Here is a 72,089-nt window from a genome sequence, read left to right as displayed (position 1 = left end):
TCCTCATGAATGCCGCCATCTATCTAGCTTATACCATGAAGATTCTGTTGGGGAATCTAAGAGATATGCGTCCTGCCTAAAGTAGAACGGAAGTGGTTGTCAATCACGTGCGTTCATAAGTGAGAATGATGATGAGTGTCACGGATCATCACATTCATCAAAGTTAAGTATAACGTATATCTTGGAATAAAGATAGAAGAGAATTGAATAGAAAGTAATAATAATTGTATTGAAACTTGAGGTACAGCAGAGCTCCACACCCTTAATCTATGGTGTGCAGAAACTCCACAGTTGAAAACACATAAGTAAAAGGTTCAGGCATGGCCGAATGGCCAGCCCTCTCCATGATCAAGTGACCGCATAGTCAAAAGATTAAACTGTCAAAAGATGTCTAATACAATAGTAACTTATCCTATTTATACTAGACTAGCTACTAGGGTTTACATGAGTAAGTATTTGATGCATAAATCCACTTCCGGGGCCCACTTGGTGTATGCTTGGGCTGAGCTTGATCTATCCACGAGTTGAGGCTTTTCTTGGAGTTGAACTCCAAGTTATAACGTGTTTTGGGCGTTCAACTCCGGATCATGACGTTTTTCTGGCGTTTAACTCCAAACAGCAGCATGTACTTGGCATTCAACGCCAAGTTACGTCGTCAATTTCCGAATAAAGTATAGACTATTATATATTGCTGGAAAGCTCTGGATGTCTAGTTTCTAACGCCGTTGAGAGCGCGCCAATTGGAGTTCTGTAGCTCTAGAAAATCCATTTCGAGTGCAGGGAGGTCAGATTCCAACAACATCAGCAGTCCTTTTGTCAGCCTTTTTCAAAGTTTTGCTCAAATCCCTCAATTTCAGCCAGAAATTACCTGAAATCACAGAAAAACACACAAACTCATAGTAAAGTCCAGAAATGTGAATTTAACATAAAAACTAATGAAAACATCCCTAAAAGTAGCTTGAACTTACTAAAAACTACCTAAAAACAATGCCAAAAAGCGTATAAATTATCCGCCCATCACAACACCAAACTTAAATTGTTGCTTGTCCCCAAGCAACTAAAAATCAATTAGGATAAAAAAGAAGAGAATATACTATAAATTTCAGAATATCAATGAATATTAATTATAATTAGATGAGCGGGACTTGTAGCTTTTTGCTTCTGAACAGTTTTGGCATCTCACTTTTGCCTTTGAAGTTTAGAATGATTGGCTTCTCTAGGAACTTAGAATTTTGGATAGTGTTATTGACTTTCCTAGTTAAGCATGTTGATTCTTGAACACAGCTACTTATGAGTCTTGGCCGTGGCCCTAAGCATTTTGTTTTCCAGTATTACCACCGGATACACAAATGCCACAGACACATAACTGGGTGAACCTTTTCAGATTGTGACTCAGCTTTGCTAGAGTCCCCAGTTAGAGGTGTCCAGAGCTCTTAAGCACACTCTTTTTGCTTTGAATCACGACTTTAACCACTCAGTCTCAAGCTTTTCACTTGGACCTTCATGACACAAGCACATGGTTAGGGACAGCTTGATTTAGCCGCTTAGGCCTGGATTTTATTTCCTTGGGCCCTCCTATCCATTGATGCTCAAAGCCTTGGATCCTTTTTACCCTTGCCTTTTGGTTTTAAGGGCTATTGGCTTTTTCTGCTTGCTTTTTCTTTCTATTTTTTTTCGCCAATTTTTTCTTTTTTTTTTCTTTTTTTCACAAGCTTTTTACTTTTCACTGCTTTTTCTTGCTTCAAGAATCAATTTCATGATCTTTCAGATCATCAATAACATTTCTCTTTGTTTATCATTCCTTCAAGAGCCAACAATTTTAACATTCATAAACAACAAGATCAAAAATATGCACTGTTCAAGCATTCATTCAGAAAATAAAAAGTATTGTCACCACATCAATATAATTAAATTAAATTCAATGATAAATTCGAAATTCATGTACTTCTTGTTCTTTTGAATTAAAAACATTTTTCATTTAAGAGAGGTGAAGGATTAATGGATTTTATTCATAGCCTTAAGACATAGTTACTACATACTAATGATCATGAAATAAAGACACAAAACATAGATAAACACAACACAAAAAACCGAAGAACAGAAAGAAATAAGAACAAGGAATGAATCCACCTTTAGTGGCGTCTTCTTCTTGAAGGACCAACAATGTCCTTAAGCTCTTCTATGTCCCTTCCTTGCCTTTGTTGCTCCTCCCTCATTGCTCTTTGATCTTCTCTTATTTCTTGGAGAATGATGGAGTGCTCATGATGTTCCACCCTTAATTGTTTCACATTGTGGCTCAAATCTTCTAAGGAGGTGTTGATTTGCTCCCAATAGTTGTTGGGAGGAAAGTGCATCCCTTGAGGCACCTCAGGGATTTGTTGATGATGAGCTTTCTCATGCATCTCTTGAGAACCGTGAAGGATCTCTCTTGCTTGCTCCATCCTCTTCTTGGTGATGGGCTTATCTTCTTCAATGGAGATTTCTCCTTCTATGATAACTCCAGCCGAGTAACATAGGTGGCAAATAAGGTGAGGAAAAGCTAGCCGTGCCATGGTGGAGGATTTGTCAGCTATTTTGTAGAGTTCATTGGAGATGACCTCATGAACTTCTACTTCCTCTGCAATCATGATACTATGAATCATGATGGCCCAATCCACAGTAACTTCAGATCGGTTGCTAGTAGGAATGATGGAGCGTTGAATGAACTCCAACCATCCTCTAGCCACAAGCTTGAGATCCAGTCTTCTTAGTTGAACTGGCTTGCCTTTGGAGTCTATTCTCCATTGGGCTCCTTCCACACATATGTCCATTAGGACTTGGTCCAACCTTTGATTAAAGTTGACCCTTCTAGTGTAGGGGCGTTCATCTCCTTGCATCATGGGCAAGTGAAACGCCAACATCACATTTTTCGGACTAAAATCTAAGTATTTTCTCCGAACCATTGTGAGATCATTCTTTGGATTCGGGTTCATACTTTGATCATGGTTCCTAGTGATCCATGCATTGGCATAGAACTCTTGAACCATTAAGATTCTGACTTGTTGCATGGGGTTGGTTAAGACTTCCCAACCTCTTCTTCGGATCTCATGTCGGATCTCCGGATACTCATTCTTCTTGAGCTTGAAAGGGACCTCAGGGATCACCTTCTTCTTTGCCACAACATCATAGAAGTGGTCTTGATGGCTTTTGGAGATGAATCTTTCCATCTCCCATGACTCGGAAGTGGAAGCTTTTGTCTTCCATTTTCCTTTTCCGGCCTTAGGTGCCATTGATGGTAGTGGAAAACAAAAAAGATTGTGCTTTGACCACACACCAAACTTAAAATATTGCTCGTCCTCGAGCAATAGGAGAAAGAAGAGAAGAAGAAGAAGAAGAAGAAGAAGAGAATATGGTAGAGGGGAAGAGATGTAGGTTCGGCCTAGGTGAAGAAGAAGGGGTTGTGTTGTGTGAAAATGAAGTAGAATGGAAGGGTATATATAGGGAGAGGGGGTAGTGTATGTTCGGTTATTTAGGGTGGGAATGGGTGGGAAAATTGGTTATGAATTTTGAAGGTAGGTAGGGTTTATGGGGAAGAGTGGATGGATGTGAGTGGCGAAGGTGGTGATTGGGAAGAGGAATTGAGGTGATTGGTGAAGAGTGTTGGGAAGTGTGACATGGGGAATACAAATCACAAAAATAGGATTAGGAGGTAAGGAGGGAATATAGTAGGTGGGGATCCTGTGGGGTCCACAGATCCTGAGGTGATCCTGTGGGGTCCACAGATCCTGAGGTGTCAAGGAATTCCATCCCTGCACCAAATAGGCATGTAAAATGCCTTTGCACACAATTCTGGTGTTTAAACGCCCATTGGTGCACGTTCTGGGCGTTCAACGCCCATGTAAAGCATGTTTCTGGCGTTGAACGCCAGTTTCATGCTTGTTACTGGCGTTCAGCGCCAGCTTTTCTTCTCTGGGCACATTCCTGGCGTTCAACGCCAGAATGTTGCTTGTTTCTGGCGTTTAGCGCCAGAATGATGCTCTGTTCTAGCGTTGAACGTCGGCCAGATGCATCTTACTGGCGTTGAATGCCAGCCTGTGCCTCCTCCAGGGTGTGAATTTTTTTCTTCTACTGTTTTTGATTCTGTTTTTAATTTTTATGATTTTTTCGTGACTCCTCATGATCATGTACCTAATAAAACATAAAATAACAATAAAATAAAAATTAGATAAATTAAATTGGGTTGCCTCCCAACAAGCGCTTCTTTAATGTCAATAGCTTGACAGTGGCTCTCATGGAGCCACAAGGTGATCAGGTCAATGTTGTATAGTCCCAACACCAAACTTAGAGTTTGGATATGGGATCTTAACACCAAACTTAGAGTTTGACTGTGGAGGCTCTTCTTGACTCTGAACTGAGAGAAGCTCTTCATGCTTACTCTCTTTTGTCACAGAGGGATGGCCATGTGCCTTAAACACAAGGTAGTCCCCATTCAATTGAAGGACTAATTCACCTCTATTGACATCTATCACATCTTTTGCTGTGGCTAGGAAAGGTCTTCCAAGGATGATACATTCATCCTCTTCCTTCCTAGTGTCCAAGATTATGAAATCAGCAGGGATGTAAAGGCCTTCAACCTTTACTAACACGTCCTCCACTATTCCATAAGGTTGTCTTACTGACTTGTCTGCCAATTGTAATGAGAACAAGGCAGGTTGTACCTCAATGATCCCCAGCTTCTCCATTACAGAGAGTGGCATAAGATTTATCCCTGACCCCAGATCACATAGAACCTTTTCAAAGGTCATGGTGCCTATGGTACAAGGTATTAAGAACTTGCCAAGATCTTGTTTCTTTTGAGGTAGAGTTTTCTGAATCCAGGTATCTAGTTCACTAATGAGCAAGGGAGGTTCACTTTCCCAAGTCTCATTACCAAACAACTTGGCATTCAGCTTCATGATAGCTCCTAAATATTGAGCAACTTGCTCACCAGTCACATCTTCATCCTCTTCAGAGGAAGAATAGTCTTCAGAGCTCATGAATGGCAGAAGGAGATTTAATGGAATCTCTATGGTCTCTGTATGAGCCTCAGATTCCTTTGGATCCTTAATAGGAAACTCCTTCTTCCTTGAAGGGCGTCCCAGGAGGTCTTCCTCACTAGGATTTTCGTCCTCCTCCTCCCTTGTGCATTCGGCCACATTGATCACATCAATGGCCTTGCACTCTCCTTTTGGGTTCTCTTCTGTATTGCTTGGGAGAATACTAGGAGGAGTTTCAATAACTTTCTTACTCAGCTGGCCCACTTGTGCCTCCAGATTTCTGATGGAGGATCTTGTTTCATTCATGAAACTGAAAGTGGCCTTTGACAGATCAGAGACTAGATTGGCTAAATTCGAAGTGTTTTGTTCAGAATTCTCTGTCTGTTGCTGAGAAGATGATGGATATGGCTTGCTATTGCTCGGCCTATTGCGTCCACCATTGTTAAAGCCTTGTTGAAGCTTTTGTTGATCCTTCCATGAGAAATTTGGATGATTTCTCCATGATGGATTATAGGTGTTTCCATAAGGTTCACCCATGTAATTAACCTCTGCCATGGCAGGGTTCTCAGGATCATAAGCTTCTTCAGAAGCTGCCTCTTTAGTACTATTAGATGCATGTTGCCATCCATTCAGACTTTGAGAGATCATGTTGACCTGCTGAGTCAACACTTTGTTCTGAGCCAATATGGCATTCAGAGTATCAATTTCAAGAACTCCTTTCTTCTGAGGTATCCCATTATTCACGGAATTCCTCTCAGAAGTGTACATGAATTGGTTGTTTGCAACCATGTCAATGAGTTCTTGGGCCTCTTCAGGCGTTTTCTTTAGGTGAATAGATCCACCTGCAGAATGGTCCAATGACATTTTCGAAAATTCAGATAGGCCATAATAGAATATATCTAATATGGTCCATTCTGAAAACATGTTAGATGGACATCTTTTGGTCAGCTACTTGTATCTTTCCCAAGCTTCATAGAGGGATTCACCATCTTTTTGTTTGAAGGTTTGAACATCCACTCTCAGCTTGCTCAGCTTTTGAGGAGGAAAGAATTTATCCAAGAAGGCAGTGACCAGCTTATCCCAGGAGTCCAGGCTATCCTTAGGTTGTGAATTCAACCATATTCTAGCTCTATCTCTTACAGCAAAGGGAAAAAGCATGAGTCTGTAGACTTCAGGATCAACTCCATTCGTCTTTACAGTCTCACAGATCTACAAGAACTCAGTTAAAAACTGATAAGGATCTTCAGATGGAAGTCCATAAAACTTGCAGTTTTGTTGCATTAAGGCAACTAGCTGAGGTTTCAGCTCAAAGTTATTGGCTCCAATGGCAGGAATGGAGATGCTTCTTCCATCAAATTTGGACGTTGGCTTTGTGAAGTCACCAAGCATTCTCCTTGCATTATTATTATTTTCGGCTGCCATCTCCTTCTCTTGTTCTAAATTTCTGAAAGGTTGTTTCTGGATTGTTGTAATTTAGCTTCTCTTAATTTTCTCTTCAGAGTCCTTTCAGGTTCTGGATCAATTTCAACAAGAGTGCGTTTATCCTTGTTCCTGCTCATATGAAAGATAAGAAAACAAGAAGAGAAAGAGGAATCCTCTATGTCACAGTATAGAGATTCCTTTATGTTAGTAGAAAAAGAAAGGGGAGAAGAAAGTAGAAGAGGGGATTCGGATATTAGGTGGAGAGGGGTGAAGAGAAGTGTTAGTAATTAAATAAATAAATAGAAAAAGAAAAGAGAGGGAGAATTTCGAAAACAATTTTGAAAAAGTGGTTAGTGATTTTCGAAAATCAGAGATAAGATATAATTAAAATTAAAATTTAAAACAATTAAAAAGAATTTTTGAAAAAGAGATGAGATATTTTCGAAAATTAGAGAGGGATAGGTAGTTAGTTGGTTTTGAAAAAGATAAGAAGCAAACAAAAAGTTAGTTAGTTGATTGAAAAAGATATTAAAATCAAATTTTGAAAAGATAAGAAGATAAGAAGTTAGATAAGATATTTTGAAATCAAATTTCTGAAAAAGATAAAATTTTGAAAAAAAGATAAGATAAAAGATAAAAAGATATATTTGAAAAAGATTTAATTTTTAAAATGACTTAACTAACAAGAAACTACAAGATAAGATTCTAGAACTTAAAGATTGAACCTTTCTTAACAAGAAAGTAACAAACTTCAAATTTTTGAATCAATCACATTACTTGTTAGCTAATTTTCGAAAATATGATGTAAAAGATAAGAAAAAGATTTTGAAGAATATTTAAAAAAATCGAAAATTAATAAGAAAAAAGGAAAAGATTTAATTTTTGAATGAGTTTTGAAAAGATAAGATTTTTAAAATTGAAAATTTGACTTGACTTGTAAGAAACAACTAATTTTTAAAAATTTTTGACCAAGTCAACCCAAAATTTCGAAAATTTGGAGGGAAAAGAAAAAGATATTTTTTTATTTTTGAAATTTTTAAGATGAGAGAGAAAAACACAATCATGACCCAAAACATGAAAATTTTGGATCAATACACTTAATGCATGCAAGAACATTATGAATGTCAAGATGAACATCAAGAACACCTTGAAGGTCATGATGAACATCAAGATCATAATTTTGAAAAATTTTTGATGCAAAGAAAACATGCAAGACACCAAACTTAGAAATTTTTAATGCTTGGAAAATATGAATGCAAAAATGCACATGAAAAACAACAAAAGACACAAAACAAGAAATCATCAAGATCAAACAAGAAGACTTGTCAAGAACAACTTGAAGATCATGATGAACACTATGAATGCATGGAATTTTCGAAAAATGCAAGAAAAATTTTTTAAAGCATGCAATTGACACCAAACTTAAAAATTGACTCAAGACTCAAACAAGGAACACAAAATATTTTTGATTTTTATGATTTTTTTGGATTTTTATTATTTTTTTTCAAAAATATTTTTGGAAAAATGAAAAAGAAAAATTTTGAAAAAGTTTTTGAAAAGAAAATTACCTAATCTGAGCAACAAGATGAACCGTCAGTTGTCCATACTCGAACAATCCCCGGCAACGGCGCCAAAAACTTGGTGGACGAAATTGTGATTGCCCTCTTTGTATTTGCATGAGATTTATTTAATGGCTCTTTGGCATATGTGATCACAACTACGTTCAACTTAACCAGCAAGTGTACTGGGTCATCCAAGTAATACCTTACGTGAGTAAGGGTCGATCCCACAGAGATTGTTGGTATGAAGCAAGCTATGGTCACCTTGTAAATCTCAGTTAGGCAGATTAAATTGGTTTATGGTGAGTTCGAAAATTAATAATAAATAGAAAATAAAAAGGGATAAAAATACTTATGTAAATCAATAGTGGGAATTTCAGATAAGCGTATCGAGATGCTGTGCTCCTCTTGAATCTCTACTTTCTTATTACATTCATCCAATCCTTCCTACTCCTTTCCATGGCAAGCTGTATGTAGGGCATCACCGTTGTCAATGGCTACATCCCATCCTCTCAGTGAAAACGTTCCTATGCTCTGTCACAGCACGGCTAATCATCTGTCGGTTCTCAATCAGGTTGGAATAGAATCCCTTGATTCTTTTGCGCTTGTCATCACGCCCAGCCTTCAGGAGTTTGAAGCTCGTCACAGTCATTCAATCCCAGAATCCTACTCGGAATACCATAGACAAGGTTTAGACTTTCCGGATCCTCATGAATGCCGCCATCTATCTAGCTTATACCACGAAGATTCTGTTGGGAAATCTAAGAGATATGCGTCCTGCCTAAAGTAGAACGGAAGTGGTTGTCAATCACGCGCGTTCATAAGTGAGAATGATGATGAGTGTCACGGATCATCACATTCATCAAAGTTAAGTATAACGTATATCTTGGAATAAGGATAGAAGAGAATTGAATAGAAAGTAATAATAATTGTATTGAAACTTGAGGTACAGCAGAGCTCCACACCCTTAATCTATGGTGTGCAGAAACTCTACTGTTGAAAACACATAAGTAAAAGGTTCAGGCATGGCCGAATGGCCAGCCCTCTCCATGATCAAGTGACCGAATAGTCAAAATATTAAACTGTCAAAAGATGTCTAATACAATAGTAACTTATCCTATTTATACTAGACTAGCTACTAGGGTTTACATGAGTAAGTATTTGATGCATAAATCCACTTCCGGGGCCCACTTGGTGTATGCTTGGGCTGAGCTTGATCTATCCACGAGCTGAGGCTTTTCTTGGAGTTGAACTCCAAGTTATAACGTGTTTTGGGCGTTCAACTCCGGATCATGACGTTTTTCTGGCGTTTAACTCCAGACAGCAGCATGTACTTGGCGTTCAACGCCAAGTTACGTCGTCAATTTCCGAATAAGGTATAGACTATTATATATTGCTGGAAAGCTCTGGATGTCTACTTTCCAACGCCGTTGAGAGCGCGCCAATTGGAGTTCTCTACCTCTAGAAAATCCATTTCGAGTGCAGGGAGGTCAGATTCCAACAACATCAGCAGTCCTTTTGTCAGCCTTTTTCAGAGTTTTGCTCAAATCCCTCAATTTCAGCCAGAAATTACCTGAAATCACAGAAAAACACACAAACTCATAGTAAAGTCCAAAAATGTGAATATAACATAAAAACTAATGAAAACATCCCTAAAAGTAGCTTGAACTTACTAAAAACTACCTAAAAACAATGCCAAAAAGCGTATAAATTATCCGCTCATCAACCTCCCCTCCAAGACCCTTGTTACAATCTTATATGTAAAATTACAGCAACTTATTGGTCTGAGCTTATCGAAGCTTTCCGATTGACTGACTTTGGGTATCAAAACAACAGTAGTTTCCCCTAAGTCCCCAAGTATGAAACCTTCTTCGAAAATTTGCTTCACTACCCCACAAACTTTTTTACTCAGAATCTCCCAGTATTGTTGAAAAAATAACCCATTTAAACCATCTGGTTCTGGAGCCTTCAACCCTCCCATACTAAATACTGCCTCCCTTATTTTCTCATCATTGATTTTTGCCATCAGTTCCTCATTCATCTCTCTAGTGACTCTCCTTGGTATGTCTCTTACGCACTCTTCCAGGTTTCTATCCCCTTCGGAAGTAAACAACTTAGTATAATACCTTTCCACTAACCTCATTATGTCTTCCTCTCCTTATATCCACTGACCTGTTTCATCTTTCACTTTGTTGATTATGTTCCTAATTCTTCTCTGAATGGTTGTTGCATGCCCAACAATTTTTGTTTCCCTCGTCCTGTTGCCAGCTCTTCTTGATCACCTCTTTGCACTCCTCATGCTCTGCCCAAAATGCCTCAAACCTGAATTCTTTTTGTATCTGTCCTCGCGGTTGAGTTTCCAATATAAGCGCACAATGGTCCGAACTTATAGTCGGAGCAGCTTTTAGACTAACGTTTTGGTATATCTGCAACCATTTTCAGTTCACTAACACACTATCTAGTCTTTTCCTGGTTATGAAATTATTTCTAGGATTACTGAACTAGGTGTATTTACTTCCTTTAAAGTCAATATATATTAAACCATTATCATCTACAAACCTTCTAAACGTTTTTAAGAAGATTTTTGGTTGTGGAAGAATACCTACCTTTTCTTCTTGACTTAGTCTATCGTTGAAGTCCCCCAAATAAGCTTGAGGTTCCTCCTTGCTCATGTTACTTACCGTAAGCTCCTGCCATAGTTTCCTCCGCTTTTGAAAAATTGGATTCCCTTACACAAAAATACCCTGCCATTTCAGATCATTATTGATGTTAATAATAGCTTTAATATAGTTATCACACCATTCGTAAACATTAATATTAACATTAGATTTTTATAGTAGACATAGTCCACCGGACAAGCCCTAGAGTTCTACGCAAAATATATTGTCAAAATTCAGCTTCCTTCTTATCCTATTCATTCTTTCCTTATTAGCCCTAGTTTCTATTAAAAATACTATGAGCGGCTTTACTTTTTTACATAGATTGTATAACTCAGAGATTGTCGGGGCAGCCACTATTTTCCGACAATTCCAGCTAATTATACTCAGGACTGAGGTTGGGACATGTTAAAGCCCGCCTCCTCAGCTATTTGTCCTCCCTTGAAAAGTTTAAAGTCATGTATTGCTAGCTGATACTCCCTTGAGTCCAGAGAAGTATTGTTGTTCTTCAATTTCTTGAGCTCTTTATCATCACGCTCCTCCCTCCATTCCCTGTGTGTTAGTAAAGGCACCTGTATAAGTTCTCTTTTCCTTTTTAAATTTAGTTTCATTTCCAGCTTCTTAGCTAGATGTGTTTCCCAATCTGCCTATGCTTCCGTTCTTTTCTTTTGATTTTCATCACTTCCTAACTCGACATAGTAGACATTCTCCCCCGAGAGAGCATGCTGACCCCCAGAATCATGATCTCTATTCTGCGTCTCCTTTAAAGATTTCTTTTGTTTGTCCTCCTCCCTTCCACTCTTTACCAAGGCTTGATCTGGAGGTTTCTTTTGTTTATCCTCCTCCCTTTCACTCTTCAACAAGGCTTGATTTTCGTTCCCTTCCATTCTGCCATCACACACTTGTTTACCCTTGTGTCTTGCTAACATAAGTCTTTTTAATTCCTGGCCTATGGTCTCTTTTTCTACTTTATTCTCCAGGCCCAACCTCTCCTTCGTAATGCTGTAACTATTCACCTTCCCATCCTCTATTATATAATGCTTCAGCCCATTTTCTTCCACGTTCCTTGCATGTAAAATATTTGCCCTTGTATTGGCCCCATTTTCCTTTGTTGGGCCCTTTCCCGTTGACCTCTGTACTCCAATAATTTTTTCTCCCTTCTGGGCCTTATTGATATTGGCCCATTCATTGTTTCTCTCCTTTATCTCCTCAATGAGGCTTTTCAATTTATAGGTTGCTCCTAGGGCAGGCTGCGTATTCCTAACTCCCTAAAAATCGGGAATCTTTGGTACTTTCTCTACCTGCTCTTCTGCCTCTGCCATCTCTTCCTCTCTCCCAGTTTGGTTTTTCTATACACTCTCCTCCCTTATTTTCTGCTACAAAGCCTGTTCATCCCTTATCCTACTCTCCTCCATGCTTTGCTTCTTACCAGTCTCCCTCTCCCGGTTCTGTTGCTCACGTGCCAGCTCTTTTCATTCCTCACTCTATCGTTGTTGTTTTGAGCTTTCTCCCCCCGCAGTTGACCCTAGTCGGCCATGACCTGATCCCAGACCTGGTGCATACTTCTTCTTAGTGGGATCCCAGCATGGCATGGCTATTGGGTTCTTACATGTCTTCTTCTCATGCCCTAAAATTCCACATTTGAAATAGTAGTTATTCGGCAACCTTTCGTGCCTGAAAAAGACCCACAAAGGAGGCAGCTCCTCCCTGTCTAACCAAAAGCCTGTAGGTAAAGACTTGGTGATGTTGATGCTGATCCTGATTCTCAGATATGATCTCCTCCGAATGTCATCTGTTTTTGGATCTTCTACCTCAGCTAACACTCCCAACATTTCTCCTATGCGCACGCCTGTCTCTTTATCCATGAAGTCATGCGGGATACCGTGTATTTGAATCCAAAACTCCATGAAGTCATAATCCACCTCGAACACTGATTCACCCTTCCACCATAGTCTAAGATTGACCATATTTCCTCTAACATTCCATGGCCCGTTCTGCATGATCTGCAGCCCTTTTTTTCTGTCTTTAAAACTGAACAACATCTTCTTCGAACCAATATCAGTAACTTCAACGCCCTATGAATTTTCTCACATTCCCAGTAAAGCATTCTTACATGTTTTAAAACTTATCTCCTTGTCACTTATTATCTTGCCCACTACATTTAAGCAATCTTTCTACCCCAGCTCTCCAAGCTTATTTAGCTTGATTATTTTTCCTTCAATGCTGCTCATGTTGTGGGTTGCTCAATATATATTGTTGTGTTTTATAGGTCTTTTAGATGTTTAAACGCTCATGCTGATGAAATATAGGGGATAGTAGGAGGTTTGTTGTAGGTATTGAAACTGGATGAAACTCCCTTCTGGAGAAGAACCCGAAGTTCTTGGATGACTCTCCTACTGAGAGAGAAAAGCTCCCAAGTAGAGCTAGAACCTTATATTTAAAGTTATGAGGGAGAGGTATTATATTAGCATGTTTGATGGGCTTGAGAAAAGCACAAAAGGATTACTTTTTTTATATCATCATTAAAAATATAATGTATAAGTTATATAAAATTTGAAGGCCCACAAAGCCATAGCAATTACTTATAAACTTTTATTTATAATTGCTTGTATTTAACTTCTAATTTTAGATCAATTTTATTTTCTCATATTAAAAAAATGATAATAAAGTTCCTGATAAATTGACTCAAATGACACTTACCAACCAAAACACAGTGTGGTTGAAAAGATGTCTCTAATCATATTTTGAAGAATATTTACCCATTTTTCTTTTCAAAGATGTTTGAACCAGATATTTTAGTCCTCAACTAAAATTAATTACTCGATTGGTCTCTAATAATTAACTACGTCAGTCATTTAGATTTTTTGTTCCATCAACTCTAACAGAGAACAAAATGGTCCCTAACAACTCTAACAGGGAACAAAATGATTCCTAACCCCCTCTGTTCAAAATCAACACCGTTCTCCTCTAATTTCTATCATATCTCGCATAACGCTGACATTCATACCCTCCTTCTTCACTTTTATAGTCTTCTTCTCCATATTTTCCTTCCTCTTCTTCAGCTCCAAAATCAAGCCATAGTGTAACTGTCACGTGTGTCGCACCTACTTCAACATGTTATAGATCACACATTTTCCAAATCTCTGTGACTGGTACACCCACCTCCTCCGCACTGCATCCACCAGAAGCATCCACCTCCACGTCCTCGATAACAACATCACCTCTAACCCCGACAACGTCCACCACATCCTCATGACCAAGTTTCACAACTATCCCAAGGGTACGCCTTTCTCCACTCTCCGGCAAGTAATATAGATTGTTGGACATTAGGACATCATGAGAAGATTCTCTTTCGATATCATATGCAAATTCTCATTTGAAATGGACTCCAAGTGTTTGATTCCTTCTCTCCCAGAATCCAAACTGGCAGACAGTTTCGAACTCGCATCCAAGCTATCAGTACAAGGAGCAATGTCGTCGTCGCCACTCATATGAAAACTGAAGCGATTACTAAACATTGGTTCGGAGAAGAAGTTGAAGGAAGCGATTAGAGTGGTAGACAATATGGCCATGGAGATGATAGGGCAGAGGAGGAGGAGATGGCTGTGACGACAGGTCTTAACAAATCGAACTTGCTGTCTAGATTCATGGGATCCATTGAAAACAACAAGTACTTGAGAGATATAGTCATTAGTTTATTGAGTATGAATTAGTTGAGAACAAGTTGAGGATTTTTTTTCTTGTAAATATTGAAATTGCAGAGTGTGCATTGTGTAGTTTGAAGTTGCAGTGTTAGACGGTTAGAATTATGAGAAATATAATGAAAATTGAGAGAGAACAGTGTTGTCTCCAAACGGAGGGGCCAAGAACCATTTTATCTCATGTTAGAGTTGTTAAGGACTATTTTATCTTCTATTAAAATTGACAAAACAAAAAATTTAAGTGACTAACGAAGTTAATTACTAAAGACTAATTAAATAATTAATTTTAATTAAAAACTAAAGTATTTAGTCCAATTTTTTTAAAAACTAAAATAGATAAATACTCTATTTTTAATTTGACTCTTTTAAATTTTATAAATTTTATTCATGAGTAAAAATTACCTCTTTTTACCGTTTGAAAAAAAAAAGGGTGTTTTATGCCCTTATCACGCCAGAAGGCAGACGCCACCCTTAACAATTAACATCATTGACGAATAACATAAAATCTCAAAAGTCTTCGGCACCACTTTGGACATTTCCACCTTCTCTAAACCAGGAGGACACTTACCCCAATTACATTATGTTACAGGTGTCCCCACCCTATCTCAACCTCATTTTCAGGTTTCATTTCTTTTCCTTCTGGAAAATAAAGAAAATTATATATTATATATATAGTCATTAGCCATGAATGTAATACAGAACTTTATATTACAATGAGCTATAATTTAAATGGTGTAGCTTCTATTCTTCATTTAAAAATTTTAAATTTAAATTTTACTCTTAATTTAAAAAAAATATATAAAATTTTATACTAAAATTTGATTATCTTTTACTATTGTTTGAATTTTAAGTATTAAAAATAAATTTAAATATTTTAATGTAATAAAATAATATAATGACATATAATTAAATGATTGAGTAGGAAATATTACATTAATATTATATTAAAACAAAATTTTGTAAAATATAACACAAAAAGACTTAATAATTAATTCAGACAATTTGATATATCATTTATTCTACATAAAAAAATTATTTAAATATTATAAATAAATTTATGAGAAAGGTTATGGAGCAGAATTTCTCTAGATTTAATTATAGAAAAACTTTATCATCATCGTGATAATACTAAACGAACTCAATTTTAATTAAGATAAAATAAAATAAAATAATCTCCTCCTTGTGAAAAAAAGGAAGTGCTGAGAACAATTGGTTTTCTATGGGGGACCGTGGACTTTCATCAGTTGAATTTTCAGATCCACCAAACACAAAAAAATAATCGAATTAAACTCACCGAAACACGTAGAGTCGTAGACACAGATAGCAGAAAGATAGGGAAAAAAAAAGGTTGAAACATTTTGAGTTTTTGGGAACACACGGAGACAGAAAGGAAAAGACAGAGAAGAAAAGTCAGAACTGTCGCAAGATTAGAGAAATATTGAAGATTGAAGATTGAAGCTTAGATCAATTTTGTACTTTTAGACCGTAGTAGTTACTTATTGGATGGTTGGTGGTGGTGGAAATGGAGAGAGACCGCCGTGGAAGGCGGCAAATAGTGGCGGCGGCGTGGAGGAGCAGCCACCACAGAGACCGAGCATCACTCTGCCGACACGTGGCGGTGGTGGTGGTTCCATGGAGAGTCTTTTCGGCGGCGGTTTCAGCCCTGGTCCGATGACACTAATCTCAAGCTTCTTCGGCGGCGACGATGGCAATAAGTCGTTCTCTCAGCTTCTCGCCGGAGCCATGGCATCTCCAACGGCGGCGGCGGGGCCCAGTGGCCTGATTGATTCTCCTTCTGCCTTGTTTTCATCTTCTCAGGTAAATAATTAAGCACTCATCGCACCATCTTCTCAGAATGTGTTCGTATTATTATTATTTGGACCTTTGGGAATTCTCTGTTACCTTTTTGGCATCAAATAATTTTTTTACTTTCAAATTTTACTTTTTCTTAAAAATAATTATTTAGTTAAATTTTCAGTAATATTAAATTAGCTTTTAACTAAATTAAAAAACTAAATTTGTCCTTACTTAACCTATCTCGTTTTTCAATCTTGTGTAATGTTTATTCTAATACTATTATTGCGGTTGATATTAACATATTTATTAAGCTTTTTGGAACTTCAATTTTTAATTTATCTCGCATATCATGCTAGTTAGGTAGATACCATAGAGAGTAATATATTATCCTTCTAAGTATTCTCATAATTAATAAAATGGAAAATTAAAGAAGTAATTGTTTTAAATATTTTGATATTTTTAAATATCTTTTTGTACATCATTTTGAAATTTAATATATTTTTAGATGATTATTAATGTATTTCTAGACAAATACATTTACATATATGAATTCAAGTGTTTCCCATATTGAATTTGAAAATAACAAATATATAATAAATGTTATATATATATATATATATATATATATATATATATATATATATCGAATGACATTTTTAAAATAATAAGAGTTGCAATATCTAGTTTTAAAATTTCTTTTTGATGACTATCTAGTTTCAAAATTGAGAGTACAAGAATATGTTTAATAGATTATTTTGCTAATATATAAGGGTAGCGGATTGACGAAATATATTAGAAAGTACTTGTTAACAAAATTTTATCGTAATTGGGTAATAATGTGTGAAACATGATGATTTATCAATGTGTTTTTTTTTTTTGTCATTTATTCATCTTATGGGATGATATCTTAAAATTTTATCAAAAATGTTTAATGACAAAAAAATTAACTAAAAACAGTTAAAATTTATTTTATTTAATATTTATTTATTATGGCTTAAATCTTGTCAATGTATCGAAAAAAATTTATTAATTATTATAATAATTAACATTAAATAAGACCAGTTTTGGATGTTATTTTATACATAAAAAGAAAGCTTTTATTACAAAATTGTTAGGAAATTAAAGCTTTTATATAAAAAATTGCTAGATAAACAATTAGTTTTTGACAATTATAAGTGATTATTATATAGAGATGTATATTATGGCTTCTACAAGGATAAACATCTCTCTTGTTTTTAGTGTAATTTTATGTTTTCAACAAAAATCAATTATTTACTTGAGTCTTATTTTAATATACTATACTTAAAAAACCGCTAATTATTTTTGATATGCTCATTATAGTTGTGTAATACGTATAAATGAAGTTTTGGGTGTGTAATATCTAATTATGAAACTCATAATTGGTTTTAAAGAAATTGTTAGTGTGGATTTGTTTAAAATCGTTACCAACGATTTGAATAAAGAGGAACAATAATTAGAAAGCTTTGGATCAATAATTAATGGCTAGAATCAACTTAGAAAATGAGAGTAATGATTTTATGATTGTAGAAATTCTAAAAAAAAAAAATTTGTCTTACTTGAAATTGTTAATCTCATTTTCACAATTTTGTTGTCTCTTTCTAAAATCGTAAATCGCGATTTCTTATGACATTGAAAACTCTCATATCAATGCATTACATCAAATTAGTGTAATATTAATGTATTGCACTTTTTTATTGTAATATCCAAAAAAAATTAGCCTTAAAAAATACAGAAAAATTTGTTTGTTATCTAATCAAATTAATGCGTATAGATTATTTTTAAATGGTGTATTTAAAATTAATTATTTTTATGATACTACATGATTAAATGTAGATGCGAATGGTTTTCTTTAAAAGTAAATATGTGAAAATACCCAAAAAAAAATATATTAAATCTATTTTAAAAAATTAAAATGTTTAACCAACTTAATGTGTTTTAGTAAATATTATGGTATTCCTTTTTCTTATAAAACAAAAGTACATGTTATTAAATATATACTTTTATTAGAGCAAAATTGAACATTATTTATTGATTTAGCTGTTTTTTTAATTATTTTCCTCATAAAATGAAACTCTTAAATACTAATTACTTATACGAAAGGATGGTAATCCATTTGGATAAGCTCTTTGTTAACTTTCGTTATTTGATTGAAATGATGGGTGTTATACTTTACATTCAAAAATTGAAAACATCATATACTCGGGACATTGATCTACGTGGGTGAATCGTATTTGCATCTGAATTTGTTTGTATCTTTGTATCATGTTATGTGCAATTGGCCGACCTAGAGTTTTGGGTTTATTTTCTAAACTAAATTATGAATCATTAAATAATGTTACATGCACACATTTAGTTATGTCCTATAACTGTGGGATAGTAACAGTATGTTTAGTTAATACTTAAAAAAATAGGGCGAGGAACTGAGGAAGTGAGGATCCTCCAATGCATATATAAGTTCCGTCACATTTATATTAACTAAACAATAAAACAAATGTTTTAATTAATGCAAACTTTACAAGTTGTTACCTTTGTGATGTGTAATATAAGGATTTGGATCCTCTAAATTTTGAATTTGTATTTTAGAGGGTAAAGTGTGATCTTCTATCCTTGAATGGTTTCTCTCTCATATTTATTATTGGTTCCATCTATGAAATAAATAGTGAGAGATCACACTTTACTTTCTAAAGTGAAATTCAAAATTTAGAGGATCCAAATCCGTAATATAAAGATAATGGCGCTTAAGTCTTGTTGCGACTTGGGACTTGGGAGTGAGATCATTGTAGTATGTAAATACCAAATTAAAGTCCACTGATTAATTATGAGTAAGGAACCATGTTTTTTAAAAATTTTCATAATAGTAGTACTAATAATCATTACGACGAGTATAAGTATAAACTATAAAGTCAAGGCCAATTTTCTTAAAAAAAACAATGGATTAATGATTACACACAATTTTCCATAATCATTTCATAAGGTCTGATGAAACTTTTCTTTAACAATTTTTCTTAACACAATTTTTAAGTATAAACAATTTGTATTAGCTAGAAAGTTAGAAGTTTGATTATTTTTTTTATGTATTTGATGAGTTATTTTAAAAAAATCTAATAAAAATAAGGTTCATACGTGCCTTATAAAACTCTAATTTCTTGATTGTGCTCTTATTGGTGAAAACAAATCATATGTGCCTTTACCTGTGCACAACCCCTTATCTATCAATGCCCACTTTTTCCCTCATTCATGGAACAATTAGAAAAGAACTTGGCTGTCTTGCTAAGTCCGTTCATGCTGAATCAATACGTTCAACCATAATCCATTTTCATTTCATGATCATACACCCTTTTCATTTCTCATTTAAATATTTGGATTGAAATTCGAAAAGGATCATAATCATAAATTGAATTGCCAGATTTAACGCATCTAATATACCAAAGTTTTTCAAAAACCATCAATTGAACATATATAATATACGAGAAAAATTACTTTTGTGTATGTGTTTTTTCTTTCAAATTCTATCCAAGTCCTTCTTTCTAATCTCTATTTTAAACCCCAGTAGATTTTGTGTTATTATGATACTTAATATAGTTAGAGACTTAAAATCGGTTTAGATTGACTTTTGAAAAAATTATTTATTTTTTTATCGTTTTTAAAAATATTTTTAAATAAAAAATTATTTCATATTTAGATATATTTTTTAAACAATTTTCAAATATTAAAAACTTCTTGTGTGTTTTTTTAAAGAAATGTATTGTTGATTTTTGGAAAAAATAAATAATTTATTTTTTTAATAAAAGTGTGTTTTTAAGAGATATATCTAAATATACTTAAAATTTTAAAAAATGTTATTTAAAAAAAATCAGTCAAAGAAGTCAATTCAAACAAATACTTAATTAAAACATTATTTGTACATCGAACATTACTCTTTATACATGACCATGTTTCTGAATTTTTAGCTAGTTATTGTAAGCAACTAAGCATATCATGCATGGTTAAATTGGTGGTGTACATTGCAATATGTCAAAATTAAATCTAAATCATCTAAGAATAGAATATATATATATATCAATAGGTGTTGAGATGCAAAGTAACAACTAAAAATATCCATTTGGACAATTCTACATGATACTACAAAAAAAATCAATAATAAATGTACATCAAAAGCAGCTACTAAATTAATTATTCGGATAGAATATATGTTAAAATATAAAATATATATCAAAAATGATTTAAACAATACATGTATTCATATATAAATGGATAAATTTGATAACTAATTTTTTGTATTTTGCACGATATTTGAAAAGAATATATATATATATATATTATGCATGACGAAAGTCAACTACAATGTATTTACGTATAAATATATATAGTTAATTTATTTTTAATATATATTTTATATTTTAACGTGTATTTTATACATATGGCTCGTTTATTAATAAATATTTGATATATACATAACATGATTCATTCATGCATGGTATTAATGATGCAACAAATGCGGCTAGACTTCGCAGCAAAACCCAAATCCATAGGTACCCAACTCGGTCGAAGCGGGATAATAACCCGACCCGAGGTGGGCGGATTTTTTTTCGGAGCGAGTGTTTGAGCGGGGCGGGATGGGGTCGAATTTGGGTGAACCCGTTCTAGAATATATATATTATATACTAATAATATAAATATATAAAAATTAATAAATTTTAAAAATATATAAAATGAATCATATATTTTTATTTTAATTTAGGTATGAATATTAAATTTTTATTTTACTTTATGTATGAACATATAAATTTTAAAATGTTATTTAATTATTATAGAGATGATTAGGTGCAGGCTGCGAGAACAAGTTAGGATACAATAGTTTAAAATTTATAGGTAGAAATAGGTAGTATCTAAATTGAAAAAGGACGGGACAGGTCGAATAAGGTGAAAATCCGCCTCTACCCTCCTCATTGCCACCTATAAATACTGCAATGATTTGTTAGGATGCAGTGTTCGAACTTCCTATACACTAGTTAAGAAAATAATAAAAAAGAATTTTGTTACTCAACTAAATAATGACCTAAAAGTTTTCCATACATTTCATGCATTAAAAAATTATTTTGCTTCTATAATATCTTTTTTATTTGTGATTTTTATTTTATTTTAGAATATATATAACGAGTAAATAAACAAAAAATACACAAGAAAGAGTTTGATATGGATAAAAAGGAAAAATATATGTAACTAATAACATTCTTGAACAATGTGTGAATAATGTGAATTAATAGGGTTAAACGAGTAAATTTAATAAGTAGCATTAAATTAGGGTGTAATGTACTTGTATTTGATTGGTGGTTGTTCATGTTGTTCAAGATAATCATTGTTCTCCTAATACTCTCCGGATAAAAATGTACACCATAAGTTAATGAGTTATAATTCAAATGGCATAGTATTTCTATACTCATCTAAGAGGTTGATTTTGAAGGACAAAAGTACACTTTTAAGTTTTACAAACTCAAACTCACCTCATGGCACAGCATGACATTTTTGTATTTATAAGCTTTGGTGCGAGGTTCCAAAAAAGACTGTACTCAAAGGATGTAACGTACGTAGTCTAACTGATAATTACATTTATAACTGTTTCAACACATCAACCCGTGATTTTGTTGTCTCCGTCTCAGTTGTTTCATTGTTTGTATATTTGTATACTAAGAATAGCTTATAAAAATTGTACCTTAGTTTACTAGTAGAAAAAATGAATACCTAAAATATTTCTTGTATTAATTGGCTGTTATCTGCGGCACATGCAGGTTCCCCTAGGACATCAGCAGGCATTATTAGCACAGGTCACTAGTCAAGGAACACAACTACACTCAAGTATGCAAGTCCAACCTCAAGATTCACTGCAAACAATGTCTGCTACTACGTCATTCGCACAAGTTCATGCTGCAAACACTTCCAACAACAATACTAATCCACACATGGTAGAGCCTTCTTCTTCCTCATTGAATGTCGATAAGCCTGCTGATGATGGCTACAATTGGAGAAAATATGGCCAGAAACAGGTAAAGGGCTAAGCATGGTGCCCGTCTGCATTAGATTCTGCTATCTTAAACTTCTTAAATCTTTAAATAAACTTTTAACGACTTTTTGTTTAAATTTTGTACTCAAGTATTTTAAGTTGTAAGCACAGTTACATCGAAGGCAATATTTTATTTGAAAAATATACATGACATTTTGGTACGTAAAGGAATTGATACGTGGTACGCTTCCTAATTGATAAATTCATGTAACTATGGTTGTAACTTATGGTAATCAATATTGATATTTGCATTTGTGAAACATAGGTGAAGGGTAGTGAGTTTCCTAGGAGTTACTACAAGTGCACTCATGCAAGTTGTCCTGTGAAGAAGAAAGTTGAGAGGTCATTAAATGGACACATTACTGCAATTATATATAAAGGAGAGCACAATCACCAGCGTCCGAATAGGCGCTCGAAAGATGCTGCCATGGCATCGAGTGAAGGCTCAAACATGCAGGGGAATGCTGATTATCATCATGATCATGGTACAAGTGCTAATCACCCTAGAATGGATGCAGAATCTAGTCAGGCTACAGGTGAACACCTTTCTGGAACAAGTGATAGTGAGGAAGTAGGTGATCATGAAAATGAGGTGGATGACAAAATTGTTGAGCCTGATCCCAAGAGGAGGTAACATATTCTGTGATCATGACTTTACAACTTTATCAATTCATATAATTGAAAAGCTTAAAACACTTTGATTTATAAGTTGAATTAATTTTGGGGGAGGGGGTGTTGGGTGGTTTAAATAATGTGAAGTTTCTTGTGTTTTTGCATACATTTATTTATACAACAACTGAAACAAGTGCACTCAATTTATATAAAAATATGTAATCATCGTGCAGAAGTCTTTAGTAAATCTGCATAACTTATCTTTATGATATGTTAAAAATGTTACAAATTCTGCAGAAATACAGAGGTGACACACTCAGATCCAGATTCTTCACATAGGACAGTCACAGAGCCAAGAATCATTGTGCAAACAACAAGCGAAGTTGATCTCTTAGACGATGGCTATAGATGGCGAAAGTATGGACAAAAAGTTGTCAAAGGCAATCCATATCCTAGGTGATCATGTTTTTCATAAAAACTTTTGATACCATCTATTGAACTATTTGTCAACTATTATGGTTGATTGTAGTAAGCAGGGCGAATTACATCGATCTCCTCGAACGTTTGGTGAAAATGAATAATAATGCTTGTTTTGTATAATGTTGTAGGAGCTATTACAAATGTACAACACCAGGTTGTAATGTTAGGAAGCATGTTGAGAGAGCTTCAACAGACCCTAAAGCTGTCATAACAACATATGAAGGAAAGCATAACCATGATGTACCAGCAGCTAAGATTAATAGCCACACTATTGCCAACAATAGTTCATCACAGTTTAAATCACAAAATAGTAATATACCTCAGATGCATGGTTTTGGAAGCAAAGGTATTGGGGTCAATGAGCAACAGCAACAGCCTGTGGCGCGTCTAAGGCTGAAGGAAGAGCAGATAACATAGGTCCTTATTTGATAACCATTTCAAGACAGAAATACAGAAACCACCACACAATACATAAACAGGCGAAATGTCACTGTCTTTGGAGAAAAGTTATCTAATTTTTTATTTACTTAGAAACCAATAATAGTAAGGGTAGAAATAGAGACAATTTTATTTTGTTTTGTCTATGTTGTTGTAATTTTTGTTTTGAGACGCTTACCAAACAGTTTTTAAGATTGGATGGAAAATAGTATCTTCGCATTCACATTACATCTCTGTGTTAATGTTTAATTCTTTTTCTTCTTTAGGCGAAAAGATTTTGATTAATGGCTTATCAATCCAATTTCTAGTATATAAAGTAGTTTAACTATTATTCTCTTCCAGCACAACCACACTCTAATGAAAGAGGCTTTGGATGATGATATACCAATTTGTTCCTTTTTTGTACATTGAAAATATGTTACTATGTTAGTTATGTTCTTTTAAGGTAATTGTTTATCACCTCATCATGTAATACGTTGCTTTATGATATTTATCTTTTTTTTGTATTTCTTCCGTTTGTATACCAAATTGACATAATTTTTTAATTGAAAGTGAGTACAACTGGGTTGCTTAATTTCAGATTATATGTTATTACAGAGGAACATTACTATTTATATAACTACTAAAGTTGTTTAAATAACTTTACTCGGGAACCTTGTGGAAACTGTCCATGACTTTTGAAAAGATTTATAAATTTTTAAAGGCAAGAAGGAAAACAAAAATTGAGAAAGAGAATCTATGAGATTCACACCTTTATTACTAAAGATCAAAATTATCGAACAACTTTGAGTTGTACAAATAAACACAACCGATTCTACAAACTAAAAAGTCAAAATCACAGCACCACTTCCTTGGGGTGAAGCTCTCAAAGTGATCTTTCAAAGTCCACATCTAACCATCCCCAACATAATGTTATTATTTCTGTGTATTTATTTGGGGTATGTACAATGTCACAAGGGGTGCACGCTTAATAATAACAAACACAGGACTTTAGTACCATACCATCACCAAATAGTAAATGATTAGAAAGAAGGGAAAAAAAAGGGAAAAACTAAAGGAAAAAAACAAAAGAACTGCACATAACAAAATGATCAAAGTTCTCTTCATCTTTCTTTCTTTTTTCCTTCTTCTTTTTGCCGTTAATTAAATAGATGCCACCCTCCAAATTATATTAAATTATGAGTCAAACAATCAATTTCTCTTAATTCCCCGACAGATTCTCAACTGATGCCTGCCTGAATCAACCATCAAGAGTAACTAAGGTCGGAATTTGACCATGGTTAACAAAATCAATTTTGTTCAATCTTAAGCAGCACAAAACTTGCTCTGGAAGTTCTTCTTCCTTTTGTGCCTGTTAAAAAGAAGAACAAAATAGAGTTATCAAACAAAATAGTGCTCACTAAAGAATTTTACTAGGAAACTTATGGCAGTAATAAGAACACAGAACACTACACAATTTTTCTTATTTTTAGGGAAATATTCAGAGTGAGTGATGCAAATATAGTCTCTCTCACAAGAAACATATGAGTAAATACATTTTGGTTCTAAAGGAATATTTTGGTTCCCAAAATGGTTCTCAACAAATTTTTATTATTTATAAATCCTTGAAAATTACTTTCATCGGACAAATTGGTTGTTCTGTTATTTTGAAGAGGAACTAATTTGTCTGATAGTAATATATTTTTAGACCTAATTATCTTATAATAAATTTATTTAGGGATTTATTTGTCTAATATGCATATTAAAATTTGATTAAATAGAACCGAAGGACCAATTTGTTTGACGAAAGTAATTTTTTGAGAATTTTTCGAGAATACAAATTTGTTAGGGACAAAAGTGTCCGATCAAAAGTTCCCTTGGGATATTGTAAGTGTACCTGAATAGTTAAGCCAACATCAAGTACTGCATTCTTTACACGGTCTCGGAGTGAGTCAAGTCCTTTCCTAGAGATATAGCTAAACCGATGTATATCCAGGTCTATCTCAAAGTAGTTAGGTCCCTGCAAATGAATTTGTATACTTAGTTACAATAATATATGGACTATGTAGTAGAAAAGTGAGGTTCAAGCTATATGCTCTGCAAATGTAATCATTACATATAAGAAATGTGCAATGTAGCATTAAGGTAGATGAAGGGGCGGCTAAGCACACAATGTAGCATTCACAAATTAGTTTTGATGCAATGATAGTGTATAAAGTTTAATACTGTGAAAACTAGTTAACTTTGTCAATGTATGTGTAAAACCTCTTTATAATGACAATGTACGGAAATCAAATCATATAACAATGACTATATTTCAAATGATTAATATTTTAGAAATTCCTTGAGGCAGAAGAAAGAAAAGATATTTTTACCCTAAAGAATTCGTGTTGAGGGCGTGAAAGCACTGGCTTGCCATTGTAGGCACTAACAAGCTTCCTTTCAGCAGAATTGAGACTCATGTCTTCTGGATTTACTACACCAGCCAGAATTTTTAGCCTTTCCCTGAAAGGAACCGTGTTCTGCTTTCTATATCCTTTCACTGTCTCCATCTCATCATCCATCAATCTCTGCCAAACATAACAACATTATTAGGAAACTGCAGCATGGAGAAATTTCTAATTTGTTGTAAGACTACTGTTATCTATGTTTTATGACAATTGTTGTTTTCATTATAAATCGTTGTACTCAGACTCAATTTGTATGTAGATATATTGATTAATTGATGTACCAAAAATGTTGAAATGATCTTTATTGCGAATCTTAAATTTTTACTTAGATGGCATCACTACAAAGTTAATAACTTTATGATGTTCATTCATTTCTTCTAGACAAATAATTTAGTGCAAGTATATGCTTAAATAAAATGAAGAAATATGGCAGCAATTGAACAATTCTTTACTGAAACTTACAAACATCAACCACAAAAGGAAGAAGAAATTGTTGCTGTAATGATTTGTACACAATTCTTTACCTTGATGCTATTGCGAAACTGTTGCGAGATCTCTGTTTCAAAATTTTCCGACAATTTAAAGTATAGTACAAGGCTCAAGCCTTCCCCATTAGCATTACCAAGAAACATGCTAGCAGGATAAGTTGGCAGCTAAAAAAAAATGAAGATAGTTAAATTATGCACTCACTCTTGTGTGCTATTCAATGAGTATTTATATTTGACAATATAATAAGAAAAAGGAGCAAAACCTGAATATTAACAATGAGAAGAGAAGGAATGGTTCCATTTTCTTGGAAAGACGGAAGTTCAAGATGCCTAGCAATGTGATTTATCTTCTCCGGACTTGCAAATAGATCAACACCTATTGGTATATAAGGACTATAGGCTGGAGCAGAACACTTTGCCTTGTCCCTGCACAAATATTTCATCATCATATTATTGATTAGATGCAAATCAATGGACTAGCTAACTAACATGGCCAAGAGGTTAATAAACAGATGCAAATCTTCTAGCATACTTGAAAAAGCTTTCGCCACGGAGCTTAAATACGGATGGCGAAATTTCACACCAGGAAGCAGGAGATGCATTCTCTTGCTTTGATTGTTGAATCAGAAGCCCTGCTTGGGGACGGTAAAGGTATTTCTCAGATGGACCTATTCGACAAATGACATAGTAATTAGTTAGTATCATAACTCTGACAAGTTTTCCATACATTTTACTAAACCACCATCCTAATAAATTAATGCTATAACAAATTCTTTACCGTCTTTGAATATTTTTTATTGTTATAGGTGCAAGCCCCAACTCTCTTTCATGCAATCATTTCTAATCACATCTAGTCTAGTGTAGCCACTCATCCATCTAATTTTCTACCCAACACTCCATCCGATGAAATATGAGTGAACACTGGATCCGATCTCTGCCATTCACAAGAAGGATAATATGACCCTTAACCAAAAAAAGGGGCAACATGATCCTTCTTTATTATTTCAAGACAGCACAACCCCTTCAATTAAAAATTCATCAACAGAAATTGATTGTGTTGGTTTAATGTGTAATCTATGAGATCTTAAACCCCCACAAACTATTATTGAAAATTTCCTTCGTTGGTGATGGTATGGTGGAAAAGAATCATTGCCAGAAATGATTCCACAATAAGAAAAAAAAAGAAGCGCAATACAAAGATTTTTCAAAAAGGAGAAAAGTGTTAGACGAAAAAATGAGAGGGAAATTGTGACGTAGATGGTGTTGGTGTTGGTAGAAGAGATGATGATCGTAATAAAATATGGTGACACAATAAAAATAAAAGTTATAGTGACGAAGATGAAAGAAGTGGTAGCAGTAGCGTTAGTAATTGGTCTTGTTGCAGCATAAAACTCTCTGGGATTTAAAATCTTATAAATTAAAAAATAAAATTGCCATAAAATTATTTTTTCTTAATATTTAACAGACTTTCTAATGTAGTTTTGCGTTGTCTCAATAAAACATTGCTAGCCTAATTGTTCTGGAGTAAAATTTATCCACAAGCTTTAATTTTTTACTTTCTAATAAGAATCATACTTAAAGTACATTTTCGATACACGTCATCTTGCTTCGACTGATACAAGGAGTATTACCAGTTACCACTAGAGCTACCTCAAGAGGTTAGATAGATAAATGTAAGAATGGAGAAAAAGCTCAAAAAAGTCCAAAGTTGTGATGTTTTCTCTTAAAAGGTGATAAATCTATATAAAAAGAAATATGAGTGAAAAACATTGAACTAGAAAACATAATCTTAAAAATTATATGAACTTACATAAGTCAGTCTTGTTAGTTGCATCAACTGATTTTCTTTTAACAGAAGAAAACAAAACTTGAGCTTTCTCTCCGTTCTTATCTATCTTGAGGTAGCTTTGATAATACTCCTCAATTTTGGACCCTGAATCTACAATGCAGGATGTACTACCATATTGTACACTTCCCACAGCATTATCCGTGAAGGGAAAACAATCTGTTACCCATATAGACACAAGAATGAACAATTATATTTAAGAGAAGAATTCGTCTACCTAACTATTTTTTAAAAGTGTGGGTTAAAAATATGGTATTGAATTTTTAGACAAAAAAATTAGATTTATAACTAAAAATATTGGCAAAAATAATAAATTATGCTCGCCTCGAGTTTTTTTCATCTTTTAATTAGTCATCAACATTAACAACTTTATTTTATTGTAAATTATTTAATTTATCTTTATTTGTTACAAAATTTAAGATTTAGGATTAGGATTTAAAATATAAAACTTAGGATGATCTGCAACAAATGGTAGGTGGCTCACGAAAAATGAAATTATAGTGTAAAAAAAAGAGAAAAAGAGAAAGAAATAAAAAATATTTTTAAAAAATTAATTAATATTAATTAAAAATATTAATTTTTCTAGTTTGTTGTTATTAAAATACACTCTATTTTGTTCCCAATGAAAAAAAAAGGCTTTTTATTTTGACGAATAAAATGGTCTTTTCAGGTATAATCATTGTTAGCGTCGTTCATATGGGTGAGCCAATACATTAGTCCCATTCTTTTTTATTCGAATTTTTTTTATTCAAATTTTTTTTTATAACTCTGTAGAACTAGAGGCCTAAAGAAAGTTTCTTAATCCAAAACTATATCCGAAACGAAAAAAGAAAAAGAAAAACTGATTTCCCTAGTATAATTCCAATTCGATAATAATAAACTACGAAATCCCAAAAAAGGCGTTATGCCTTGATATTTATTGTTAGGACTTCAAATATTATTACTATCAGTAATTTCTATTTCTCAAGTACTATCACCTTATCCCGTATGATGAGGGTATTTTACTACTGTTATGCACATAGTTAAAATGAGTAGAATGATCTGGTGTCTAAGGATAATTAAGGGTAGTTGGATTGGATTTTTTTAACCGAGAGAAGAGAAAATCTTTAAGTTTAGAAGGAATTGGGTCTCTTTAATACCTAACCATATTTATTCTTTAATTTTCGATATATATATATATATATATATATATATATATATATATATATATATATATATATATTTTGTTGTCCATAGTATTTCCTAACCCAACAAGTAAATGACTAATTCGTCGCGGATCCAAACTTTATTTAAAAGTTTTCTACTGGCCAATGAGTTACTACGTATAGAAGACAGAGTTCAAACTCCTGACACTTATTTAAACTTTAAAGTGATGAGTGAGTTGATTACTCGACAAGTTCAAGTTAAAATGTTTCAATTTTGTTCTTCGTCTGATAATAGGTTTCCAACATTTATACCCTAAACAAAAAGACTAAAATATAGTGTACCAATTTACTTACTCAAACTAAATTCGTTAAGCTTGTGGATTATTTAAACCAGATCAAAATGAATAATATATTTTGATAAAGTAGAGGAGAAGGTTAGCTTGTAGAAGGCGAAAGTACTCAATAAAGCAGGTTAGTTACTTCTTATTAAAGCTGTTCTGAATAGCCTGCCGGTCTACTATTTGAGCCTGTATAAAATGTCGAAGGCAGTGGCAGACAAGCTAATTTTGTTACAGAAAAAATTCCTATGGAGCAAGGAGGAAGGTAGGCATAGTATGGCGTTTGTTAAGTGGGAAGTAGTCCAAACTCCTAAAAAATTAGGTGGACTGGGAGTGGGTGATGTTTTGGTTAGGAACACAGCCCTTCTTTTCAAGTGGTGGTGGCGGTTCTCAAAAGAGAAGTGTCATTTATGGAAGAAGGTTGTGTGCTCCTGCCACAACTTGAACCCCAATGTGATGTTGCAATCTCAGACACTGCCTAGTCGAGGAGGTCCTTGGAAAGATATCCATCAGTTGCGGATCAAAGACCACAATGTGAGAGATAAGATGATTGCTGGGCTGTCTATGGAGGTGGGTGATGAAATGGAGACCCAGTTCTGGGAAGACACTTGGCTACAAAGTGGGACATTAAAGTCGAGTTTTTTGAGGCTCTTCTCTGTTTCAAACCAAAGAGGATCTGTCATAGGAGATTGTGGGTTTTGGGATGGGTTAGAGTGGATTTGGAATTTCTAGTGGAGGAGAGAATTATTCCATTGAAAATTGGAACTAGTGGATCATTTGTATGAGATCTTACGGCCCGTAAAGTTAGCATGTGATACGCAGGATAGAGTTTTTTGGAAGTTTGACAAGGAAGGGATATTTTCAACTAACTCTTTTGTGCAGGTAATACAGGCAGAAACACTTCCAGAGGATATCTCCAGTTACAGTTTCACTAAAACAGTATGGAAAGGCTTGGTTCCGCCACGAGTGGAGTTATTTGCTTAGTTTGTTCTGATAGGCAAAGTGAATACTAAAGAACGATTGCTTAGGCTAGGAAGTATTAGCTAGGGTGATCACGTGTGTGTATTGTGTAATAAAGATGTTGAACATATCTATCACTTGTTTCTTGGTTGCGAATTTACCTGGCAAGTGTGGGGTGCTTGGCTATCTGACCTTGGGAGGAAGTGGGTTATTCCGGATTCATTGAAAGAACATTTTGAGAGTTGGACAGGAGTTGTCAACAGAAAAGAGGAACGGAACAAGTGGTTCATATGTTTTTTTCCAGTTATTTGGAATGTGTGGCTAAAGAGAAATGGACAGATTTTTAATAACAAGGAGTCTGGAGTAAAAGCGGTGTTCCACAGATCTTTGATCAGTTAGAGAGATTGGTGTAGCGTGGATCCAGAGTTACACATGGGATTGTTTCTAGGCATTATGTTTTTGGTTCTTGTATTTTGTTGTGAGACTCTTTTGGTGACCTTGCCGCTCCACTTTATTGTATTGAGCTCTTTTGTTAAAAAAAAAAAGAAAAATCTAAGAGACAAGCAACTTTATTAAATTCTGGCCAGCATGTAATCAGTAAGAAAAAGTGAGTCATTGGATAAAATCTCACACCAATCTTACACCATTAAAATCATCATTGATGGCTATTTGATGATTACAAGTCACAAAAATTACTACCCCTAACACTCTTAAAAAAATATATTTTTTATTTGTTAACTTACTGTTTTATACAAATTACTGTTCGTTCATTCTCTAATTATGGAATTTTCATTTCATTAGCACATTTGACTTTATTTTTCTTCACACTAAAAAGATTAAACAACACTTTTTTTTATAGGTTACAAGCAATACACTTGAGTATTGGTTATTTGCTTAGAGAACGAAAATAGTTGTGCAAAAATGATATTCCAAGAAAGAAGGTATGATAGAATACAAGGCAGAAGTTACAAAAAATTATAAAGCCTCACCTCCAAGCACGCTATTGAAGTCATCATCTGAATCCGAATCATGATCAAGAATACTAACTGAGTCAAACCAAGCCTCTTCTTGGATTTTTCCTGTAAAATACCATGTAATAACTTAGCTCAACATGTTTATCAAATTATGCCTATAAATTACCATGTTTCCATTTTAATTTCAGAACACGACTTTTTCGTTTACATAAAAAGTAAAATTCACTAAAAATGAAAATAGAAATGAAATCAGCATTTGCATTCCGTTTCTATTTTTATTATCTATTTTTTTTAGTGTTTTTAATTTTTAATTTTATTTTTTTACAATATTTTTTAATTCGATAAACCAAAGACTAATTTAACATAAATCTAAACTTCCTTTAAAAATTTGTTATTTGTCGATGATTTGATGCATATATACAACAGAATTCTAACACTTCTTAAATGAATTAATAAGATAACTATTATACTAAATAAAGTTAATTAGTATTTTTTATTTTTAAAATTTTATAAAAAAACTAAAAATAATTTTTTAAAATATTATTCATCTATCAAAATTAATTATTAAAATTAATCATTAATATGTTTATATAAATATATATGTTATTTAATTTATTTTTAATATATATTTATATTTTAATATATATTTTATACTACTAAAATAATTTTGATTTTGATGGTTGCCAATGATGGACACCTAAGATAGTTGTTTCTTTTCACTTCACAATGAAAATTCAAAATTCCTGAAAATCAAAATAGAAATAAAAACGCAAAGAAACGCATCCTTATCACATAAACGAGGGAGACGAAGAGGATAGATACCGTTGGCATCGATTTGAGTATGATATTGGAGCTGAGTAACATGAATCTTCTTATCAGATCTCTTGGCACCACCCTTATCAATCTCCATTTGAATGTAATCACTAAGAGTGAAATCAGCTCCCACTCCTGCATTGCTAAGCCTCTTCAATGGCGGCATGTCGACGGGGATGGCGGTGGCCATGTTCCCTCTTCTCTTTCCATTTTTGTGATTCTTCCTCTTGTGATTCTTCCCACCCTTCTTCCCAGTTGGGTTTGAAGCACAGCTTCCCATTGTAGAGTTAGCTAGCTTTCTTACTAATCCAGCCAACATTTTTGCTTCTTGCTTTTACTTTCTTCTGTCCCTCCAAAAATTGATCAATTGCGCTGCTGCAAAACAGAAAGAACCCGCCAACAACAATTATCAATCAATGTTTACATGAGAATAGGAAATAAAAAGTGCACACTAAAAAACAAAACATAGAATTAATTAAACATGCCTAAATTAAATTATAGATTTTAGATACATATAGCCATAAAAAATATACTAGGATTGGAAAAACGAACATTTAAGGGATGAACTAAAATTTAATTAAAATTGAGATATAACAACAAATATAGTCATAGGTATACCTTACAACAATATCAAGTTAAATTAAACTAATGTTCCAGAGTTTTTCTTCACCAGGAGGCCATGTAGGCTATTTCACAAAGCAATGACTTCACACTATCCGTTGAAGATAGCCTGAACAAAACAATAATTATTCAGATTTAATTTAAAACACAAGAAAAGAAATAATTAAATAATTTAAATTCATTAATCAATGCTCAAGTTGGTCAAGAAAAAAAATAAATAAATAAACGAAGGTTCTCGGTAACTATATAGCATTATTATATTTTTCATTATTCAGCAATAATTAGACTAAACTTCAATTCAAAAACAAGAATATAATGTGTTAAACATCGTCCTTATTCATGTCGTGAGGGGAAAACAGAATACAAGGTTATATTATGATTATGATAATGCTGCAAATGTTTAAGGAAGTAACACTTTTGAGCAAAGACACGTGAAAAATTATGAGAGGAAAACATCAAATTGGGTGAAGGCCTATAATAAACGCATGCATGAAGGAGCTAATAACATAATATAAAAATGGTATGTGACTTTCAATATTTCTCAATATGTTCTTCATCCATGAACATAATGATAATAATAATAATACTAATAAAAGAAAAAAGAAGCCAAGAAGAAGAATAAGAAGAGGAACCTGAGGAAGGTAGAAGCATGAAGAAAGAAAAAGGAGAAAATGAAAAGAGGATCCTTCGTTCCCAGAAAAGGAACTAGGATTCCTCTCTTTTTTTTTGTTTTTATTTTTGTTTGTCTTTTTTTTTTTCTCTCTTTGGAATGGAATGGATTATGGAGGAAGAAGAAGACGAAGGGAAGAAAAAGGTTACAGTTTTCGTAAAAATGGGGAGAGAGAGAAAGAACTGCAGCAAAGAGAGAGAGAAAGAGAGAGCGGTGAATTCGGATCCATATTGCATTGTTGTCGCACGCACTCTCCTTTCCTTTCAAATCTGTTTCTATCTTTCTTTGTCTCAGTTCCCTCTTCTTCCTCATCTCTTGTTATATCTATCTGTTTTTAACTTTTAATTTGTTTCAGCAAAGCCTTTTATTTTAGAAAACATTTTTTTCCTTCGATAATTAAGTAATGATAAATATTAGCATAAATAAATTTGAGTATGAAAATTTAAAGAATCATCTATCTTTTAAATATTAATTAATACGTAATAAATTAAATTGTTGATACAATAATAAAAAAATATTTGATAATAAAAAGAATTAATAAAAAATAATCAAAATTTATTTTATTTAATATTTATTAATTATTATAACAATTAATAAATACTAAATAAGATATTTTAGTTTTTTTTTTTTGTTTCGCTGGCATTATCAATAATAATATATATAATGTATGTATATAATTATTAACAGATATTTTATCAAGACTAAAACCTAATTTAAGTCATAAAATTTTTTAAATGATATGTTTTCAATATATTTGACATGTGAATTCGTAAGTTCTATTTTGAACTAAATTTAAAGAAATATATTAAATAAAAAATTTGGTAAATTATTTAAATTGTTTAAATTTTAAATTTAATTTTTACTCAACATTTTATTTTTGTCTCTTCTAATTCTGTAAAACATCGGTGAAATTATTCTCGTCACGCTTCTATCAAATAAAAGGTTTCTTAGTTGTAAAGACATACAAGACAGACAAAAAAAAAACACAGATAAAATATAATTACAACAAATACGATAAATAGCAGATAAGCATGGCAAATCAATTAGGCAAACTAAAATAATGCACACTTAAACAGAACATACAAATGTATATGATGAATGCCTACTCTATAGCTGATGAGTCTCATTTGTCGGTTATATAGCCAAACCCAATATGTTTGGTAGCTAACCCTGGACAGGCCCTCCATGCGCGCATTCTCAAGAGTCTATGCATATAATCTCAATCATTCATTTATCATCTCATTGGGAGAATTTTCGGGGAGTTAATTAGTGCCCAACCACATCTTGCGAAGTAGGGTCAATAGAGTATTGTGTCTCAATCTAGAGCAAGTAGTGGCAAACCACTGCATCTACCTAGGAAAACTCGTTTCTCATATAAATAAAAATGCATATGCCATAATCATTCAATATCAATCAATCATTATCAATACAACTTTCATTTATAATAATTTTGACATTCCACACTTTCTCAATCAATCAACATTAATTTCATCATCATTCATACCATATTCAACTTCATTTAAAAGTCTCAATTCAAGTTCTTCCCTTTTTAACCCCCTCCATTGTATACTCTTTCTCCTATACTTAAAAACTAGGAATTGAGACTTAGAAGGTAGTTATAGAGGTTTGGAGAGTTAGAGAATCAATTAAAAACTAAAAAAAAAACACACTTTTTAAAAAAGTTGGGGTCATGCGTATGCATGTCCATGCCTACATATGCATCATGCATGGGTGTAAAGAAGCCAAAGTCGCGTACGTAAGCACTATCGGCGTACATGAGCTCATGAAACAGAAGAGGTTTCCGCATACACAGTCCCTTAGTCGCATGCGTGTAAATATAAAAATAGCATTTTCGCGTACGCATGTTCAACCCCGTGTACGCATGAGTGAAAATCCAACATTTTCGCGTATGTAGACCATGTCCACGTACGCAGGACGTCTAGGCAAATCCCAGAGTCCACGTCGCATGTATATTCGCGTACGCAAGCTAAACCAAGGTTTTAAAAAGAGTATGCAAACAATGGATTTTGACACCAAACTTCAAAAGCGCATATTTTCATTAAAAATGATTTTAGTTTGTTTTTTGAATGTCATAAACTGTATAGACTCAATTTTCATTTGAAATAAGTTTGACAAAATTTGAGATTTCGAAAACCAAGTTATGACCCATCGAAATTGGTCAAAGATTAAATCAAGTTTTTACCAAAAACACTAAACCTCTATTTTTACCAAAACCAATAAAACACCCTCCAAAACAATACCAATTACATTTCAAGCAATGTCATATCCATTTCATCTCTTTCACAACATACCAATACTCAAGTTTTATCATTTTCATCCCAAATGATCCATAACCAAAACAACACAATTCCTTATTCATCAAAATATCATCATCACAATTCATTGTCATCACCAATCATCACAATCATTAATAATCAACATATTCTCATAATAAACTCAACATTATCACCCAAAATCACTAAACCTTAACAAATTCACATAGTTCAACTTATCCTACGATCAACTAACCTAAGTTTTCACATAATATTACACATTATCTATGAAAAATTAAAAACATATTTTAGCCAATTCCTCCCTAAGCTCTGAACACCTCAAAATTCTCAGTTCAGAAGTTTCAAATCTATACCAATCAGATTTTCAGCTCCCAATACTCAACTCAAGCCTCCAATTTTATCAATTTGGTTCTAATTCACATAATTTAATCTAATTGCATATAACATCACCATAATTAACAATAAAATTTGTTATTTTAATAATTTTATAAGGGTTAAAAGTTTCTCATTTTACCGACAGATATTTGAAACAAGACCTAACAAATTTTTAAAATTAATTCACACCTAACATTACCAAAATACAAATTTTCAATACCAAATCTCAAAAATCTTTAAAATTAAAAAAAAAGGCTGGATAAAAAAAACAATTATATAATAATTAATTTTTAATGTACACGTAATATTTTAATTTAAATATGCACGTAGTATATGTAGTTAAATTCAAAAGCAAACATACTACTGGCACACTTGAAAATGTGTTAAAAAATACACACACATATATATATATATATATATATATATATATATATATATATATATATATAACGAGTAATTTAACGACTAATGTTTTTGTATAATTAGTATTTTTATTTTGAAAAAATCTTAACCCTAAATAATCTTTATCATAAATAATAGTATTATGTGAATATTAAAAATTAATTATTTTTAAGGATGACAACACCCTCCAAAACTTGCAGCTACCTATTCCATTCCAATGAGAATAGGTTGTCTACATGACAGATTTTATTAGGTGACTAAATAAATCAAAATTAATGTGTATCCCACTGTTATATATCCAGTTCAATAAATATATAATATAAATAATATATGTGCATAAAATTTTTATTGAGTATCTTATAAAAATTTTATTATATTATTATAAATATATTTAATTATTAATTCATTATATTTTTTATTATTAGAATAATTTTAACTACTTTTTTTCCAAAGATAGATTGATTAGATAAAGAAGCTAGTGTTCAAAGAGGGATAAATACAAGAAATTGGGATTCTCCTATACTAAGTGGCAAATTTTACTATTTTAATAGTTAATTGTTTAATTAAAAAATATAAATTTACATATATATATATACTAATTTTTAGTAGTTAAATTTTTGTATATATATAATATTATTCTTATTTTTAAACATATCATTTCAAGATAATATTTTATATTATATATTTATATAAATTTATAAAAAATAATATTATTAAAATAAGAGTTATAATATCAATTTTTTTAAAACTAGTCTTAAATTTAGATAAATAATTGGAGTGTCAATAACAATTTTATTCGCGAATATTCAATTCGATCCAATTTAATTGGATAATGTTATCAGTTTAAATTGTTACGGGTAAGATTAGGTGATTGAGTATCGAACTAAAAATTTTTTATTTATATAAAAAACCTTTAATCACTAAATAAAAATTTTCAATTAAAAATTTAACACTTTTATTTATATAAAAATTAAATTTTTTTGTTGATATATAAATATCAAATTATAAATATAAAAACTCATGAAATTATTGAATATTATATTTTTTAATAATTCACAAATAAAATTAAATATCTACAAATTAAAAACGAATAAAATTAAAATTGACATATTATAAATTTATAAATAAAATTAAAATTAGATATTTGAATCTAAATTCTCTCTTATTCTACCTATTGTCACTATAAACGACAAATAATACCAAACTAATAAAAGAAAATTGTCTAGAATATGCTGCTTGTATACACACAGCACACGGAATAGGAATGAACACGGCACCCACGTTTTCTTTGCTCGCTTGTTGCTGTTCCATTTCGGCAACAAAATTATTATTATTATTATTATTAAAAATGTTTTTTAATAATATTGAGTAAGTATTTAACAAAATTTTTTTCATATAAAATATTGACACAATACTTTAAATTTCAATTTTATATGTGGTATTATTTATTATAAATTAACCGTCGTATAAAATAGATAATTAAAATATTAATCTTTATATCTTGACAGCCAAAATATTGAGTTGAAAGTATATTCTTATTCTTCTTTTCCTATTTCCGAGAAACAACGATATAGGTGCTGCCGTCCCATGCTTTATCAACCATCTTTGTAAGACGCATAGCGGCATAGCCGCATAGGTCCAAAATCCCTAACATTTAATCCATATTTTCCTTTTCGTTTTCCTTTCCTTTTCATTGTTGTATTCCTTTGGAGCCATTGACCACCCTCCTTTTTATTTTATTTTCATTCTCCTCATATATATGTAATTGGAATGTGTCGTCTACTTATTATATCAAGTGTCTAATTTTAATAAAATATATTACTTTATAGAATAATTAAAATATATTAATACTAAATAAATTTAAAATAATTGATTGATAATTTACATAGAAAATATCTTCTCAACTGAAATAATATTGTTATAAACGAATTAATTTTGATATACTATTTTTAAAAATTGTAAATCTTTTAAGTAATGAAAAAAATAACAAAGTTAATATAGTTAGATACCAGGATTATTTTTATCTAAAAATAATAAATATATAATTTATCAAAATAGATAGAAATAAAGAAAATTACACATTATGTTTGAATATCTCATGTAAAAAGGTCTTTTTATCTATTAATTATGTTTGGGTATTTTTTTGGTGACTAATTAGGTTTTGGTATAACAATATAAAAGTACTTTTTTGTTTATTTATTACATGAAAACATCTTTTTTTTAAAGGAAAAAAGATCTTTTAAAAAAATGTAAATAACAGCTTCTCAAAAAAAAATATTTTTTTTTATTTTACTAGTGTTTTTACTTTTACTATTAGAAATTTGTCAAATACGTTAAAAAATAAAAAAAGATTTTTTTAATAAAATAATAGCGCCCAAACATGCACTATGAAGTATGGAATGAGACATGTGTAATTTTGGAGAACGAAATATTAATTAGTATGAAAAAGAAAAAAAATTGGTATTTATAATATGATTTGGAATTTCGTATTGATTATAAAATTAAGATAAACTCAATTCAAAAGGTATAATTTGTTATCATTTATATTAAATGAGTTTACTTTAATTTTTTTATTTAATTAAATTTAAAGATTGTGATAGGCTTAGAGAAGGGGGTTGAATCTATGCCTTTCTTTTAAATTGCTGTTATGACCTTTTTAAATCAAACTTTTAATTCTGATTCTGTTTGTACTCAGTAGTGAAAATTTATGAGACAATTTATTTTTGTCTCATGAATATCAGAAAACAGAACACAGTAGAGAAGAGAAAAGCTAACACCAGCATATATCTTGGTTCGGTTGCCTTGTGCTATGCAACCTACGTCCAGTCTCCTCCACAACAATGGAGGAATTTCTACTATAGTTAAAAGTATTACATACACCAATTTCACACTCAAGTTCTAACCTAACTTGACATTGGCTATGCTAACACCCAACTATTCACTCTTAGTGCTAACCCAACTAAGAAAGGGATACCTTACAGGTACAAGATACAAGACACTTAACTAACCTAAAGAAATCAAAAAATAACTCTAGACTTTTCTCTCAAGTGTATCACTCAACCTTTTTCCACTCATGGCTTTTACTTGAGCTTCTCACTTATGCCTTTTCTCACAAGAAATTACAAAAAGATAAACATAGAAAAGTACACCACAATCTGTAAAACATGAAGGAGATTGACTTCATCAACAGCCTCTTAGCTATGTGCAAAATCAGATTTGCAAACCTCAGATACAGTTCTTCAGTATTGGCCGAATGCTTCTTTGAAAGAAAGCATTATCCAAATAGAAAAACTTCTTTGCAGAACACTATTCTCAAACTCTGATTTTTCTCTCTTTAGTTCTAAATGAGCAGAAAGTCTTCTTTTATCTCCTTGCATGTTGCTTGGTTCTTCTTCCTAGGTCAACTCCTTGAGCCTTGAGCTTCACCAACACACCACATCACCTTTTTCCCAGTTAATCCCCAAATTGAAAGTTTGAGTCTGACATTCTTTCTTGACCGAAAGTCTCATGACATCATAAACAGATATTTCCAATGGTAAAATCCTATCTCAGCCATTGAAAACTAACTTGGTCCCCAAGATACACTTGTGACCGTGGATGCACAACAGTGTAGAACAGAGAACATTTTTTTCATTTATCCAAAAATGGTAAAGCAGAAGATTTGAGATAAAGTGAAGAAAGTAAGTTGCATGCAAATGGAAATAAATCACCTTTTAATTTCTGACTCAGTTTAATATGAATTGATGTGGGTGATTAGATCTTTACTTTATGATTAAGCTTTCTCTTTCTTTCTTCTTTGATAAAATGAGCAGCAAAGGAAGCTTTCTCTCTCTTTTTCTTTTTGTGTATTATCCGAAAGACCAAACTTGCGACCAAGAACTCTCCTTTTCTTCTAGGATGTGAACCCTAGCATAGCCATCTTGTCATGCGTGGGTGAGAGAAGAAAAGAACGAGAACAGAGAGTTGGTTCCGTGGAGAAGGGATTAGTTCAGATGCAAATGAGTTTTGGTTACTTGGTTAGCCACTAAGTTAGATAAGGAATAGACTTGGATCACCTAATGGGCTTGTTTATGAATATGGGCTCACTTCATCAAATATGAGGCCTTTGAGATTAAACTTTCTCTTTCTTTCTTCTTTGATGAAATGAGTAGGAAGGATGAAGCTCTCTTTTTTGTGTTTTGTTGCTGACCGAAGCAATAAAAGAGAGTGAAAACTTCAATCTTGTATGAGAAGTTTGGTAGGATCAACTTGGGTTGATGAACAGGGTCTTGGATCGGGTTTGATTTGTTTGGCCCGTTGGTTCCTTTCTTTGTTTTCTTTTGGGCTTATGCTTTTGTTATCAGCCTATCAGCCTTGATCTAATTTTATCCAATTGGGCTACTGAATTGATTTGTGGCCTGCATCACTTCAACCAAAATAATCAAAACTAATTATTTAATTTGCCCAATAAATTAATATTTATCATCATTAATTAATCTAGTTAATTTCTTAACTCAACAAAATTCAATTTAAATTACTAAAATTGATACGTAAAAAAAATATTAGGATCAATATATTTTATCGATTTAAGTTAATATTTTGGACTAACATATAACTTTTATATTATTAGAATTTAAAATTTTAAATTTAAATTTTAAAATTTAATTTATAATATTTTAAATTGATTAAATATTAATTAAAAATAATAAATTTTGTTGATGTCCGGTAAATTCTATATTTATTTTATTTAAATAAAAGAAAAAAAATCCTTAGACAACTACTGTTCTATATAGTATTTAATATTGTATTGATGTGAATATTAATATGATATCAACCTACCAAGTTGTCATTTTTCTCTCTCCTTGTTTTCTTTTCATCTCTCTGTGATCCGGGAAGAAGAAGAGGAAGAAGAAGAAGATGAACGTGGATCTGGAGTCGCTGGCGGAGGCCACTTCCGGTGCCATTGGATCACTCTTAAGCACCACCATCCTCTACCCTCTCGACACCTGCAAGACCAAGTATCAAGCTGAGGCTCGTTCCCATGGCCGCCAAAGATACAAGTAAACATCCAACTACCCCATCTCTCTCTCTCTCTCTTATTATTATTATTATTATCTTTGCGATAATTCCCCCACTTTTGATCCCTTTCATTCATAATTCAATCTTTGTTCTCGATTCTCAATTCTCTTGTTAATATCGGTTGAATTTTATCCAGTGCTTCAACGCTCTGAACTGATCATGCGGAGAAGAACGTCGAATCAATTCATTTTTTTTATTATGATTCATATTGAGTATTTGTGTTATAGTTTTTTATCTATTGTGAGACCAGCTACCTGCATAATTGCCCTTCTTTTTTAGTTTCATGTATTTCTGGCTATGTATTAGTATCCCATTTTTCTCATGTACCTATTCAAGAATATATGGTACTTTCTTTGGGAACATGAAAGGTGCAACTTTATATATGATCAAGTTTTATCGTTCAAACTGTTGGAATGATTCTAGTTTCGTTTATGTTGGCCCCTTTTTGCATTACAGAAGGTCCGAATTAGAGGTAGAGCTTTTGAGCTTTGATATAAATGTCCCATAATTCATATTACCTCCTTTAAAAAGGGGTCAATTTGTACAAAGTTGTGTGTTAAAAATAATGTATCTAAACATGTTACTTTGTCCAAATTGACAGTTTAGTAGTTGTTGTTTTCCCTAATGGGATGGAGTACAAAAAGAGTGGCCCTGGGTGTGCTTTTTGAAAAACATTAATTGGTCGTCTGCATAGTCTTGATTTTAAATTTAAGCTTCTAGAATGTATATAAGCACCAATCTGGATCAACATTAATCATTAAGAAATGAAGTGACAAAATTAGTAGAGAGATTGAATTGAGGAAAACTGTGTTATAAAGATCAAATTTTTGTATTCTTGCTGAATATGCAGGGTTAATTAACAAATAATGTATGTATCTGGTGGGATGTTTGTTTTTTTTTTTTTTAATATACTTGTAATTTCATTTAATTTGCTCTTAATTCTTCAGGAATCTCTCTGATGTGTTATTGGAGGCAATAGCAAATCGCCAGGTGCTTTCGCTTTACCAGGGCCTCGGAACAAAGAATCTCCAGTCCTTCATTTCACAGTTTGTCTACTTCTATGGTTATAGCTACTTTAAAAGACTGTATCTGGAAAAGAGTGGATACAAGTCTATCGGAACAAGAGCAAACTTGCTAATTGCTGCTGCTGCTGGGGCTTGCACAGCTGTTGTGACTCAGGTGAGGCAGCATTAACTCTTCCAAGTATCTATACCAATTATTAGTATGTGTGTATTGCTGTCTGAGCTATGATGAAGTTGTGATTCAAATCTTTTATGGTTAGGGTGTCAAGGTATATAGAACCCAAAGGAGAGGATCTAATGCAACTTTAGAATAAAATAGTTTCCATCATTTTGTTACAGGGGAATAAAAAACATGTTATTCTATTAAGCTTGTGATACTTATATGGGTGTTTACTCTATTATATGTTACAATCTATAACACATTATTTTCTGTTTTTGCATGATTTATATGGTAACTTATTAAGTTTAATACAAGAGAATCTCATTGATGACTATGTAGCCCCTGGATACAGCTTCTTCAAGGATGCAGACAAGTGACTTTGGAAAGTCTAAAGGGCTATTGCACACCCTTACCGAAGGCACCTGGAGTGATGCTTTCGATGGCCTCAGCATTTCCTTGTTACTGACCTCTAATCCTGCAATTCAGGTAAAGTAATCTGTAGCCTGTGCATGTTCTTTCTGTTAAGTTACATTTCAGTTGGAAATCTCTCTTGAGACAGAAATAGCTTAATGTGTAATTATCATATCCTTCAGTATACAGTGTTTGACCAGCTGAAACAACGAGCACTGAAGAATAAACAAAACAAAGATGATAAAGCATCCCTTTCTGCATTTATGGCGTTTGTTTTGGGTGCAATTTCCAAGAGTGTGGCTACCTGTTTAACTTATCCAGCCATCAGGTGTATAAAATTGTTCACTGCTACTTTTGTTTGGCTTGTGAACTTTGTTTCCTAGGACCGTTCTGAGCTCTTGTTTTTGCATATAGGTGCAAAGTCATCATTCAATCTGCAAACTCAGAGGAAGCAAACACCAAAAAAGAGATTAAGAAACAACAGAAAACAATCTCTGCAGTACTCTATGGAATTTGGAAAGCAGAGGGCATATTGGGATATTTCAAAGGATTGAAGGCTCAGATTTTAAAAACCGTTTTGAGCTCAGCACTCCTCCTAATGATCAAGGAAAAGATTTCTGCCACCACTTGGGTTCTTATACTTGCAATTAGAAGGTTTCTATTACTCCCTAGCCCTAGGGTAAAAAACTTGTAAGTTATAATAGTGGTTATTGGAGGAAGGAGCTTCAATCCATTGTGGATAGTGGATTACGGTTGGTGCAATGTCTACCGAAAGAGTCATTTTTCTGAAGCTAAGGCATCGAAAATGAATTATGACTTCTCGTTGGTCCTCTTTCCATAGGTTTTGATATAGAATGACTACTCCAAGAAATTAAGGAAATACTGATAGAGTTAAGCAATGAAGAAACTCTTCAAGATAAATGCGTTGTTAGTATTGATTTGTTTCATTTCTTGTTTTGGGTTTGGCTGATGTATATGCTGTGAAACCTTGAATTAGAAGGGTGTTAGTTAAGAGTAGCTTAGGAGTTTTACAAATAAGCACCCTTTTTTTGTGTATGTACTCACATTTATTCCCTATTTATAAATTTTGAGTAAGTTTTCCTAGTTTTCAAGTGTGATAGATTTCATTTTAGTATGTTACTAAGTACCCATAGTTCTATGCCCCTTTTTTTCGAGTGAGTCTTTCACTCTCAAATGGAGCTACATATTGCATTAGTAAGTTTCTTTTGTTTTCATGCTTTCTTTCTGTTTCTTATTTTAGATGGATAACTTTTCCTACTCTCCAGTTTGTCACTCATTCTCCTGAAATTCATCGAGCTATGTTAATAAAATTAGGTTGCTTAGGATGATTTCTTAAACTGCATCTTCTTTTGCGTCCCTCTGGTGTGTCTGGTTGCATGTTCTGTTTCTTCTTGTCATTGAATTTTAGCATTTATTTTTCACATGTAAGATGTTGGTTTAGATTTCATTTTGAATTACTTGATTGTTTCTCTGCGTCTTGTATCTAGTCTTGTTTGGATGTTTCATAAAGTTGTGCTAAACAAGCTGGTTTGGAAGGGTGTTCATCATGTTGTCCAAAACCAATGGCTGACATGAGTGACTAGTGATGCAAATTTGATCTTTATTTTAGCTTTTGTAATATGATTGGACTATAGTGAACAATTGTAATATGGTGAATACTTGATGTTGTCTTATCTAGCCTCTGAATCCATGTTTTGTTCAACCATGAAGGGACATGGCATCTAAATACAGAAGAAAATGGTACGCAATCATCCGCAGTCTCCTTTCTATTTCTTCTTGCATGTACTTTCACCTTTGGCAAAATATTAGTGCTAGATACGTAATATATGCATCACTAGCAGAATTAATGACATGCAGCATTAGTATCAATAGTTCAATACTATGGAGGCCTATGAAAGCCCCAACAATTTATTGCAAGTCTGTAACACACTTTCTTTACCGTTTGTAAAAAGAGAAAAGCTCCACGACCAAGTAAAATATCTAATTAAGTTGTTATCGGATTTTAAATTTATGTGTGCGCATTCTTTTTTACTCATGTTGCTGCTGCATTTTCTTCTTCTTCACACCTGTTGTCGCCACCACTACCACCTCCCCCTTCTCTTTTTTTATTTGAATTTCTTCTCCTCTTTTTTTTTTCCTCCTCCTTCTCCTCTATCTTCATCGTCATCGTCTTTATTATCATTATTATCAATATCATTATTGTCATCATCATCGTCTTTTTCTTATACGTATTACAGTTCAAATCAAAATGCATTGAAATTCTTAATGATGACGACATACAAATTCATTTCAAAACAAGCTCAAACCAAGTACACCTTATTTAAATCTAGAATGCACTGAAATTGAATCCAGAATGCACTGAAATTACTTAATGATAACTCAAAACTCCTCCTCTTCCTTCTTCTTCTTCTTCATTATCATCATTTTCTTCTTTTCTTGTTCATCTTCTCCTTTTTATTTTTTCTTCTCATAATTCTTGTTTTACACTCTTAACAAGAATAAAAAAAATCAAATAAAGAAAAAGAAGAAGAAACACATAATGTTGCAAAATCAATCGAAAAAGAAAGAACTTATATTTATTCAACTAAATAAGATTGCAATACAGTACAAACAAGTTCATTCAAATATAATATAAGTAGATCTACTAAAAGAAAAAATAAGAAAGAAAAGAAGAATAAAAAAAGAAAAAAATACAGCATTAAAAAAATGACAATTTTATATTTTTAAAGCAAAATTTTGGTGTCAAAACGAAAAAATTTATGTGTTATTATTAAGAAATTTTGGTATTATTGTTCTGATAAATTTTGCTTAACTCTTTCTTTTTCTCTTCATCTTCCTGTTTCTTCTCTTTCTTTTTCATCTTTTTCTTATTCTTATTTCATTTTTTCATAAATTTTTTGTTTTGTTCTTTTAAAAAGAATAAAACAAAAAAAATAAAAAATATCGCAATATCACATGAGAAAAAAGAAAAGAAGAAGAAACAAAAATAAAACGCAACATCAATACCAATAAAAAAAGGAAGAGGCACATGAAAAAATACAAAAAAGAAACATGAATAAGAAGAATAGCATAATTTTATGCACATGTTATGTGAGTGAGTTTTATTGGATTTGGACTAACATAATTAAACTTAATTGTCAAAAACATTTGAATGGCTAACGAGACTCTTATGAAATAGTTAATGGGCCTATGAAAGGCTCATGTGCTAGCTTGTAGCTTATAGACGGTAGCTAATTAGCACCTAAGCAAAACATATCGTAAGATTGTTTCTGCGAGAACTACTCAAAACACAGCTAAGTTCGACCAAAAAAAAAAAGCACAGCTAAGTCTCCTTATCATTAAGGACACTCTTTATTAGGTAAAGATAGATGAGATTATCATGAAAAATAAGTGCACACAAGCAACGTCTTCATCTTACATGGATCATTACAAGTTTGCAACTAGACATCTTGATGAGTCAATTAAATTTGTTACCAAAAATGTGCTATGTGGTTGACTTGACTTTAAATTTGTGCTTCTTTGGTGTGTTTTTTTTTTTTTCTTTAGTAAGAGAAAGGGCAATAAAAGCCCAAGAGATTACAATTAGAAACATAAGAAGGCAATATAGCCACAATTAAGACTTGGATAAATGACAGACTTACCTGTTTCACTGAGAGTTGAACTAGGGTTTGAGTCTTAAGTGAAAAACATAGAACTCATGTACTAATAGTGATAGTGTGTGTTGTGTAAGGCCAAAAAAAAAAAAAACAAAAGTAACATAACTTCTCTAAAATTAATTTGGGTTGGTCAAATAATTAACTCACTCGTTCACTTAATTAAATATTGAGATTTGAATTCAATATTGTATATGCAGTAACCCATTATTGATTCACAATAAATTAGTCATTAGATTGTCGAACTAAAAATATCGTGGAGAAAAATAGCTCCTTTAACATTGTTAGCAAGAATTATTCTTAAATAGTTGGGTGGTTGATTTATAAACACAAATCCAAGTTAAATAGGGATGGCAACGGGTACCCACGGGGGCGGGGACATGCCCCCCGCCCTCGTCCCCGGCCTCCATATCCAGTCCCCATCCCCGCCACGGGTAACGGGGACTCCATATCCCTACATGTTATATATATATATTAGGGGTATTTTTGTCTTTTCATACAAACGGGGATTTAACAGGTCCTCACGGGGCGGAGACCTCTATCCCCGCCCCTGCCCCGTTTATTATACGGGCCCTGTCCCTGTCCTCGCAGATAAAAATCACCCCCATATCCGCTCTCCGACAGGTAAATCCTCGCGGATACCCGCCCCGTTTTTGCCATGCCTAAAGTTAAATCTTGATACCTTTCTTTACATTTTTGGTTTATTTGTCAATGAAATTTATCAAATTCTTCAATTTCTTTAAACATATTTGACTCTAATTTAATGTGATTATATCTTTTTGAAAATTTTTTAAATATATCGATATACTAATATTTTAACAAATTTTAATCGTTGACCTTAATTATATATTATATATATTTTTTATAATTAAGATCAATAATTATACTAAAATATCAGTATACGTAAAATTTTTTTTATCTTTTTTCTAGAAACAAAGAAATAGATAATACCCAGTTAATTTTACGTTACTAATATACATTAATAGAAAAGAAAAAAACACACGCACTCCCACAAATACCAAAACTGACTATAAAGGACATAGATAAAATTTTCTCTATTTAATAAACCCATCGTCAATTGAGCATTGGCATTTGACACGGTGAGTAAATAATCCTACCCTACATATTATGTAAGTGTTTAGAATGGCATATGATGGCATAATAATATGAAAAATCTAATTAAAAATAATTAAAAATATTAAAAAATATTAAATATATTGTGATAAAAATAAGATATGGATGTTTATTTATTATGAGCGACTCATATTCTCAAGAAAAAAGTACATTAAAGAAGTATTAAAAAAATTAAAAATGTAAATGTTAGAACTTTTTTTTTAATATTGGGCTAAAGGTGGTGTTACCCACCAGAATGATCGAAATGGAGAGTTTAACGGCGCTATAGGAGCTGTCAGATGCTCCGAGAAAGATGTCAAAACCGTTTTGTGGAAAACGTCACTGACGTGTTGATGAAAACGTCACCGACATTTTGTTGTGCATGATCAACACGTGGCAGATTCCTTTCTCTTCCCACACGTTGATTAAAACGCCAACTCCATTCGTCTTTCATTCTTTCTTCTTCAGTCCATAGTCTCCATTATTCATTCTGTTTGAAGAAGTTGGAAGTTACCAATTTCTTACCCTACATTCCCACAATAAAAAAAGGCAGCCCCACATTTCCGCAACAAGCAGTCAAAGATAGAAAAAGATTAGTATTTTAAACATTTTATTAGTAGTTAGTTAGGGTTAATCCTATTGTTTTGAACTAAAAGTAAAAAAAAAAATAGTATATAATATTTTTAAAATAATTTTTTGATTACATAGATAAATAAATTAATTATTAGTTGATTAGGAGTAGTTAAAAAATATATTTTTTTGTTATAGTTATAGTAATAGTATTAATTGTTAGCTTTGATAAATTATCGTTAGTGTGTATTATTCGTTGAATGTTAGTATACATTTTTTTAATTTTAATTTTGTTTAATTAATTTTTTTAAAAAACAGAATTTTTATTAATTTTAGTTTTATTTTATATAATTTATGTGACAAACAGGCCGCTTTAGAATTTTAGTTTTGTTTTAATTTTTACTTTTTTTTGAAAAATAGACATTTTTAGTAATTTTAGTTATATTTTAAATAATTCATTAGAAAAAATTTAACAATTTTACTTTTATTTAAAATAATTGATTTTAAAACAAAATTCTTTATTTAATTCGAATATAATTTTTTAGTGATTTAGGTTTTTAGGTTAAAATTTAACTAAAATATATAGCCTTGATTATTATTTAATGACTATAGGTTATTTTAAAATTTTTTTATATAAAATATTAAATGTATCAGTTTTTATTAATTTAAATTTTTAGTTAATTTATGTGTAGTGCGTGAAGTTTTTAATAATAAAATTGAATTATATATATATATATATATATATATATATATATATCGTTACGTTTTTTTATTTTAATTAATTATTGGGAAACAAAATCATTGTTATTAAATTTTAGTATGTTTAGTAATTTTAGGCATTTTTGCAATATACATTGAAAAATAATGGAAACAAATTTAGATCGGATAATTAGTAATTCTTAGGATTTGTGTTTAGTAAATAGATTAAGAGTTATTATTATTATTGTTTTCAGTAAAAAAAATATAAGTAATTTCTTTCTATACTATTTTAGCGTAGCGTTAAAGACAAAAATGGAAAAGCGTAACGTCACACGTACTGATGAACATATATCAGAATATCTTTAACATCCTGTATATGTAAGTAATTTTTGTGTATACTGTTATGCTTAAAAATTAATAATTCAATTAGTAATAATAAATTATTTGGATTTTTAGTAATTATTAGTTATATTTGTTACTAAACCGAGTATTAATTTAGTAATATTGACTAGTTCTGGTTATTGACGGTTAGTTATTATTTTTATTTTCAGGGTTCAAGAAATTTGCACACTAGACACTTACACCAAATAGACTTATATGATGCTAGGGTGGAAGAACAACTCAGAGAGAGCGGATTCTATCATGTATCTCAAATTGGAAGGATCATATCTCACGGTCCAACTATAGACACACTAGTTGAAAGGTGGCGGCCTGAGACGCACACGTTTCATCTTCCACACGGCGAGTGCATGATTACGTTGGAGGACGTCGCCATGATTTTTGGACTTCGAACTCACGGCTTGCCAGTTACTGGATCAACTGACCACAACACAAGTGGGTTAAAGAACGAGTGCATGACCCAATTTGGTATTGCTCCTGTCCCAAACGACCATAGACGAAGCGGAGTCAAGCTAGTATGGTTCTGCACCCTAAAGTGGCGCCAACATTTGACTGACGCAGTAAGTAAGAAAATTTATGTAAAATGTCACATAATGTGTCTATTTGGAACAACGTTATTTAGTGACAACTCTAGAATTAGTGTGCACTGGAAGTATTTGACAAGACTTGTGCATGGGAGCATGAAGTCGATCAGCATGGTTTAGTTCCCGATGCTGTTGATGAGGTTTGTACAAGTGATGAAATGGTTGACGAAGCTGGTGCATGTAATTTGATTGTTATGCATTGAATGGGATTGATATTTATGTTTATGACACATTATTTAGTGATATAGTAATAGTATTGTGTTAAATTGTTTTTGTTTGTTGATTTAGGTTTGCTATTCACCCTATTGTTTCTTAATTAGGGTTGGTATTCATATTATTGATACATGAGTATTGACCAAGGCTAATTTTTGTTATCATTCAGGTGCCTAGGATAAGGGATATGACCTTAGGATTGACCCATCTCGTAAAAGTGCCTTTAGATGGTCTCCGTCAACCATCAAAAAGAGGGTAAAGAAAGGATGTTCCAAAATGGTACGAAGCATGAAGAAAATTTTCTCTAAATGAACCATTGTACTAATATTTATTATACATATATAGAGATTCCATTGTTTAATGATAGTGCACACTAGGATTTAGATTGTTGTGAACATGGTTGATGAATTGTTGAGATTGAAAGAACCCTAAAGGGTGGTTAAGTCCATTTTTAGAAGAGGTTATGTCCGAAATATTTTTTAAAATGTGAGAGTTTAACTATAGTATTGTGTGAAATGTGACTTGAAAGAACCAAACTTCAACTGAATATCACCTAAACAAGTTAAATGGACAATACTAAAAAGGAGATTAAATCAATTACATGGATACAACTAAAAATAAGAGCAAGTGAGTTAAATGGACACAACTAAATACAAGATTAAATAACATAAATGGGGACAATAAAAAATCAGCCAAGATGACAACTATTCATTCGGAGCCGAACTACTAGCACTAGCTCCTCCATGATGCGGGCATCTACTTCGGTTGTGACCCTCACCACCACAAAGTCTACAATGTCTAGGACCACGTAAATCACGCACATCCATTTCATTCCATAAGCGTATTTTTTTAGGACGACCTTTGGCCACTCGCCTGAGGTGAGGATTGGGTACTAGTCGTGATCCTTGATACACAGGCCATGTTGTTGGATTTTCTAGTGGCCTGAATCGGGTTCTGTACACCTTTCGGATCTCTGCCATTGTATATACCTCATGCACATACTGCTTCCAATCTAGGCGCTGGTTAACACAACAAGCAAATACATGGTGACAAGAAATTCGATCGACCTGAAACTCTACACAATCGCAATGTCTTAGACGCAGATTTACTGCAAACTCTAAACCGCTAGGCATCTCCCGTACTTCAAAAACCTTGTTCTGCCTGTCAAATAAATTAACTTGCATATTTTCTGATGCCGTTTGATTAGACTGAATTTTCTCAGTTGCATACTCAAAGAATAGATGACCTACACTTATACGAGCCTCAGCCTCGACCCTCTTCCTTGTGAACAAGGCATTAAGTCTGTAAAAAGTTGCCTTGACAAGGGCTGTCACAGGAAGATTACGTGCTCCTTTAAAAACTCCGTTAATGCACTCCACTAAGTTAGTGGTCATGTGTCCCCAGTGATGTCCTTCATCATATGCCAAGGCATATTGCGACCGAGGAATATTGTCGAGCCACTGCTTGTAAGCCACAACCCGTTCATAATATATATCGTAACGCATGTTGAATTCACGGACTATTCTAGAATAGCCTGCCATAAGAGAACAACGGAATCCAAATAATACCATCAGTTTATTGTTAACTTTTCACCATCGGCCACAAACTGCATAAAATGTAAATAATTTATTTACCTATGTTGACAATCAGCATTTGCATTTGTGGCGCTTTGAACCTTCTCAAGAAGTTCGAAGCTATGTGCCTAATGCAAAATATGTGAATAGCCCTCGGGTATTACCATGCTCCATCACTACGACCTACAACTGAGATAATGGACTCGTGTCGATCAGAGATAAGACCAACACCATCTCGATTAAGTACATGCATTCTTAGATGGCTAAGAAAAAAGTGCCAAGCATCGGCAGTCTCACCTTTGACGATGGCAAATGCAAGAGGCACGATATTCCCATTTCCATATTGTGATACTACAACCAAGGATCCAAGGCTTTGAGCATCAATGGATATGAGGGCCCAAGGAAATAAAATCCAGGCCTAAGCGGCTAAATCAAGCTGTCCCTAACCATGTGCTTGTGGCATGAAGGTCCAAGTGAAAAGCTTGAGACTGAGTGGTTAAAGTCGTGATCTAAAGCAAAAAGAGTGTGCTTAAGAGCTCTGGACACCTCTAACTGGGGACTTTAGTAAAGCTGAGTCACAATTTGAAAAGGTTCACCCAGTCATGTGTCTGTGGCATTTATATATCCGGTGGTAATACTGGAAAACAAAGTGCTTAGGGCCACGACCAAGACTCATAAAAGTAGCTGTGTTCAAGAATCAACATACTTAACTAGGAGAATCAATAACACTATCTGAACTCTGAGTTCTTATGGATGCCAATCATTCTAAATTTCTAAGGATAAAGTGAGATGCCAAAACTGTTCAGAAGCAAAAAGCTACAAGTCCCGCTCATCTAATTAGAATTAATATTCATTGATATTTTGAGATTTATAGTATATTCTCTTCTTTTTATCCTATTTGATTTTCAGTTGCTTGGGGACAAGCAACAATTTAAGTTTGGTGTTGTGATGAGCGGATAATTTATACGCTTTTTCGCATTATTTTTAGGTAGTTTTTAGTAGGATCTAGCTACTTTTAGGGATGTTTTTATTAGTTTTTATGAAAAATTCATATTTCTGGACTTTACTATGAGTTTGTGTATTTTTCTGTGATTTCAGGTATTTTCTGGCTGAGATTTAGGGACCTGAGCAAAAATTTGATAGGAGACTGAAAAAGGACTACAGATGCTGTTGGATTCTGACCTCCCTGCACTTGAAATGAATTTTCTGGAGCTACAAAACTCCAAATGGTGCGCCCTCAACTGCGTTAAAATGTAGACATCCAGGGCTTTCCAGTAAGATATAATAGTTTATACTTTATTCGAGTTTAGATGATGCAAACTGGCGTTTAACGCCAGTTCCACGCTGCATTCTGGAGTAAAACGCCAGAAACACGTCACAAACCAGAGTTAAACACAAAAAATACGTTACAACTTGGCGTTTAACTCTAAGAGAAGCCTCTGCACGTGTAAAGCTCAAGCTCAGCCCAAGCACACACCAAGTGGGCCCCGGAAGTGGATTTCTACATCAATTACTTATCTCTGTAACCCTAATAGCTAGTTTAGTATAAATAAAACTTTTTACTATTGTACTAGGGGTCTCTTTTTTCCCTATTTTTGAAGTCATATGCCATTTAGGGAGGGTGGCCATTCGGCCATGCCTGGACCTTGTTCTTATGTATTTTCAACGGTGGAGTTTCTACACACCAAAGATTAAGGTGTGGAGCTCTACTGTACCTCGAGTATTAATGCAAAGTACTATTGTTCTTCTATTCAATTAACGGTTATTCTTATTCTAAGATATCCATTCGCATCCAAGAACCTGATGAATGTGATGATTATGTGACGCTCATCACCATTCTCACTTATGAACGTGTGCCTGACAACCACTTTCGTTCTACATGCAAATAAGCTTGAATGAATATCTCTTGGATTCCTTAATTAGAATCTTCGTGGTATAAGCTAGAATCCATTGGCAGCATTCTTGAGAATCCGAAAAGTCTAAACCTTGTCTGTGGTATTCCGAGTAGGATTCAAGGATTGATTGACTGTGACGAGTTTCAAACTCGCGACTGTAGGGCGTGGTGACAGACGCAAAAGGATAGTAAATCCTATTCCTGCATGATCGAGAACTGACAGATGATTAGCCGTGCGGTGACAGCGCACCTGAACCATTTTCACTGAGAGGACGGATGGTAGCCATTGACAACGGTGATCCCCCAACATGTAGCTTGCCATGGAAAGGAGTAAGAATGATTGGATGAAAGCAGTAGGAAAGCAGAGATTCAGAAGGAACACAGTATCTTCATGCACTTATTTGAAATTCCCACCAATGAATTACATAAGTATCTCTATCTTTATTTTTATGCTTTATTTATCTTTATATTCGAAAACCATTATAACCATTAGAATCCGCCTGACTGAGATTTACAAGATGACCATAGCTTGCTTCATACCAACAATCTCCATGGGATCGACCCTTACTCACGTAAGGCTTATTACTTGGACGATCCAGTGTACTTGCTGGTTAGTTGTGCGAAGTTGTGAAGAATATTTGTGAACCGTAGTATTGTGCACCAAGTTTTTGGAGCCATTGCTAGGAGTTGTTCGAATTGTGAAAAGTATGATTCACAATTTTGCCTACAGTAAGCATATGCAGTTTCGTACTCAATAGCTGCTGATGGTTCTTTTGCAACCATTGCTTCAAACCATGTCAGCAAAGCTTCATAAGAAGCTTCCCACCCACCAAATATTTTCTCAACTGCTTTTTGCTTGGTCAACCATACTTTGCGATAACTTATTGTATAGTTGAACTTCGATTGCACTTCAGCAATTACAGATTTCACCTTTAGAGATGGGTCGGCTTCAACCAATGATTTTATCGCTTCTGCAATTATACCAGAGTCCTGTTTGGCATGATCTTGAGAGATGGTAGATTTGATGCACGTGTGATTACTGTTATACCTCCTTATCACCTAACAATACTGTCTTTTTATAAGACTAACTCTGATAAGCCAATCACAACTTGTTTCGTAATGTACGCATTTAGCATAAAATGTCGTCGGTTCAGATTCATACACCTTATAATCGACGTCCCTCTGAATGGTATACTCTTTAACTGCTGCAATCACAGTTTTTCTAGAGTTAAACTCCATTCCAACGACGAATTCACCGTCTACGACAATAACAGAAACTGCACGAATAATAATAATAATAATAACAACAACAACAACAACAACAATAATAATAACAATAACCTCCGTTACATAATAATACTAATAATAATATTTATAATAATTAGTGTTAATTATAATAACAATAACGTACCAATACTAATAATAATTCAAATAATTCTTGTAACACATAATAATAATAATAACCGTTGCATAATAATAATAATAATAATAATAATAATAATAATAATAATAATAATAATAATTTCTATAACCTCCGTTTCATAAAAAGACTAATAATAATTAGTAATAATAATAATAACAATAATAATAATAATAATAATAATTCAAATATTCCTAACAACAACAACAACAACAATAATAATAAAATTATCTCTGTTGACATAATTAGAAAATTCTAGAACATGCATGGCATCAAGATTCAAAGTATGCATAAACGATGGCTCTCCCGATGAATGTTGATCCACTAGTGCATTAGCAACATTTGCTACATTCTCCTCAACTGATATATCATCTTCTTCCACATCTTCAGTTAGACCAACAACTTTATAATTACCTTCAAACTCTTCATCACTTTCAGTATTATAACCCATCCAATCTATATTGGGTTCTAAAAAATCAATATCTTCAATTTCTTCGAACTCAATATATAACTCGATAAGTGAGGCTCGTACTCTAGTTTGATGGTAGGTCGAAAATATTCCTTCTATACTAGATTCATCAGCCACATGAATTATTTGAAATTGAACGAAACCACCAAATACTAACACAGGCTGCCTATATAAAATATTGGTCACTCTCTTCAGGCCTTGCTGACCTACACTCTGACAGAGTACACTCTTAAGTCCTTCACATGTTATTGAAAGTGGAACAACAATAACACATGTATTCTCACACAAAAAATTCACACCCTCATGTGTATCACACAAAATCTAACCATTGAAATATATTCTTAGACTAACATAACTCTCCATTTTATACACTTGTTACATTTACCCACAACTTATTTCACTCAACAAATGCAGAACAACTTCAACTGCTAAAGAATGAAGAACAACTTCAGCAACTAAAGAAGTAAGAACAACTTCAACTGCTAAAGAAGAAAGAGCTCTAAACTCTCTGGAAATTTGAAGGCAAATAACTTTGTATTGTTCACTTTCTACTCTACTCAATGTATTTCTCGCATAACACTAGCATACCTTATATAGCTAATTTTATATTTTTTATTCATACTTGTACTAAACGTCACCACCGTTTTGACAATTTTCAACGGTAAAATTTGTTTCAGCATAAAACGGCACCACTATTTTCTATTTTTAAATTAAAAAAAATTACCCCCTGGACAAAACGGCAGCGCTGTTTTCAACTTTGCTCATTTTTTTAATTATTTATTTCTAACAAAACGGTAGTGCCATTTTGATTTTATTCATTTAAAAAAATTAAATCACGTACAAAACGTCTCCACCATTTTTGTATCTTCTGACAAAAAATTCTTTTTCTCCCATAGCAGTGTTAAACTCACCTAAAGAAAAATATTAAAGAAAAACACACACCTTTTCACAATATTTAAAAAATTCAGCCAAATATGTTATACATATATATAAATAGGAGGCTAAAGCCTTAGAAGACACACACAATCAATAACAAAAATCTTCTCTCGCTTTTACGCTGTTAATACACCCTTCTCTCTTTTATATACGCTACTATATATTGATAATATATATAAAAATAATTTCTATTATATTGAGATATTAATTGTGGTGAATATTAATACAAGAGTCTTCTACGTACTTTTACTTCTTTATTTTATATTTACCATATCTTAGTTATTATTTTACAACACGTTATCAGCACGAGACTCTGATCAAATGTTAGGAAGACTCAAGTAAGAAATTTTCATTATGTCGAAGCTCTTTCATCTTGAATTTAATGCTCTTGATATATCTGGAAATAACTATTTATCATGGATACTAGATGCTGAAATCCATCTTGATTCAATGGATCTTGGAGATACCATTAAGGTTGAAAATAATACATCGCAAAAGGATGATTTCTTAAACTGCATCTTCTTTTGCGTTGCTCTGGTGTGTCTGGTTGCATGTTCTGTTTCTTCTTGTCATTGAATTTTAGCATTTATTTTTCACATGTAAGATGTTGGTTTAGATTTCATTTTGAATTACTTGATTGTTTCTGTGCGTCTTGCATCTAGTCTTGTTTGGATGTTTCATAAAGTTGTGCTAAACAAGCTGGTTTGGAAGGGTGTTCATCACGTTGTCCAAAACTAATGACTGACATGAGTGACTAGTGATGCAAATTTGATCTTTATTTTAGCTTTTGTAGTATGATTGGACTATAGTGAACAATTGTAATATGGTGAATACTTGATGTTGTCTTATCTAACCTCTGAATTCATGTTTTGTTAAACCTTGAAAGGACATGGCATCCAAATACAAAAGAAAATGGCACGCAATCATCCGCAGCCTCCTTTCTATTTCTTCTTGCATGTACTTTCACCTTTGGCAAAATATTAGTGCTAGATACGTAATATATGCATCACTAGCAGAATTAATGACATACAACATTAGTATCAATAGTTCAATACTATGGAGGCCTATGAAAGCCCCAACAATTTATTGCAAGTATGTAACACACTTTCTTTACCATTTGTGAAAAGAGAAAAGCTCCACGACCAAGTAAAATACCTAACTAAGTTGTTATCGGGTTTTAAATTTATGTGTGCGCGCTCTTCTTTACCCATGTTTCTGCTGCATTTTCTTCTTCTTTACACATGTTGTCGCCTCCACTACCACCTCCTTCTCCTCCTCCCTTTTTTATTTAAATTTCTTCTCCTCCTTCTTTTTCTTCCTCCTTCTCCTCCATCTTCATCATCATCGTCTTTATTATCATTGTTATCAATATCATTATTGTCATCATCATCGCCTTTTTCTTATACGTATAACAGTTCAAATCAAAATGTATCAAAATTCTTTAATGGTGACGACACAGAAATTCATTTCAAAACAAGGTCAGACCAAGTGCACCTTATTTAAATCTAGAATGCACTGAAATTGAATCCAGAATGCACTAAAATTACTTAATGATAACTCAAAACTCCTCCACTTCCTTCTTCTTCTTCTTCTTCATTATCATTATTTTCCTCTTTTCTTGTTCATCTTCTCCTCTTTATTTTTCCTTCTCATAATTCTTGTTTTACTCTCTTAACAAGAATAAAAAAATCAAATAAAGAAAAAGAAGAAGAAACACATAATGTTGCAAAATCAGTCGAAAAAGAAAGAACCTACATTTATTCAACTAAATAAGATTGTAATACTGTACAAACAAGTTCATTCAATTATAATATAAGAAGTAGATCTACTAAAAGAAAAAATAAGAAAGAAAAAAAGAATAAAAAAAAGAAAAAAATATAACATTAAAAAAATGACAATTTTGTACTTTTATAGCAAAATTTTGGTGTCAAAACGAAAAAATTTATGTATTATTATTAAGAAATTTTAGTGTTATTATTCTGATAAATTTTGCTTAACTCTTTCTTTTTCTCTTCATCTTCCTATTTCTTCTCTTTCTTTTTCATCTTTTTCTTATTCTTATTTTATTTTTTCATAATTTTTTTGTTTTATTCTTTTAAAAAAAATAAAACAAAAAAAAATAAAAAAATAACTGCAATATCACATGAGAAAAAAGAGAAGAAGAAGAAGAAGAAACAAAAATAAAACGCAACATCAATACCAATAAAAAAAAGAAGAGGCACATGAAAAAATACAAAAAAGAAACATGAATAAGAAGAATAGCATAATTTTATGCACATGTCATGTGAGTGATTTTTAGTGGATTTGGACTAACATGATTAAACTTAATTGTCAAAAAAATTTGAATGGATAACGAGACTCTTATGAAATAGTTTATGGGCCTATAAAAGGCTCATGTGCTAACTTGTAGCTTGTAGGCGGTAGCTAATTAGCACCTAAGCAAAACATATCCTAAGATTGTTTCTGCGAGAGCTACTCAAAGCACAGCTATGTCTCCTTACCATTAGGGACTCTCTTTATTAGGGAAAGATAGATGGGATTATCATGAAAAATAAGTGCACACAAGCAACGTCTTCGTCTTACATGGATCATTACAAGTTTGCAATTAGACATCTCGATGAGTCAATTAAATTTGTTACCAAAAGTATGCTATGCGGTTGACTTGACTTTAAATTTGTGCTTCTTTGGTGTGTTTTTTTTTCTTTAGTAAGAGAAGGGGCGATAAATGCCCAAGAGATTACAATTAGAAACATAAGAAGGCAACATAGCCATAATTGAGGCTTGGATAAATGACAGACTTACCTGTTTCATTGAGAGTTGAATCAGGGTTTGAGACTTAAGTGAAGAATATAGAACTCATGTACTAATAGTGATAGTATATGTTGTATAAGGCCAAAAAAAAAAAAACAAAAGTAACATAGTCTCTCTAAAATTAATTTGGATTGGTCGAATAATTAACTCACTCGTTCACTTAATTAAATATTGGGATTTGAATTCAATATTGTATATGCAGTAACCCATTATTGATCCATAATAAGTTAGTCATTAGATTGTCGAACTAAAAAATATCGTGGAGAAAAAATAGCTCCTTTAGCATTGTCAGCAAGAATTATTCTTAAATAGTTAGGAGGTTGATTTATAAACACAAACGCAAGTTGAATCTTCATGCCTTTCTTTGCATTTTTGGTTTATTTGTCAATGAAATTTATTAAATCTTTCAATTTCTTTAAACATATTTGACCCTAATTTAATGTGATTATATCTTTTTAAAATTTTTTTAAATATATTAATATACTAATATTTTAATAAATTTTAATTGTTGATCTTAATTATATATTATATATATTTTTTATATTTAAAATCAATGATTATACTAAAATACCAGTATACGTAAAAATGTTTTTATTTTTTTTCTAGAAAGAAAGAAATAGATAATACCCAGTTAATTTTACGTTACTAATATATATTACTAGAAAAGAAAAAAATACACGCACTCACACAAATACCAATACTGTCTATAAAAGACATAGATAAATTTGTCTCTATTTAATAAACCTGATCCATCGTCAATTGAGCATTGACATTTGACACAGTGAGTAAATAATCCTACCCTACATATTATGTAAGTGTTTAGAATGGCATATGATGGTGGCATAATAATATGAAAAAATCTAATTAAAATAATTAAAAATATTAAAAAATGTGAAGTATATTGTGATAAGAATGGGATGTGGATGTCTATTTACTATAAACGGTTTATATTTTTAAGGGAGAAGTACATTAAAGAAGTATTAAAAAAGTTAAAAATATAAATATGTTAGAATTTTTTTAATATTGGGTTAAAGGTGGTGTTACCCACCAGAATAATCGAAATGGAGAGTTTAACGACGCTTTGGGAGCTGTCAGATGCTATAAGTAAGACGTCGACGCCGTTTTGTGGAAAACGTCATTGAGTGTTGATGAAAACGTCACCGATGTTTTGTTGTGTATGATCAACACGTGGCAGATTCATCTCTTTTCCCACACGTTGATGAAAATGCCAACTCCCTTCTTCCTTTATTCTTTCTTCTTCATTCCATAGTCTCCATTATTCATTCTATTTGAAGAAGCTGGAAGTTGTCATTTTCTTACCCCACATTTTCACAACAAAAAAAATGGCAGCCCCACATTCTCGCAACAAGCAGGCAAAGATAGAAAAAAGTTAGTATTTTAAACGTTTTATCAGTAGTTAGTTAGGGTTAATCCTATTGTTTTGAACTAAAAGTTAAAAAAATAGTATATAATATTTTTAAAATAATTTTTTGATTACGTAGAAAAATAAATTAATTATTAGTTGATTAGGAGTAGTTAAAAAATATATTTTCTTTGTTATAGTTATAGTAATAGTATTAATTGTTAGCGTTGATAAATTATCGTTAGTGTGTATTATTCGTTGAATGTTAGTATATATTATTTTAATTTTAATTTTTTCTAATTAATTTTTTTAAAAAAAGAATTTTTATTTATTTTAGTTTGATTTTATATAATTTATGTGAAAAACAGCCCACTTTAGAATTTTAGTTTTGTTTTAATTTTTACTTTTTTTTAAAAAATAGAAGTTTTTAGTAATTTTAGTTATATTTTAAATAGTTTATTAGAAAAAAATTTAATAATTTTAGTTTTATTTAAAATAATTGATTTTAAAACAAAATTATTTATTTAATTCAAATATAATTTTTTAGTGATTTAGGTTTTTAGGTTAAAATTTAACTAAAATATATAGCCTTGATTATTATTTAATGAGTATGGGTTATTTTTAAAATTTTTTTATATAAAATATTAGATGTTTCAGTTTTTATTAGTTTAAATTTTTAGTTAATTTATATGTGTAGTGCGTGAAGTTTTTAATAATAAAATTGAATTATATATATATATATATATATATATCGTTATGTTTTTTTATTTTAATTAATTATTGGGAAACAAAATCATTGTTATTAAATTTTAGTATGTTTAGTAATTTTAGGCTTTTTTGAAATATGCATTGAAAAATAATGGAAACATATTTAAATCGGATAATTAGTAATTCTTAGAATTTGTGTTTAGTAAATAGAATAAGAGTTATTATTATTATTGTTTTCAGTAAAAAAAAAGAGAAAAATATAAGTAATTTTTTTCTATACTATTTTAGCGTAGCGTTAAAGACAAAAATGGGAAAGCGTAACATCACACGTGTTGACGAGCATATATCAAAATATCTTCAACATCCTGTATATGTAAGTAATTTTTGTGTTTACTATTATGCTTAATAATTAATAATTCAATTAGTAATAATAAATTATTTGGATTTTTAGTAATTATTAGTTATATTTGTTACTAAATCAAGTATTAATTTAGTAATATTGACTAGTTTTGGTTATTGACAGTTGGTTATTATTTTTGTTTTCAGGGTTCAAGAAATTTGCACACTAGACACCTACACCAAATAGACTCATATGATGCTAGGGTGGAAGAACAACTCAAAGAGAGCGGATTCTATCATGTATTTCAAATCAGAAGGATTATGTCTCACGGTCCAACTATAGATGCACTAGTTGAAAGGTGGCGGCCTGAGACGCACACGTTTCATCTTCCACACGGCGAGTGCACGATTACGTTGGAGGACGTCGCCTTGATTTTTGGACTCCGAACTCACGGCTTGCCAGTTACTGGATCAACTGACCACAACACAAGTGGGTTAGAGAACGAGTGCATGATCCAATTTGGTATTGCTCCTGCCCTGAACGACCATAGACGAAGCAGAGTCAAGCTAGCACGGTTCCGCACCCTAAAGCGGCGCCAACATTTGACTGACGCAGTAAGTAGAGAAATTTATGTAAAATGTCACATAATGTGTCTATTTGGAACAACATTATTTAGTGACAAGTCTAAAATTAGTGTGCACTAGAAGTATTTGACAAGACTTGTGCAGGGGAGCATGAAGTCGATCAGCATGGTTTAGTTCCTGATGCCATTGATGAGGTTGGTACAAGTGATGAAATGGTTGATGAAGCTGGTGCAGGTAATTTGATTGTTATGCATTGAATGGGATTGATATTTATGTTTATGACACATTATTTAGTGATATAGTAGTAATATTATGTTAAATTGTTTTTGTCTTTTGATTTAGGTTTGCTATTCACCCTATTGTTTCTTGATTAGGGTTGGTATTCATATTATTGATACATGAGTATTGACCAGGACTAATTTTTGTTATCATTCAGATGCCCAGGATAAGGGATATGACCTTAGGATTGACCTAGCTCGTAAAAGTGCCTCTAAATGGTCTCCGTCAACCATGAAAAAGAGGGTAAAGAAAGGATGTTCCAAAATGGCACAAAGCATGAAGAAAACTTTCTCTAAATGAACCATTGTACTAATATTTATTATACATATATAGAGATTCCATTGTTTAATGATAGTGCACACTAGGATTTAGATTGTTGTGAACATGGTTGATGAATTGTTGAGATTGAAAGAACCCTAAAGGGTGGTTAAGTCCATTTTTAGAAGAGGTTATGTCCGAATTTTTTTAAAAATGTAAGAGTTTAACTATAGTATTGTGTGAAATGTGACTTGAAAGAACCAAACTTCAACTGAATATCACCTAAACAAGTTAAATGGACAACACTAAAAAGGAGATTAAATCAATTACATGGATACAACTAAAAATAAGAGCAAGTGAGTTAAATGGATACAACTAAATACAAGATTAAATAACATAAATGGGGACAATAAAAAATCAGCCAAGATGACAACTATTCATTCGGGGCCGAACCACTAGCACTAGCTCCTCCACGATGCGGGCATCTACTTCGGTTGTGACCTTCACCACCACAAAGTCTACAACGTCTAGGACCATGTATATCATGCACATCCATTTCATTCAAGAAGCGTGTTTTTTTAGGATGACATTTGGCCACTCGCCTGAGGTGAGGATTGGGTACTAGTCGTGGTCCTTGATACACAGGTCATGTTGTTGGATTTTCTAGTGGCCTGAATCGGGTTCTGTACACCTTTCAAATCTCTGCCATTGTATATACCTCATGCACATACTGCTTCTAATCTAGGCACTGGTTTGCACAACAGGCAAATACATGGCGACAAGGAATTCGATCGACCTGAAACTCACCACAATCGCAATTTCTTAGATGCAGATTTACTGCAAACTCTAAACCGCTGGGCATCTCCCGTACTTCAAAACTTCGTTCTTCCTGTCAAATAAATTAACTTGGATATTTCCTGATGCCGTTTGGTTAGACTGGATTTTCTCAATTGCGTACTCAGAGAATAGATGACCTGCACTTATACGAGTCTCGGTCTCGGCCCTCTTCCTTGTGAACAAGGCATTAAGTCTGTAAAAGGTTGCCTTGACAAGGGCTGTCACAGGAATATTATGTGCTCCTTTCAAAACTCTGTTAATGCACTCCACTAGGTTAGTGGTTATGTGTCCCCAGCGATGTCCTTCATCATATGCCAAGGCATATTGCGACCGAGGAATATTGTCGAGCCACTGCTTGTAAGCCACACCCCGCTCACAATATCTATCGTAATGCATGTTGAGTTCACGGACTGTTCTAGAATAGCCTGCCATAAGAGAACAACAGAATCCAGATAATACCATCAGTTTGTTGTTAACTTTTCACCGTCGGCCACAAACTTTATAAAATGTAAATAATTTATTTACCCATGTTGACAATCAGCTTCTGCATTTGTGGCGCTTTGAACCTTCTCAAGAAGTTCGAAGCTATGTGCCTGATGCAAAACATGTGAATAGCCCTCGGGTATTGCCATGCTCCATCACTACGACCTACAGTTGAGATAATGGACTCGTGTCGATCAGAGATAAGACCAACACCATCTCAATTAACTACATGCGTTCTTAGATGGCTAAGAAAAAAGTGCCAAGCATCGGCAGTCTCACCCTCGATGATGGCAAATGCAAGAGGCACGATATTCCCATTTCTGTCTTGTGATACTGCAACCAAGAGAGCCCCTTTATATTTTCCATACAAGTGTATATACAAGTGTATATACTGCAACCAAGGCCATCTACCTGTACCAGCAGCTTGCAGCTTCTGAATGCTTTAATACAAGGATAGAAAGCTGATGAGCGGATAATTTATACGCTTTTTGGCATTGTTTTTATATAGTTTTTAGTAAGTTTGAGCTACTTTTAGGGATGTTTTCATTAGTTTTTATGTTAAATTCACATTTCTGGACTTTACTATGAGTTTGTGTGTTTTTCTGTGATTTCAGGTAAATTCTGACTGAAATTGAGGGATTTGAGCAAAACTCTGAAGAAGGCTGACAAAAGGACTGCTGATGCTGTTGGAATCTGACCTCTCTGCACTCGAAATGGATTTTTTGGAGCTACAGAACTCCAATTGGCGCGCTCTCAACGGCGTTGGAAAGTAGACATCCAGGGCTTTCCAGCAATATATAATAGTCCATACTTTATTCGAAGAATGACGACGTAACTTGGCGTTGAACGCCAAGTACACGCTGCTGTCTGGAGTTAAACGCCAGAAAAACGTCATGATCCGGAGTTAAACGCCCAAAACACGTCATAACTCAAAGTTTAACGCCAAGAAATGCCTTAGCTCGTGGAATGATCAAGCTCAGCCCAAGCATACACCAAGTGGGCCCCGGAAGTGGATTTATGCATCAATTACTTACTCATGTAAACCCTAGTAGCTAGTCTAGTATATATAGGACATTTATCTATTGTATTAGACATCTTTGATCTCAGTTTTGTTTTATTCTTCATCTTAGGGGATCATTGATCACGTTAGAGAGGCTGGCCATTCGGCCATGCCTGAACTCTTTGCTTATGTATTTTCAACGGTGGAGTTTCTGCACACCATAGATCAAGGGTGTGGAGCTCTGCTGTACCTCAAGTATTAATGAAATTCTATTATCTTTTATTCAATCTCTTCTATTCTTATTCCAAGATATTCATTCGTACCCAAGAACATGATGAATGTTATGAGTCAGATTACCCTCATTATCATTCTCACTTATGAACGCGAGTGATTGACAACCACTTCTGTTCTACATGCAACAAAGCTTGAATGCGTATCTCTTAGATTCCCCAACAGAATCTTCGTGGTATAAGCTAGATAGATGGTGGCATTTATGAGGATCCGGAAAGTCTCACCTTGTCTGTGGTATTCCGAGTAGGATCCTGGGAATCCGGAAAGTCCAACCTTGTCTGTGGTGTTCCGAGTAGGATTCCGGTAATGAATGACCGTGACGTGCTTTAAACTTTAACCTGCTGGGCGTTAGTGACAGACGCAAAAGAGGGATTCTATTCCAGTAGGAGCGGGAACCAACCGGTGATTAGCCGTACTGTGACAGAGTGCGTTAGCATAGTTTTCACTGCGAGGATGGGATGTAGCCATCAGCCATGGGTGATGCCTCCAGACTGGTTAGCTGTGCGAGTGACAGCCGCACAGGATATTTCCCCGTGAGGAATGAAAGTAGCCACAGTTGATGGTGAACCCCTATACAAAGCTTGCCATGGAAAGGAGTAAGAAGGATTGAGTAGAGGCAGTAGGAGAGCAGGCGTCCTTGGGCTCTACAGCATCTCCACATGCTTATCTGAAATTCCTACCAATGAACCTGCATAAGTATCTTTATCCCTTTCATTATTTCTGTTTTTCAAAAACCCATAAACTATTTTAATCTGCCTAACTGAGATTTGCAAGGTGACCATAGCTTGCTTCATACCAACAATCTCTGTGGATTCGACCCTTACTCACGTAAGGTTTATTACTTGGACGACCCAGTACACTTGCTGGTTAGTTGAACGGAGTTGTGAAAATAAACAATGTCATCAGAGTAAACATCCTACAAGTAGAAAGAACAAGTGATCACAATTTCGTCCACCAAAAGCCCAAAAGACTCGCGTTAAAATCCTGAGATCCTCAACCAACTCATGCCCTCGGTAAGCATATGCAGTTTCGTACTCAACAGCTGCTGATGGTTCTTTTGCAACCATTGCTTTAAACCATGTCAGCAAAGCTTCAAAAGAAACTTCCCACCCACCAAATATTTTTTCAACTGCTTTTAGCTTGGCCAACCATGCTTTGCGATAACTTATTGTATAGTTGAACCTCGACTGCACTTCAGCAATTATAGATTTCACCTTTAGAGATGGGTCGGCTTCAACCAATGATTTTATCGCTTCTACAATTGTACCAGAGTCCAGTTTGGCATGATCTTAAGAGATGGTAGATCTGATGTACGTGTGACTACCGTTATACCTCCTTATCACCCACTAATACTGTCTTTTTATAAGACTAATTCAGATAAGTCAATCACAACTTGTTCCGTAATGTACGTATTTAGCATAAAATGTCGCCGGTTCAGATTCATACACTGTATAATCGACGCCCCTCTGAATGATATACTCTTTAACTGCTGCAATCACAGTTTCTCTGGAATTAAACTCCATTCCAACGACGAATTCACCGTCTATGAGAATAGCAGAAACTGCACGAATAATAATAATAATAATAATAACCTCCGTTACACAATAATACTAATAATAACATTTATAATAATTAGTGTTAATTATAATAACAATAACGTACCAATACTAATAATAATTCAAATAATTCTTGTAACACATAATAATAATAATAATAATCACCGTTGCATACTAATCATAATAATTTCTATAACCGCCGTTTCATAAAAAGACTAATAATAATAATACTAATAATAATAATAATTCAAATATTCCTAACAACAACAACAACATCATTATCATCAACAACAACAACAACAACAACAACAACAACAACAACAACAATAATAATAATAATAATAAAATTATATCTATTGATATATTCAGGAAATTTTGGAACATGCATGACATTAAGATTCAAAGTATGCATAAACAATGACTTTTCCGATGAATGTTGATCCACTAGTGCATTAGCAACATCTGCTACATCTCCCTCAATTGAAATATCATCTTCTTCCACATCTTCAGTTGGACCAACAACTTCATAATTATCTTCAAACTCTTCATCACTTTCGGTATTATAACCCATTCAGTCTATATTGGGTTCTGAAAAATCAATATCTTCAATTTCTTCGAACTCAACATATAACTCGATAAGTGAGGCTTGTACTCTAGTTTGATGGTAGGTCGAAAACATTCCTTGTATACTAGCTTCATCAGCCACGTGCATTATTTGAAATTGAACGAAACCACCAAATACTAACACAGGCTGCCTATATAAAATATTGATCACTCTTTTCAGGCCTTGCTAACCTACACTCTGACAGAGTACACTCTTAAAGAGGAACAACAATAATACATGGATTCTCACACAAAAAACTCACACCCTCATGTGTATCACACAAAATTTGACCATTGAAATATATTCTTAGACTAACATAAATCTCTATTTTATACACTTGTTACATTTACCCACAACTTATTTCACTCAACAAATGCAGAACAATTTCAACTGCTAAAGAATGAAGAACAACTTCAGCAACTAAAAAAGTAAGAACAGCTTCTACTGCTAAAGAAGAAAGGGCTCTCAACTTTCTAGAAATTAGAAGGCAAATAACTTTGTGTTGTTCACTTTCTACTCTACTCAACGTGTTTCTCGCATAACACTAGCATATCTTATATAGCTAATTTTATATTTTTTTTATTCATACTTGTACTAAATGTCACCACCGCTTTGACCATTCTCAACGGTAAAATTTTTTTCAGCATAAAACGGCACCGCTGTTTTCTATTTTTAAATTAAAAAAAAATTTGCCCTCTGGACAAAACGGCAGCACCGTTTTCAGCTTTGCTCATTTTTTTAATTATTTATTTCTAACAAAATGGTAGTGCCATTTTGATTTTATTCATTTAAAAAATTTAAATCACGTACAAAACGTCTCCACCATTTTGTATCTTCTGACAAAAAATTTATTTTCTCCCATAGCAGTGTTAAACTCACCTAAAGAAAAATATTAAAGAAAAATACACACCTTTTCACAATATTTAAAAAACTCAGCCAAATATGTTATACATATATATAAATAGGAGGCTAAAGCCTAAGAAGACACACATAATCAATAACAAAAATCTTCTCTCTCTTTTACACTGTTAATACCCCTCTCTCTCTTTTATATACGCTACTATATATTGATAATATATATATATATATATATATATATATATATATAATTTCTATTATATTGAGTTATTAATTGTGGTGAATATTAATACAAGAGTCTTCTACGTACTTCTACTTCTTTATTTTATATTTAACATATCTTAGTTATTTATTTTACAACACGTTATCAGCACGAGACTCTGATCAAATTTTAGGGAGACTCAAGTAACAATTTTTTATTATATCGAAACTCTTTCATCTTGAATTTAATGCTCTTGATATATCTGGAAACAACTATTTATCATGGATACTAGATGCTGAAATCCATCTTGATTCAATGGATCTTAGAGATACCATTAAGGCTGAAAATAATACATCCCAAAAGGATAAAACCAAAGCCATGATCTTCCTTCATCGTCATCTTGACGAAGGATTGAAAAATGAATATTTCACATTAAAAAATCCTGCAGATCTATGGAAAGGCCTTGAAGAAAGGTATAATCATCAAAAGACGGTGATACTTCCTCATGTCCGATATGAATGGACGTACTTGCGTCTACAGGGTTTTAAATTCATAAATGAATATAATTCAGCAATATTTCAAATCACTTCACGAATAAAATTATATGAGAAAAAGATAACTGATAATAATATGTTAGAGAAAACTTTCTCAATCTTCTATAATATCCTATATTTTTAAAAATTTAATAATTAGTTATTTATAAGTTATTATATTATATTGAAATTTTATTTAAAAAAACTATTTTTAATAAAAATAATTAAATAAAATTTTATAATTATTAAAATTTAATTTAATTATAATTTATTTTATTAATTTAAATTATTTATCAAAAATTATTTTGATAAACAAAAATTCGTAGCCTTTAAAGGAATCAAAGAAGAGGAAATGGACTTGACTTACTATATATATATATATATATATAATCATGACATGGGTTTCATTTTCTTATTAAATCATGACACCTAATATTCCTCAAGCTGAACCACTTCCCTAATTACATATAATCCTCATCAAAATTCACTAGCTACTTTTTCTTTCATACGGAGAGAGAGACCGAATGTTTTTATGAGAAAACCTTAACCCACACCAAAAATTTCGGTTTCGATTTCTTGTGATCCGTAACTCTAATAAAAAATTTAATTCAGTAAAAGTGTTCGTATCTTTTTTTTTTACACGTTGACATCATTTTTATTTGGTAGAAATTAACGATGACATAATTCACGTAGTTCCTCTTCCTTTTGAGTTCGACTAATTGGAGTTCTAGGAAGCATAAACGATTTCTGACGTTTTCTTCTTCAGCAGCTCAGTCAGAAAATTTTTTCGAAAGTTTCGTTGGTTTGATTTCATACGGAAGTAGGGTTTGATAACTTTATAATAATTAAATGTGAATTTAATAAGTAAATGTTGATTTGGTTGATTATTGTTTGAGTTTGAATGAGTTTATGTTGAATTATTAGTGTTGTTTGTGATTTGTTGGTTTGACTATGAGAAACAGCTCAGTTGTAGTTGTTTTAATAACTTTAGAATTGTTGTGATGTGGTATTTTGAAAAAATTGATGGATTTGGTGGTTGAAAGATTAAATTAAAATTTAAGAAAAATTGGGTAATCGAAAGACTCGAAAACGGATTAAAATACAAGTAATATTTTGAAAGGGAATGACTAAGAATTTTGGTTTGGAATAAGAGAAAGATTAATATTTAAACTTTATTTTTGAAGGGTAACATTGTATTTGTATATAAAAATTGAGGTACAATTTATAATTGTATAAGTTTTCGGATATTTTGAGAAATAAATAAAGTACGGGGTAAAAATAAATATTTTATAGAAGTTCAGGTTATTTTTATAAATATTAAAATAAGTGAGGGTTCAAATATAATTTTATAAAATATTAAGATTAAAAATAAAATATTAAAAAAAATCATGATTTAAAAAGTAATTAATAAAAATTTAAAAATAAGGTTTTATAAACTAAGTTTTAAGAATATATATATATATATATATTATTTATCATTTAAATTATTCTATTTATATTATTGTTAACATTTATTACCAATATTAACTAGTAGAAACATTATTAATATTATTATAAGTTAGAGAAGAGTAAACAAAGTGATCTTAAAAGCTTTAGAAAACGCAGACTTAATTAAAGTGCTTTTTAATTTTTTTTCATAAGACACTTAGGGAAGGGTGAGGAAATAATGTGAAGACAAATTATATTGTGAAATGATAATAAAGAAAAGAAAGAAAGAAAGAAAGAACGAAAATAAAATGAGATAAGTAAAGATATGGTGGTGAGCCTACTGAGATTCGCTTTCCAGAGATACATCGGCCACTCCAGGGGATGGTCGCACGTTAAGACAGTGGTTGCTTACAGCAGAGGTTATCATTACATACATTGGCTAGAGAGAACCTCACCTGTGAGATAGAGGATGCTTACAGAGGTTATGTTTGCATACATCGGCTCAAGAGAGTCGCACCTGTAAGACAGAGGTTGCTTACAGAGGTTATGACACTAGAAGTCAAACTCAGACAAAGGTTGCTGAGTTACATGGAAATATAATTCAATAAATAATAGAGAACAAAAGAATTAAAAGAATAAA

The 72,089-nt window shown here is 32.6% G+C and overlaps 4 protein-coding genes across 5 annotated transcripts; 2 read left to right on the top strand and 2 right to left on the bottom strand.

Moving 5' to 3' along the window:
• The first annotated feature begins 14,885 nt into the window (after positions 1–14,885).
• On the top strand, positions 14,886–23,991 carry LOC112801548 (probable WRKY transcription factor 4). Its single transcript, XM_025844350.3, has 5 exons — positions 14,886–16,172; positions 21,962–22,216; positions 22,499–22,863; positions 23,143–23,301; positions 23,454–23,991. The coding sequence occupies exons 1-5, from the start codon at positions 15,858–15,860 to the stop codon at positions 23,740–23,742; spliced, it is 1,383 nt and encodes a 460-aa protein (XP_025700135.1). The 5' UTR covers positions 14,886–15,857; the 3' UTR covers positions 23,743–23,991.
• Positions 23,992–24,485: 494 nt separating this feature from the next.
• Positions 24,486–34,382, bottom strand: LOC112801547 (protein ENHANCED DISEASE RESISTANCE 2). Of its 2 annotated transcripts, XM_025844347.3 has the most exons (11): positions 34,010–34,382; positions 33,375–33,486; positions 32,766–33,131; positions 31,959–32,048; positions 28,491–28,685; positions 27,213–27,348; positions 26,944–27,106; positions 26,717–26,845; positions 26,118–26,312; positions 25,640–25,762; positions 24,486–25,114 (listed from the first exon to the last, which is right to left on the bottom strand). In XM_025844347.3, the coding sequence occupies exons 3-11, from the start codon at positions 33,073–33,075 to the stop codon at positions 25,004–25,006; spliced, it is 1,452 nt and encodes a 483-aa protein (XP_025700132.1). In that variant the 5' UTR covers positions 33,076–33,131; positions 33,375–33,486; positions 34,010–34,382; the 3' UTR covers positions 24,486–25,003. The 2 variants fall into 2 exon arrangements, with proteins under 2 accessions (XP_025700132.1, XP_025700134.1); XM_025844349.3 differs by lacking the exon at positions 28,491–28,685.
• Positions 34,383–41,868: 7,486 nt separating this feature from the next.
• Positions 41,869–44,873, top strand: LOC112801546 (peroxisomal adenine nucleotide carrier 1). Its single transcript, XM_025844346.3, has 5 exons — positions 41,869–42,157; positions 43,124–43,355; positions 43,698–43,844; positions 43,952–44,097; positions 44,184–44,873. The coding sequence occupies exons 1-5, from the start codon at positions 42,015–42,017 to the stop codon at positions 44,461–44,463; spliced, it is 948 nt and encodes a 315-aa protein (XP_025700131.1). The 5' UTR covers positions 41,869–42,014; the 3' UTR covers positions 44,464–44,873.
• A 6,852-nt stretch (positions 44,874–51,725) lies between these two features.
• On the bottom strand, positions 51,726–56,360 carry LOC112803530 (uncharacterized). The gene is made up of 6 exons (XM_025847017.1): positions 56,324–56,360; positions 55,654–55,766; positions 55,218–55,548; positions 52,760–52,946; positions 52,656–52,696; positions 51,726–52,555 (listed from the first exon to the last, which is right to left on the bottom strand). Exons 1-6 carry the CDS (start codon positions 56,358–56,360, stop codon positions 51,726–51,728), a joined length of 1,539 nt encoding a protein of 512 aa, XP_025702802.1.
• Positions 56,361–72,089: the final 15,729 nt, after the last annotated feature.

The sequence above is a fragment of the Arachis hypogaea genome, chromosome 5 (assembly GCF_003086295.3).
Source record: "Arachis hypogaea cultivar Tifrunner chromosome 5, arahy.Tifrunner.gnm2.J5K5, whole genome shotgun sequence".
In the NCBI taxonomy this organism is placed as follows: Eukaryota; Viridiplantae; Streptophyta; class Magnoliopsida; order Fabales; family Fabaceae; genus Arachis; species Arachis hypogaea.
The sequence above is the reverse complement of the archived record's forward strand: the minus strand, read 5'-3'. Positions and strand labels throughout refer to the sequence as shown.

Excerpts from the sequence above, each read along its gene's own strand:
- LOC112801548 (XM_025844350.3), top strand. The coding sequence starts at position 15,858 with ATGGTTGGTGGTGGTGGAAATGGAGAGAGACCGCCGTGGAAGGCGGCA. Across the intron at positions 16,173-21,961 it reads CCTTGTTTTCATCTTCTCAG|GTTCCCCTAGGACATCAGCA; the intron begins GTAAATAATTAA and ends CGGCACATGCAG. Across the intron at positions 23,302-23,453 it reads AAAGGCAATCCATATCCTAG|GAGCTATTACAAATGTACAA; the intron begins GTGATCATGTTT and ends ATAATGTTGTAG.
- LOC112801547 (XM_025844347.3), bottom strand. The coding sequence starts at position 33,075 with ATGTTGGCTGGATTAGTAAGAAAGCTAGCTAACTCTACAATGGGAAGC. Across the intron at positions 28,686-31,958 it reads CTTCAATAGCGTGCTTGGAG|ATTGTTTTCCCTTCACGGAT; the intron begins GTGAGGCTTTAT and ends TATGGGTAACAG. Across the intron at positions 27,107-27,212 it reads CGTGGCGAAAGCTTTTTCAA|GGACAAGGCAAAGTGTTCTG; the intron begins GTATGCTAGAAG and ends ATATTTGTGCAG.
- LOC112801546 (XM_025844346.3), top strand. The coding sequence starts at position 42,015 with ATGAACGTGGATCTGGAGTCGCTGGCGGAGGCCACTTCCGGTGCCATT. Across the intron at positions 43,845-43,951 it reads CCTCTAATCCTGCAATTCAG|TATACAGTGTTTGACCAGCT; the intron begins GTAAAGTAATCT and ends CATATCCTTCAG. Across the intron at positions 44,098-44,183 it reads TTAACTTATCCAGCCATCAG|GTGCAAAGTCATCATTCAAT; the intron begins GTGTATAAAATT and ends TTTTGCATATAG.
- LOC112803530 (XM_025847017.1), bottom strand. The coding sequence starts at position 56,360 with ATGGGTTATAATACTGAAAGTGATGAAGAGTTTGAAG. Across the intron at positions 52,697-52,759 it reads GGTCGTAGTGATGGAGCATG|GTTCAAAGCGCCACAAATGC; the intron begins GTAATACCCGAG and ends CTTCTTGAGAAG. Across the intron at positions 52,556-52,655 it reads AATGCTGATTGTCAACATAG|GCTATTCTAGAATAGTCCGT; the intron begins GTAAATAAATTA and ends CTCTTATGGCAG.